Consider the following 52448-nt stretch of genomic DNA (forward strand, 5'->3'; position numbering starts at 1 on the left):
GATTATAGCCGTACTGATTTCAGTGAAAAAATCCACCACGAAATGTACATCATATAAATTAAACTCAATCCAATGTTTATTTTTATTAGCAGCATACATCAAATAATATTTATAGCAAGTCAACGAAAAATATATTTTTAAATGGCAATTAATTGGTTTCCGTTTGGAATTTGAAAGTCAATTAAGAGATCATTAAAGAGCTGCTGCTGCTGTTGCCGTTTCCATTATGTGCAAATCAGCTTTTACAGCAAATTAGCTAGTCAAATGTTCACAAAACTTTGACAGACAGGCCAGACACAGACATGAGTTTGCCCTGTTGTTCACAAAGAACATACTTACACACGCTTACATGCTTACATGCTTACATATATGTATATATGCACATATGTACGTAATACATACTTACTATGTGGGGAACATAAAAGTTTTCAACCGATTCGAGTATGGATGGGGTGTGGGAAACCGCTCTTAAAATGTCACTGGGGACAAAAAACTTTGGTGGCCAGAAAAGCATGAAAATGCCAAGGATATTCAAACAAAAGTGCAGCAACTTTTCACTGAATGACAGTGTTGCCACCTTTTATTATGCTTGCTAGCTATCTCTCATCCCCACTTCCCTAGATTATCTAAAGTTGAGCTTCCAAGGACTTTGTTTTGCCTTTCATTAGGCAGGCGTGCCATTACAAACTCTGGCAATGTTTGATAAAATACAGGAGGAGTAACCCTACAATATAAAAAATGTTAACCCTCTTTTTGGCTAATGTAAACGTTCTGCATTTTTGATTGGGTTCTGCTTTAATTGATTAATGCAAATGTGGGTCGTTTAAAAAGCGTTTAAGCCGCTTGACAGGCAAAGATTTGATATACAAACAAATGTAGCCAAGTCAATCGCATTCGTGAACAAATACACAGAATCTGTTAAGCAGGCCAAACCAGACATCCGAGGGGGGAAGTTATTTGTATTTTGGCGCCTGCCTTCAGGCTAAGTTGACGGCATCATATTAATCCAGAATGGGGCGACGCCCTTTGGCGCCATTTGCTGGCACCCCTTTGTATCCTGCATCGCGTTCAGTCGTGCCCACAAAATGCGGTATGACACATAAAGCTCGTTGCTCGACCAAGTTGTCTGGCAAACCTCACCGGAACCTCGCGTGCTATATGCATTCGCCATTTGACATTGCTAAGCCCCCCCCCCCCCCCCCCCACCCTTGTTCACTTAATCTCTTTATAAGCCCCACTTTTTATATTGGCATGAACCGGTGCAGCCAGCGCCAGGCAAAAGTTCAAATTGGAATGATTCGTTTCAGTGGGCGATGTTTCATGAAGGGATTTACATTTGATTTCAGGTCTATTTCGTTTCATTTACCAACTCGGCAAGTTTTCAGTTTGCTATATGTCTTGCAAAGGGCAAACTGTTGCATCTTCCTTGCCGAATCTGAACTGCGCATGTCTGTTCCCATTGGGTCGCACTGTTAACCGATTCGCAGCTGTGAGCTGTACCCAGTTTTTGAAAACTGCAAACCGTTTTCAGTTTGTTTTAAGTTAAGTCCTTCAGACAGTTCCTTATTGATCAAAATTTCGCGTAGGATGGTGGCTCTGTTTACTGTTTAAATTTTAAATTTGACTACTTTGAATTTTAAATAATTCCAAAATTTAATTTATATTTTTGAAAACCTTTTTTCACTGTATAAAATAATAAATCTCAAAATTAAATGTTAGTCCTGTATACACACCTGGATTTAAAAAGTTTGATATATATTATTTTGGTTGCAGTTATTAAAAATCTAGGCACCAAATAATAAGCATATTTAAGAGAGACAATTTATATAAGAGTTCTTTAAAAGATTTCCTCACAAATCATTTGAAATACACTAGATGAAAAAAGGTAATCAGACTTAATAAATAACCAATAATATATGCATTTGTAGCACTCTTATAGAAGCTAATGAAATTGTTATTGGTATCGCGTAATGGGTCAAAGTTAAGTCCAATATCAAATTGGTTTTGTCACTTTGCTAATTAAGCATTTGCCAAATTTTGCGAGCCAATTTGAGCTGCGCAACCAAACCACCCAGACACGTAAGCACCCACCAAGTCTTGAACTCAACGTTGTCTTGGAATTGGCAATAACAGAATGCCGCCTGAGGCTCAGCTTATTCGTGTCTGCGTGTCGATGTCTAATCTCATTCATTTTGAATACTCGGGCACTTATGTCAACACAATCAAAGCGAGTTTGAAATTAAAATCCGTGTAACGTGATTTGTCGACTGTTTGTTTTCTTTTACAACAGTTTGTAGCCGTCAATAGTCCCCCCATGAGAGCAAATTCTCAGGTCTCACCTTAGCTTCAGCGACGTGAAAGTAATTACAAAGATTTTACGACAAGTTGTCTTGATTTTTGCAAGATACTTAAGTTTGAAGATTTCATAATATTTGTTTTTATTATGTAATCTAAAATCGAAATGGCGAATTCTTCTTCACTTCAACACCTTTTCATTTTATATATTTTAAAATGCTGATGTATTCACTTTTTCATTATTTTCTTCGTAATTAACTATGCATTTCATATTTTTAACTTTTAATTTCTTAATTTTCATCGTAGTACCCTATGCATTCAACATTTTTTTTAATGGTTCATATTTTAGTTTATATTAAATGTTTATATTGAATTTGACATTAAGCATTAGAAAATACTCCCATACATTTTTATGGAATCTTTTAAGATATTACGAAAATCCGCATACATTAAGCTTTTGTCTGAAATTTTAACAAAATAAATATGTGATATAGTCAAACTATATGCATTTACAATTTTTTCCACAATTTCATATGTCTGGCGATGGCAGAGCCTATAAATATGTGGAATATAGGTGCCTCTATGCATTTTTAGTTAAATGTATCAAATGAATTTAGAATGCAATGCAAATAATGCTGATATTCTCTGGCTACTTACCGCTGTTGTAGAAAACAGCTAACGTCGAGTTTGCTGGCAATGGAAAAAATGCCTCTGGGCGCGATATGTTTTTGCTAGTCTGATGGCCAAATAGGCCAGGCCAGGCGCTCATTCAATGAGTGCGTCGTCAGTCGAGAGTATTGACTTTCTTCTGCTGTAAATTGGGTACGTGACTTGACAATATGTACGTTGACAGCGATGGTGTTGGCAACGAAGCCGCATGAAATGCAAATTCGGCAACATTAACAAACGCGACAGCTGCCGTGGTTGGGGAAGGCTGCGGCCAAAGTCAACCAAAAGTTAACTAAAGAAATACTGGCAACTTGCTGTTCATGTTCACGGCTTAAATTCGTCACAGGCAGCTTGTTTTCATTAACTGGTCGTTGGAGCAGCTCTATAATGCGAGCACGACTGCTCGTTAGTCCAACTTGGCGTATGAGCAATCGATTAAAAATAATGCGTTACAGCAACGGCAGTAGCAACAACAACAGCAGCAGCGAAGACGTCAGCAACAACATTCAATTTACAGCTGCAGCACAGAGCAATCAACGTTAAGCGTTTAGCTGCTGCTCTGCCTTCAATCACTGCTGTCAGAGCGGATGATAGCGAAATTAACAACGCAGCATATTTATACCAGACGCTACCCCAATCGAGTCCCACATCTATCCAAGGCAGCGATTCGGAAAGTCTATAGTCAGCGAGCCAAAGGAGGCAGCACATCAAGTAGAAGTATCTGCGAGTGCGAGCGTCTGTGTCTATATATATATATATATATATATATAAATATATATATGTAGTACGCCCGATATGCAGTTGATTATTGAGTGCGGCCGTTGGGGAAGGGCTTTTCCGGTTTAATGCCGGCCGCTGCATTTTTCCTTTGCCTTATCCTTGCCTCGACTCGCATTGTTGTTGTTTATGTCTGCATGGAATGTGTGCGCTCCGCAAATATCTTTATTGCGCTTTTATTTAGCCAGCTTCAGCATCGTTTACCGTTTCAATTTATCCGCTCCATATGCCCCGTGTGTATTAACAATTTCTGGAACTCGCTGCCACTCATTTCAAAATGAATTATGTATATATTAATTTCCTCATAGTTATACCTTGTCTCAGTCACCGAGACTCCGAGTATTGAACAATGATGCATGTCTTACATATAGCTTGGGTCCTTTGAATTATATATTCTTCAAGTCTCTTACTAATTTGTTAATTATTATCTGTTTCAGCTCTTAGTCAAATTTGTATGTATACATAATTTTAACCATTCATAAACAGGTTTCACATCTTCTAACACTTTCCTAACAATCTATTAAAAAACAAAAAACTTACAACTTCATTCTGGTACCCTTAGAAGCTATGCAATTTACACCATAAATGAAAAGCTTAAAATATATTTGTACTGGAAAAGCTTCTCGTTGCTTTTTACACAGAACTGTTTTTGGCTTGAAACTTTAAAAGCGCTTTCACTGTTACATGCATTCGCTAAGAGCTTTTGCCAGTTGAAGCTTTTAGAACATTGTTTCCCGGACTCAAATTTGGTTCACAATCTATCAAGTATTTATGTATTTAGATATGCCATGGTTTTTGTCATCGGTTTCAGTTGGTATGTTTTGAAGAATATATTAAACAAAGCTCAATTATCAACTCAAAAGATTCAAATAAACAAGTTAGAATATAGTCCCAAGAACCAAAATAGGAGATACGCTAAAACTACGTACTTATCTATCAAAAATCGGACACTTGTTTAATATTAATAACAACTATTGAAATATGTATTTATTTTCGTATGGATAAATAATTTGCTATCGGTGCTCGATTGTTATCGATATATGGAAAATTAAGAAGACACGAAATGCGTATGGTTTACAACAAGGCAACATTCATATAGACGGACAGATGAACAGGACTACGTCGTCTCGTGATTTAATGCTGAGCCCAGAATATATATATACCGGGTAGGATATGCATTTATTTGCCTTTTGTATGCTTTTGTATATTTTGATCTTTTTCAGTGAGCTTAGGTTATACGAATGAGATTGAACAAAAGTTAATCCAATATCATATATACAAAGATTTAAACAGAAACACATGTCAAGCTCATTGCCAAATTCGACGGTGACTCGTTGAAAAAACAGTTTGAATTTAATCAGAAGGGTTCCATATCCAATTAGACTACCCAAATACGGCAAAGGACCCTAAATGACGCTTGCCAATTTCCCGAAGAACACACATACATAGGCACACATATATTTTTAAAAGGGAAACACCGTGAAATATTTGCTCTTCTTTGTGTTGGTTTGATGAAAATTATGCAATAAATATTGGGAGTACATGCGGTGCGTGTAAATAAAAAACAAATGACAAACAAGAAAAAATTATATTGTTGAAAGAAACTGACGACGATATTCTCTACTTTGTTGTAAAATATTTAATCTGCAATTATGCTAAGTATAAATGAATTAAGTATTCATGTGACTGTTAAATATCATAACACATTAAAGTTGATTTGAGGCAATGAAGAATGTATTAAAAAGACAAACGCATAGAAGAAGAATAATCTTGGTTTGTTGGACTTTCTAAGTACATGCTTTGCTATCTACCCCTTCAGGGCTACAGGGTATACAAAAACAAATGACAATCTGCCAAACAGCCATTCGCACAGGCCGCACACGAAATATGGGAGACAATATCAAAGGAATGCCTCAAATCACATGCCGTGAATAAGTTTTTGCTACTTTTTTCTATTTATTTATTTATTTTTTTGCTTTTTTTTTTTTTTTTTTTGATTCGCTGCGTTTGTTTTTTAGCACTTTTGCACGATGTCCTTATAGAAGAGGACATGGACACACGCGACGCGCCTACACAAAACACTTGCAAGCCTCCTCAGTTCACGATTGCTAGATGGATGCGTGTGTGTTGAATGTTGAGCACATTCACGTGGCGGCATGCGGCAAAACAAATTCAAATTCAAATGCCATGTGGAAACCATAAAAGTGCTTCGAACGATTGGACTATGGTGTGAACGAGTGGCAGCCACTGGGGAATTGGGCTCGCAGGCCTTTTCAACTGATTACATGGCGCTACCGTGATATCAATAGTAAATTTGTTTCAGACACCATGCCAGCAACTAGAGAAGTGTGGCTGGGATTGGCGCAACCTTGACCCGGCAATGAATTTGCATTTTTGGAGATTCATCACCGGCGGCGTCGACACCTTTTTATGTTTGTGCCAAACAAATCACCAAATTTACAAGCTGACTTGCAAATTTTGGCAAGGAGAATACGATTTCACAGAGTTTGCCACCGAAAACAGCAAAATTCATAAAACTTTGCACTTGATTTAGGTTGATTCCTGATCACTTTGACTGATGTCAGTCAAGTCGCGCCATTACTAAAGGTCAAAATTCGGCAGAGTGCCGTTACTTTGAACCCATAATCCACAATGCAACGTTGACTTTGTTTATCAGCTATTTTGCATAATTCAACTTATATTAAAATTGCAAAGACAACAACAACAACAACAACAGCTATCGCAAAAGACAACAGCGCATTTCGTTATCCTGCGCATCCCTTGGCGTCCGTTGGATCATTTCTGAAATGACTGTTGTAAACTAGTGCTTTATATTCATTTATGCCATTGCGACTCTTGTTCAGCTAGAATTGAAACTGGAACTGGAACTGCGAGAAAGTTTCGCCTACCTCCCCTTTGAGACAGTAGCACAGAGACTGCATAATTTCATGAATACGTGTACTCCGAATGCTGAAGATGCATGCAACTGGACGCGACACATTTTTGGCTTGCGATAAGAGATTGGCTAAAAGTACCTCTACATACAGAAATGACAATATTCAAGGCAATTTTGTAAAAGAAGGTATTTCTTGATTAGAATAGAAAGTATTATTTCCCAGATGCGGCAACAGAAACGTGAAATTATTTTAATTTTGAAAATGTTTGCCAATTGGTCTACGCAAAGAACTTACTACAAATTCGGTGACTTGATTGTCATTAATTTTTTTCCAATTTTAGAAAGACCATATGAAATCCAATTTAAATTAAGTGATTAATTGAAAGATCTAGCTTCATGTTGGGTTTTGTTGTTTATTAATAAATGAAAGTCAGCAAGCTACAAATTACAAATTACAGTTTCGGTTGAAATAAATTTCTATCAAATTAATTACATTGCCTACGTAAGAATAAACCAAGCAGAAGTTGTTCATATATTTGTTTAGGTTCATTATTTAGAAGAAAAACTCACAAATTATATTAATCATTTGTTAATTATAGAAAGTTGAAAAACAGATACGATGGCAAACAGACAACGGCCAAAGGATGACAATGCGGAAGAGGAAGGTTGACTTCCTGCCAGGCTGTAGGGACAACAATTTAAATTCCATCGAAATCCTTCTCAATGTAGCGCAGTGTTACGCTTGAAAGCAGCGGCAAAGCCAACAAACAACCAAAAGAAGCAACAACAATAACAATAACGAAAGCAACAAAAACAATAGTAACAACGACAACAACAACAGCAACAACAACAATGGGACTCATAAACCAGGCACGGCGCCAATCAATAAAACGAAACAACAGCGAAAAATGTGAGCATCAAATATTTGTAGGTCTCGACCGGAGTTAAGATGTGGAAAATCCCCCAAACAGCCGCCGTCCATTAAAACCAAACGCTGTGGAAAATGGAAGCTGCTGCTTAAATGAAATGAGACACGCCTCTCACCTCCTTCCCCAACACCCACCAACAAACAGCAGTGAAGCCTACGAGGCATTGAACGGGATTTGCTTGTAATAAAGACAAACAAATGAAATAATTTCGACTGCAAACAATAAGACATAAATTTATACATGCATAAGTTTATACATATATACATCGACATATGTATGTATAGATAAGTATGTATGTGTGTGTGTGTGCATATAATAAATAAAGAGAAGGATGCGAGCTGAAAATGCCAAAGTTTTTGTCGGCCTTTGAAAGTAGCTAACAAGAAATAACTGCTCTTTTTCATTACGCCGATCATAAAATACACTTGCCGCCTATAACCAAACGGCTCAAATTATATACATAAAACATATACATAAAATGTTGCTAATTGTTTTGTTAAAATGCATGGACAACAAGAATTTTCTTAGGAATACTTGGACATCAAGAAAGATTTAGAACAACATACAAGAAGTCATCTTTCGATTGATTGTCCCTATATATAATTCTATTCAATTGTAATACACATTAAATAAATAAATCCATTTATAAATACCTAATGGAATCTGAAATACATTTCCTTAAATACATTGCACATTTCAGAAAACAAAATGTAAGAGCCCTTTGAAAGTGTATAGAGCAGGCCTGCCCTGGACATTAGGCTGCCGACTGACAGGCAACTCTACACATTACGCATACGCACAGTTGCTCCAGTTTTCGTTGGGGCCGCCATAATTCACGACACACGGCGCTGAGCCGCTGCCAAAATGAAGACATCGGCTACGTAAATTGGTTTAAGCTGACGGCGAGCAAGCGGCCCCTGCAACACTCCTGCCAGCCTCCTCTATTTGACCCATTGGCTGGGCACGCAGCGTGTTGTGGGGCCAGGGGCGTGGATAGGGAAATTCGGGCTAAGGGCTAAGCTAACGAACTGGCCCAAAAGCTTGGATGAGGAGCAGCCACGCAAAGGTTATGCCAAATTACGTAAATTTTTAAGGCTCAGCAATAACAAGCGCTTTTGGCCTGGCCAACAAAACAAGCTGGATGGCAGAGAGAGAGAGAGAGAGAGAGAGGGGCGGTTTGGAGGGGGGATGGGTACGGTAAACACAGGCCGTCGCCTTCAGATATAAATCATTTAAATTAACAACTTTTGGTTTATTAACACAATTTATTGGCAGCAGTTTGTGCGGCATCAGCGCACAGCTTCTATCCGAGGTGAGCGTTGCGCACGTTTCAGCTATATTTAAGCCTCAATCTTGCCCCACCTGCCCCACTTGCCCCATCCCGCATCGAGAATAGAAACAGGTGGGTGGTTCTGTGTTTGTGCTTTATGCTTTGTGCTTCATTGCCCCGCTGGTTCGATGATTTGTTATTTGTTAGTGCAAATGATAATAGCAACAAATGAGCTTTTATTGTTCCAATGGGCAGCTCTTAAAGCCACGTCCCCATTGCGTTTAGGTTATTCGATATAAATTCATGAAGCATAAGCCATTCAGGAGGATTTGCATAATTTGTTGCTGTTGCCATTGCTTACAACTCACGGAACATTGTTCATCATTTCATTCGTATTGAAGGTCTAACAAAAAAATGTAATAGATGGTCTACCTTCTTCTTTTCTGTTATTGGAAACCTTTAAATATTGCTTTAAATTTAAGACTTAAGTTTGATTAACAGTTAACGACTTATCTGTCAGCTTCACTGTGGAATTTTTCTCTTTCAATAAATTCCCATTTTATTGAAATTATTTTTCTTTTCCTATTCTTATATTGAAACCAGCTTCAACATTTAAAAATGTATTTTATGCGTGCCTAAGTCATTCTTTGATCTAATGTTCTTAAATACTTGACACACGAATCTCACTTCGATTTACATAGGTGCTTAGGACAAATCGCTGTTTATGTTAACGTTTGTTGTAAACATTATTAGATGGTTTCCACACTTGAGGTGTGATTGTATGTGTGTGTGTGTGTGTGTGTGTATTTAAGCAAGGACCATATTGGCACGTGCCACTGAAATCTGAAATCGGCTTTAGAATTGTTTGCCCACGTCACAGGTTGTCCCACAAATAAAAAAGGGAAATCATGGTTACTGCGCAACATTCGCAAGTCTCCCATTAATCAGACATTGATATCTTGCGAAACACAAAAAATGTTAAGAGGGGAAGCAGGAACGGCACCTGAGTCGCTCCTCAGCTGCTGTCTTCAGTCCCCCATGTGCCCCAGTTGCCTGTGGGGCTTATGCGCATACATTTATGTATGCGAAGACTAAAATAAGAATGGAAAATATCCAAGGGCGTATCCAGCATTTGGTAAAGGGGATGGGGATGGGCGGAAGCTGGATTGCTTTATTTTGAATATCTGTTCGCCTAAGCCACTTTTTATACATTGTGGTCAACTAATTAAAATTTTACCAAAGTCTTTGAAAACTGATCTTAAGCCAAGTATCTTATTTCCGATTTTCTCTGAGCGACCAATCGGATGCGTCACTTCAGCCCCCTGCCAATATGTACACCATTCGTACGTCGTAATATGATTGTTTTTGCTGCCTTGTGAAATTAAATTTTCTCTTACCGGGCGGCTTTTGATTTTGCATTTAAATTGGCACGTGCCACACAGGCAAACAGCTGGGTAAACCTCAGCGGAACTCGTGCACCGGGCTTCAACTGGGAATGCTGTGAGTGCAAAATGAAAAAACAACTTACTGCCGCCTAGAGGCTTTTGCATTGTATATGGTTATTTGACAGTTTTTCAATGACATTTTGCGAACTAGGGACAAAAAAGCTCCCAGCTGAGAATTGAAGGTAATTTTTTGAAGCTAAACTTTGCTTTTGACATTCAGTTCAATATCAAATGTTAAGTTGATGACAAGTTACTTCTGTCGAAGCCACAGAAATACTTTCGTGACAATAAGCAAAGATAATAAACAGTTTAAGGTCTTAGATGAAATCAAGTAAATATCGATATCAAAATATTATAAATTCATTAAACTAAATGTGAAAGGCATTAGCAACTAATAACTTAAATTGGAGAATACAAATTTATAAATATATAGAGAATAGTGCTTGTAAAATAAACACTTATTATCAGCATTTTGAAATGAATATCTTGTCAGTTTCAAGTCTAATTTACTTAAGCTGACTACCGAACAACAGATGAAAGCTACATGCCTAGTACAACAACTCAAATAAAGATTGAATCGTAATGTATAATTGAAATAAATCACTTGACAAACGATGCTTGCAGCAAAAATCAGCAATGAAAATGTCTGAATGGCCTGAATAAAACTGTATCGCAAAGTCAGGCAAAACGAATGCCAAGGAAAGAAAAAATCATTGTTAACACTAATCATGAGCTTGCATAGCAAAGTGGGTGAGAGGGCGAGAGAAACGCAAAAGGTCTCACAATATTCGAATCCACTAACCTAGGCAAGAAAAGTTGAGACACTCACAATCACTCATTCGCACTCGCACTCGCACTCGCAGTCGCAGTCGCGCTCACATTTGTATTCGCACTCGCACTCACGCTTCCTATTCCGATTCCGAATCCGAATCCGTTTCCGCCTTCACACAGCGTCCCTATTGTGCTCGACGATTGGTTCAGCTTGTTGTTAAGTTTCCTTGCGTCACTGGACAGCATCGATTTTCCTATTTTTTCGGGTGTGTGCGTGTGTGTGTGTGCGGGGGGAGGTGAAGCTGTCACCGCTTTTTTTCTGCTGCCTGCTTGCCTATTATTGAAGCCATGAGTTTATAAAGCTCTTTCGAAATGTTTTGACAAATGATTTTGTTTGTATTTTTCATTTCATCGAATTTGCCAATGGCCACCAATTGCGGCCTGGCGACAAACTCGGTCAGCACTCACACACGCAAGCCGTTTGGGGAGGGGATTGCTTAGTTTGGGGAGGGGAATAAATAGATAGCTAACCGCCAGAGTTAGATATTTGGTAAGTTTGGACTGGCCCCAAAATGCTCTGCACAGATCATCAACATTGATTTCAACTTGAAGCACTGTATCATCAACAATTTCCCCATCTAGATGGACCCGAAATTGTCCTCAATGACATCGCCGCCTGTCGTCGGATAGCGTCTTCTTCTTCGACTATTTCTAGAGCTCAAATAAATTGTTTGTCATTATGACTTTCAAAGTTGTTGCCCACTTTCCAGCTGGCCACACATTTGTCAAGTATGTCACTGACTTAAAGCTTAACTTGACTTTAAGAATTAATTGTCAAATTATATCCACTCAATTGCAGCCAATTGTACAAATTTGTCTAGAAATTTTGTGAAATATCCTTTTCAAAATGCCACAAAATCAAAATTTGAAACTTAAACAAATAAGCAAACCGACTCAACTGGGACACTCGCAAATCCTGCCCTCATATTTTTGCAATTAATATAATAACATTGGCATAATTAGTAAAACGCGCAGCGTGCGAATTTATGAATTTCGCCGTAACCCAATTATTTAAAATGCGAACAACGCCAACAGTCCAGTAAAGCGAAGCTCAAATTACGCATGGACATGGCGGCAACTACGCCTCGTCGTCTGAATTATCAATTAAAAATAATAATAACAAACACGAACAAAGTTAACAAAATACGAATTAGTTTACATGCGGGTGCACATTGGGGAGGCTGTCTTTACCCTATAAGTTTCATGTGGGCTTTAAATAGTCACCAATTCTAATAATAAATAAGTAAACATTTAAGTTTAAAATGTTAATTAAAGTTACAAATAAAGTTATATTAAACTCTAGGGGAATAATTAAAGTGAAAAATATATAATTAATAAAAGGTATAATATCAATCGTTGTACTACGGAAAAGCGATAAGAAATAAATAAATGTCAAATACGAGTTTCAAGTGAACGGAAAACATATTTGATTATTATACTCTGCAAACTGGTAACAGGGTATATTCTAATCGGGAATACTTAACGTGTTTGGTCGCTGCAGCTCCGTGAATATATTGCCAAATATTGGGCATGGCCATTGGTGATTACGAATATAATTTCTGCATGGTGAATTGCGATGCGTTCAGTTTGCATTGGGATCGCCAGCAACCACAATTCACATGGATTTTTGCCGTTAAGCATTTCATTTAAATTATGTTAATACTGCAACTGACCAAATGACCGACCGATTGTCAATGCAAATTAAATTTACAATCAACGTTTTGACTCTCTGCGTGCCTCTGGCTTATCATTTATAACATCCACTTGCACAAGTACACTTATTATAATAAAATCCACAATTGTTGTCCACCCTGTCAAGCTGACTGCATGTTACATCGATGTGTGACAATATTCGGGTTACTTAAAGCACTTAAAACTCATTAAAATACTTTAATCAACAGGTTATATAAAAATATAATATTTATATTTATAATAAAATTATACAAATAATTTAAGCTATTTTTATTATAATATATTTGTTTACTAAAGTTGTCACTGGCAAATGTGCAAATCGCAAGGCCCATTAACAAATATTTAATATTCAAGAAACATTTTTGCATGCCAAAATAATATTTACATAATTTAGACAAAAAAAAAAAAAAAACATTTCAATACTTGAATTCCAAGCAGAATATTGAAATATAAAATGAAAATGTTAATTAAAAATATTTGATATTAAAAACTCACGATTCTTTTCAACTTTTCTTAACTTTCTTTTTATTTGATTCTGCTTACAATAGGGAAAACGAATATTTGGATATGTTTAATATTAATATTAAACATATGTTTAAAGATTTAGGTGAACATATGAGTAAAGATATGGATGGTAGTTTTTGTGATGTAATATCAATTTCATGGCAAACTCGTTGCACCTTTTCTGTTGTGTTATACAAATTATGAAAAACTTATAGCACTCACTCTGAGGTCATCAAATTGTAATAAGCACTAGATGCAGCTGCCGATATCACACAAAAATTAAAAAGGTGCTTTATAATCCCAGCAAGAATCCATTATGCCAACCATTTGTTATGAAATAGGCTTGGCAGTTAGTTAATACACTTATTATTATAAAATGAGTATAAATACATGAATTAATAATCATTTTCATTCATTCAGTAACTAAAGAACTTTTGATAAAAAATTATATGATTCATATTATATCCATAAATAAACCATTAATTGTTTAAATAAATGCAGCAACAATTAATACTCCATAATTAGACTGCGCAAATAAATGAATGCAAAAGAAAACCTAATGCAATCATTGACCCCAAATGAATAAACCAAAAGCATATTTAAATAAAATATGCAAATAATGACATACATACTTAATCACATACATACATATACATAATTGCTAACAAACAAGCATATTTCTCTTTTTAAATAATTTATATACATTTTGCTGTTTAACAGCAATGCACATATTCTATTTAAAATCAAATTTACTTTAGCACGCTATGTACAGAATTAGTAAGTATATAAGACATGCATATTTATATATAAATACTTTTGTTATATATGCATACAAAATATGTACATACACACGTACATTTATATATATAAATATACATCAAATGAATCGGTTCACACATACCGAGAAAAGACAGAAAAATTCTGGAATAAATGCAGCCGGCGGCTGACTTTTCACAGTTTGGCTAAAACATAAACAAGTAAAGTCGGAAAAACGAAAAATCATGTTCTAAATATAAACAAAATCGCTCATTAGCAGCGTCCCGAAGAGCCACGAATACCAGATAGATATAAAGCGAGAGAGAGAGAGAGAGAGAGAGAGAGAAAGAAAGAAATAGAGAAAGAGAGCGAAAGTTGTGGAGAGCAATTGAAATGCATAGGTTGTCTTAAGTGAATCGTCATTCGCTCGATTTAAATTGATTTTCATATTGTATGCATTTAGATATACCCAAAAAATTATAACAAAGAAATAGATATGGCATGGCGAAAACTATATGCTCTAATAACTTTAAATTAATAGATTCTCTTCAAAATATATACATATAAGATGGAAAACGAATAATTAAATAATTAATATATGTTTGTAAGTAAATAAAACAGAAAATCACTTAACATTATTAAGATTTTGATCATAACACTAATATTATTTAAAAACTTGACAAATTAATCAGTTGATGATGGCTTTCGACAAACGTTAACGTTTTGACAACGTTTAGGAAAAACAAGAAAAATATTATAATTAAATACAATAAATAAATGGCGAGTGACAAGTTGCTTGATAAACAGATTTGGCCCTCCTTTGTACAAGTGTTTTCGATTGTAAAAATAAAATTCGTGTAGGTTTTGCGGGCCATGTCCAAAAGACATTTGAACAGCAACAGCTGCGGCAACTTTGGAAATTTTCAAAAAAGCAAAAGCAACAGAATCGTTTGCGAGTCGGAACGATTTTCCCCAAGATTTTCCCTGATCAGCGATCAGTCCGCGAGAGTGCGTCGTCGAGCGAGGAGGCCCCAAGAACCCAAAAATAATAAAATATATATAAAGACGGAAAACCGGGAATAGTGTGTGTGTGTGTGTGTGTTATTGTGTGTGTGTGCGTATAGCCAAGTGAAAGTGTGCAAGTTATTTATAGAGCGCTTGCACATATAGACGCACATACAAAGCGTATATGCTTTATCGAGAAAAGTTCACATACACACATCGTTGATCATAGTATATAGAGGCAGAGGCAGAGGCAGTTGCATCAACGAAACTCGACAGAATGACGGACGTGCCGGAGCCCGTGCGCAAGTGCGCCACTTTGTTGAAGGGCACACGCAGCGATACTGAAAAGTTTGCGGCCCTGTTCATGGTCACGAAGCTGATGAAGGGCAAGGACTGCAATACGGCGGGCAAGCAGCTGCTCTTCGAGGCAATTGGATTTCCGTTTCTGCGCAAGCTGCTCGTCTCCAAGGAGCTGCCCAGCGATTGCCCTCCACTCGTCTACAAGAGTGTCGCCCTATCGATTTTGACTGGCTTCTGCCAGGAGGAGGAACTGGCCACGCACAAGGATATTATCGGTGCCATACCCACACTGCTTGAGATTGTGGAGCAGGCTGATGACGAGGACTACGAGGATAATCTGATTGTGGTGAGCGAGTCGTACAGTTGCCTCAAGAGCATTGCCAGCTATGAGCCGGGTCAGCAGGCACTCCTGGCGACCGGAGCCATACCGAAGATGTCGCAAATCTATTCGGCGCAGAGTTTCCAAACGGATGAGGCTCTACATCTGATTGTGCTGTTGGTGAAGAAGTTTGGCGTGGCCTCTTGGCCGGAAGATCCCACAGCCTTCCATGCGCTCATCCAGCGCATTGCCCTCGACATGGAAACTGATCACACGGAACGCAAATACGAACTGTGTCGCATTCTCGCCGATATCCTGGTCACCTGTAGGCGCGAGATTGTGGTCAACTCGCTGGAGGGCCAAATCTGGCCGGAGAGCCTCTTCAAGGGCTGCGGCGACATACTGAAGGCCAAGATTGGGCCCAAACAGCGTGATCCGGCACTGCATTTGATTGCCAACACGCTGCAGGTGCTCGGCATGCAGTGGGTCTTCATGGACGAGCAGAAGCAGTTCTTCCTTATGCTGCTCCAGCTGGCGGCCATCGAGGTGCGCATGCAGATGGACGAGAAGAAGCTGGAGACGACCTTCAAGCAGGCAGACTTGCTCACCTGCTGCTTTGTCATACTCGAACAGTGTATCGAGTATATGGCCACCGATCAGTTGGATCTGGAACCGAAGGAGAAGCAGACCACGTACACGGCGCTCAAGGGTGCGTTCAATCAGGTGCTCGCTGTGCTGACTCGTGTCAGCCAGGACAAGATCAAGGACAATGGCACTGCACGCGATAAGTCCTTCATCGTTGCCCAGGTGCGCATCCTTTCCGCCTGGCTGGCACAGGAGACGACAGCCATGCGTCCGGCAATCTACAAGCTGTTGCCCTTCATGCTCAAGATTGGCAACGATAGCTTCCACGAGTTGAAGACTTGGCGTGCCGGGTCCCGTGAGGGTGCTCGTCCAGTGGATGTGTTGCGTGTGATGATGCCTGCCCTATGCCACTTTGCCGTGGAGGATGAGGGACGCCGGGTGCTCTTCACGCATAAGCAGGACGAGGTGCTGCTGGAGTCCATTGAGCTGTACTTCAGCATTGCCCACTGGAAGCGTCCGCCCATCCCACGTGCGGAGCGACTGAAGCGCATGAATGAACCGGATCCAGTACCGACTCCAGAGCAGCAGGCGGAAATGAAGGAGGCACGTGCAGCAATTGTTGCCCTGTGCAACATTCTGATGAATTTTACGGTGCTGGAACCCAAACGTGCCGAGGATGCGCCCACTTTTGTCAATCTGCTCAAGTTTGTGGTGGAGAATCTGCCCGAGCTGAAAGATACGCCCGATAACCTGGTCATTCATGGCAATCTGTCTGTGCTGGGCCTGCTGCTGCTCAAGCAGCAGTCCAAGAAGGTCAAGCAGAACGATTTCTCCATTTGCCGTTACATTCAGGCGACAATTCGATTCCTCTGGGATGCCTACAACATCGATGAGAGCAACGATCCCACGGCTCTGGTTGTCTCGATTGCCTACAAGGGCTTCTGGTCGGACATCTCTGAATTGTGGTTCCTCGGCATGCAGACCATGTGCGGCGTTCTGCCCCTGGTACCGTGGATATCCGAATTCGCTCTCGAATCCGGCTGGGCCGAGGGCATTGTGAAGACACTCAAGAAGGTGAAGATCGGTACACTCCCAGCGAATGTGAAGTCGGCATATGAGGATTTCTTGTCCCAGCTGGTGGACATCAATGCCGATGTTGTCGCTGTGCTGAAGAAGAATGATGCTTTGCGCGTCTGCCGCAATCACAGGATGATGGATCTGGGCAAGAAGCTCTTTGGCGATTAGAACTACTACAGCTATAGAGATTTATACTTTAGGAAACGTTTCCTCAACTATTTTTGTATGAGCTTTTGTTTTTTTATATATATATTATACATACATACATTTTATTCGGTGTATTCTCTCTCTCTCTCTCTCTCTCTCTGTCTCTCATTCTCTCTCAATAATGATCTGTCACTTTCTATTTGCGTGTGTGTGTGTGCTTGTGTGTGTTGGCGTGATGTCACGCATTTTATTTGATATACCACAAAATGTGCTTGCCGAAAATGAAGCAAACTGGAACTACTTATTTTGAATGCACTTTCATGCCGTACTCACAACTATTTTAATAATTTAAAATCACTTAAGATGAAAATAAATGTGAAGCAATACAAATAAGATGACTAAAAACGAGAATTACAATAAATTTCACTTTCAAAACAATCGCCAGCTGCCTGCCATTCATTCAAATTTGGGTGCCCCATATATATATATATGTGTCCGTTTCATATAGTAGTATAGAAAAACATTTATTTATATAGTATGTTGGCTTAGTTTTATATTTTTTATTTTTTTGTATTTCTGAACTGAAAACACAACACGTCATAATTCTGTTTTGTCGACAAGTACAAGCTTGACGAAATAAAATAAGAACAGTTTCCGTGTTTAATGAATTGGCAACATTAACTTTCTTCTACTTCCTGATAATGATTATATTATTATTAATGATTATGATGTTCACATTTCGCATATGCAAACATTTTAGATTGCTCATTTCTTCGATAAGGAACTGAGTGATTTCCCATTTCCATACTCGATCTCTAAAGCAGACAGCATTCAAATTATAATATAACAAACAATGTTATTTAGTTTTGAATTTCAGAAATGATTATTATTATTCTGTAAATAAGAGTTTGCATTTTTGCATTTTAGAAGCATTTTCTCATAATAAGAAATGTATTTCAGAATAAAAAGTCTTTCTTTTCATATTTAGATAAACAAGATAAACTATCAAGGTTTTCTTTTTCTGAGTGAATATAACATTCAAATAATATCAGATATTCCATATAAAGTCCTATAACCAGATTAGAGATATCAAAATATAATAATCCTTTTATTTCAAACGGTAGATTCATGCCTGATTATCAATGGGTGCCCATTGAAGGCAGCAATGGCATCTTTTAGCACTCCTTCGCAGCGTATACGTAATATGCACAAGTCAAACAGATTGTTAAAACAACGGCTACGAACGAAAGATGAAGGACATCAGGAGCAGTAGCAGCAGATGCACAGCCAGCTAAAGCCGTCGATAAATCTGCTATAAATCTTAAGACATTGCGACAATTTTCCAAATTGTGCGTGTGTGTGTGAGTGTGTGTGTAAGTGTGTGTTCGACAATCGCAGGCAACTTTTATCCTCTCATGCTGTCGACAGGCTCAGGAAATATTACACAAAATGTATTGCTCAATCGCTTGATAACGAACGGACCAACATGTTACTCCTCGTCCGGCTTCTAGGACAGGGTCGTTGCCGTGTGTTTGCTTTTTATTACGATATAATATTTTATTGTATACTTTTAGACATTTGAATATTTAGCCGAGCGCCCGCACGCAGTCCGAAATTGGAGCGGCAAAGGACCCAAGTGCCGGTTGGCTCTACCTTTCGCACAACCCTTTTTTTTTCGTTTTCTCTCTTTTTTTCCTTTGCCTTTCCCAACATGCCAAAATGTGTAAATTTGTTGGGGACGTTGCTGGTTGGCTTGTGCCCTGAGACAGTTTCAATGTGGTGTGCGGTGCGATGCGGTGCGGAGCGGTGAGGTGAGCTGCGGAATGGGGTATGAGGTGGGACATGGGTGTGCTTAGAGCGCTGTGGATTTCAGCTATTTGTGCATTTGACAAAGGTAATAAAAAAGGACGTTTGGCTTTTGGCGTCGACTGCTTGTTGATGTTTACCCAGCCTCTGGCTACAAAATATTTTTCTATGTGTCCCAGTCGACTGTTTTGTTTTTTTTTTATTTTTCTACTTGCTTGGGTCTTAAAGATACCTTTTATAGTTTTAAGCATGTCTGAAACAATTTTGGTTTGCTTATCATCGAGCAAAATGCTTGTAAACTTCAAAATTGGTATACACAATTTTTATTAAAGTAAAACCCCTTAAAAATGTATTAAGCTAAGTACTTTCATTGAGATAATTATATTATTTACAAAAAAATAAAAATTTTCTTAATTTTAAAGCTTACAATTTAAAGCTTAATTATTTTATTTCTAAATTTGTATATAGTCCGATATATTTCATATACCGTCGCGATTCATTTTCAGGGAGATATTCATAGCGCCTGACGAGTCATCTGTGGAGTTTGAAAAATAGAAAAGGAACCTTTCTACTTTTTAGCCACTTTTCCCACTCTATAAAATTCAGGAGTATTTTCTTATGTGTGTATGTATATAGAATATTTTAGAAAATCGGGGTAGAACTCTTCTTGAATTACTAATTGTTTACTGAGAAAAGTATGGCACCTAAACACAAACATAATGCTGCAAAGTCAATAGAAAAACACGTATTGAATGAGCGATTCATTAGAACAGTAAATGCGTTAATCAGTCATGAAAAAGAGTTTGTATGTGTGAGTGAGTGTTCTTGCAACGTTGCCATCCAACTGAGCTCGCATCAGCAGTCAGTGGCAGCAGGAGGCAGGAGCAGGAGAACGAGGAGTGCAACTAGTTGAAGTTATCTTGATTGCAATTAGTAGCCTTCTCATACATTGTTGCTGCGTTAATGAAAAGAAAACAAAAGAAATTGCTCGTCTTTATGCCCAGCCAACATTTACCGTTGCTTTTTGTGTGGCAGCTGCTGCTAATGTTGCTGCTGTTGACGTTATTGTTGTTGTTGTTCTTGGTGCTGTTATTGTTGTTGTGGATGGCACTTTATGCAAGTCGTTTGCCATTGTCATTTTCTTGATAAGTCCTTGCAACTTGGCTAATCATTTTAAAGCAGACAACTCACTAAGCTGTTCTCTCAAGCAGCGCTTATTCATGACGAAGGCAAGTTAATGCAGATTATGCTTACATCAATTCAAACTTCGTGGTTGTCAGTTGTGTGTCAAGTGGCATGAACATGGCCCTTTGAGCATTGATTAATCTTGATGATGGAATGAAGTCTACAACTGGATCACTGGTCGATGATGCATTCTGAAATGATTCAATTTTGCACTCTATTGGTTTTAACAGAACTTTGTGACTGATAGCACATATGGCAATATAAATGCATATGTTCATCTAAAACCTTCGAAAACTATCTTTGGATATGGATGCAGCAGTAAAATTACATCTTTTAAATTAAAAGGAAAAGTTTCGAAAATTTGTATTTAAGTAGGTATCAAATGTAGTTTAGTAATTTACAAATATTTTAATCGAACACATTAGCTGGAATTCTATCGATATAATAGTCAAAACATAGACCAACAAAGTCTGAGAAAAATAACACATTAATAGGAGATTAATAGCAGCAGTGGCTGGCTGAAAGTCTTTTTTGGTAAATGATGTTTAGTTGCAACATGTGAAGGAATCTAGTTAATTGTTGTGCGTCTACTGCATACAACATATACAGCATTGGTAAAAAAAAAACTATGAATTTACATATTGGGTCTACTTGTTAATTTTGCCAGCTAAATTTTATTAAAATATATGACAGATATGCGAGACCAAAAGCCCAAACGGCTGTCTTGCTGAGAACACATCTATTAACTATCAGCACTGACATTAATTATTTTACAACACTAAAAACTCTTCGCGTTGTGATTTAGAAATAAAAAAATTGAAGTGAATCAAAACTCCATTTATTTTTAGTGCGCTAAAGCGATATGTGTGTATGAATATGTGTAAGTACATAATCATAAAATGAAATAGTTGCATAATCAACTGTTTTCAACAACATTCCAAATTTCAGCGTTGAAATCGAGCGAGTTCCCCATTCGAGCACAAGACAACAACAACAAAGCTGTGATGGCAGGGATTTCATGTGATTTTGATTGCCAGGATATTCAATTGTCATTGCCACTTGTTGGCAGCCAGCAGTTGCGACTGCTGTCCAAAGGGGAGCTGCAAAAAGCAATCGCACTAAGTAAAAAGGGTGGAAAATGCGCGCACGAGTAAACGCGTTTACTTGCAGAGCTCCGACCAGCATCAGGACCATGACCAGCCGGACGGATCCGGACCCGATACCCGGGGCTGCCGGAGCAGCTGTAATAATGTGAAAATAAAGAAAATCCTGCTCGCAAATTTCCAATTGGGTCCAACAGAGTTCCCGCGCTAAGTGTCATAATTGAGGGTGAAAATAAAAGCAAACTGGATATTGGTTTGATGCAGAAAACGTTTCCAAGAAACTACATTTTATTAAAAACTTGCTACAACCATCCGCACCCCACCCCCTTTGTCCTCAATCGAAGTGAATTGAAATTAATTCACTCTTCATATGCTACTGCCCCAGCTGGAGGCAATCAGAGTATCACGCAGCTGCAAGTAATTCATAAATTATTCAAGGCACTTGACAACTGCTACCGGCAAATGTTGCTGTCTCTCTGCCTTCCACTACAGATACTAGTGTCATTGTCGAATAACACGTGTATTTGACGTGTTAGGTTAATGGTTGCCCCCACCTGGCAGTTTCTAAGAATCTTGTCAATTATAATTTTTTATGATTTTTCATGTTTTCGTGACCTCTTTAAATAATTCAAATAGTTTATAAGAAATTTAAAATGATATTGTAAAAAACTTATTATTTATTATTATTATTAAGGATAGTTGATAGTCAATAGGTTTCTTTATGCAATACCAACAGGTATTTAACCAAATAAAGTTAAACAAAGTGAGTGCCACAAATTTTAATGATTTACAAATTAAAATCATCTTGTTCCAAAATGTAATATCGAAGAGAGAGAGAAAACCTTAATCAAAGTCGCGAAACTTTAGAGAATATAAATATTCCCACTGCGGGGGAGGGAGACGAAACCCGTTAATTAGTTATCCATTGAAATAAGTGCGTCAGGTGTGCTTTGTCTGCCACGTGCCCCTACAACACAAGCATAGCTGACCTTGAGGAGCATTTCGGTGTGATCAATGAGCAGGCATGCCACAAATTTTAATGGCTATCAATTTTCAGCGATTCATTGAACTTGGGTTATCAATTGCAGGCAGCCGCCTTGCTGCTGGTAATTAAATTTGTCATAACGTCCAGATGCCAACATTTTTGAGCGAAAACTGAGAGTAACTGGGGGGATTGTGTCGAGGAGGGGGGAGGTATCGAGCAAAATCACGCGCATTTTAAGACTGACGCCTAAAAACAGGCAACAATTTCTGCCGAAACGGAAGATGTGCACAGAGAGCGAGAAAAAAAAGTTTCACCAACGCCATGCGATGCTCTCTTAAATTACATTTCTCTCTTACACAGGGAAAGCTTCTTCCTGTCCAAGTATATATAAAAGCTTTAGAAGCGTTTTGCCGGTTTTGCCATAAATGTTGGCGCAGAGCTTTCAAACGAATTTGTTGTTGCCACCGTTAATGATGCGTTAAATTTAAATGGCCATAACAATTAATGATAATTGCCTTTGCAGTTATTGTTAATAATATGTTTGTGCTTTAGAAATTTCTCATCTTCATTTGTCTGCCTTTAAATTTGACTCTTTCTTGTTGTTGTTAATAACCGAGTGGAAGTTCCGCGGATAAAGCAAGCACTTAAAAGTGAATTATTTCTTAAGTACTATGTGTTTTCTTCCTCTCTCTCCTTGGCTGGGGTCCTATTCAAACTTGAATAAGATAAACTTTGGTTATGAGAAACACGCTATTTAATTTTACTGAGCGAAATGGTTTTTTTTTTTTTTTTTGTTGTTCAACATTCGCCTTAATAAGTATTTAACAACACGGCTTAAATTATATATGATAAACAGATAAATGCCAATGTGCAGTATGTCCTTCCACTTATTTTTATTCACTATTAAAAGGTCGTTTACTTAATTTATTTACTCTTATTTTATATACTTAAATCATTTGTGGCACGTGCCGTTCTCACAATAATCAAAACAGTCATAAAATTTACTTTTTCTCAAGAAGGTAATCAATTTAGCCCAATAGGAACTCGCTTCTCTTACTTTTCAGCTTATTAAGTGAATTCCCATCTGAAGAGTTGACATTCAATTGAAAAAGCTGCACTTCCCGCATCTTGACCTCTGTAATCAAATATAATCGAAACAGTGCCGAGCACCTCTCTCAACAACCATTCGCCATTCACTTCAGCAAAACGAAAACGAAACTCAAAGGCAATTCGGGGTGAAGTGGGTGGTCGCCGCACGTTGCACATTCCAGGTTGAATGGTAACAGCACACGAAGGGGCAGCAGCAGCAGGCAATGAGTGCACTTGTTGCCATTCGTAAATTGCTTTCAATTTTTGCAAAAACTTTCATCGAGTGCCGCTCGACTGCCAGCAGGTAAGCAAAACTAATAACTCACAGCTGCAAATAAAATACAGTTTACACAGTTTTTATATATTTTGATTTTGCATTACTTCAACCGCAAAACAATGCAGCAGGCATGTCCTTAAGATGCATGTTTGCGACTTTCGATGACCAGCAGAAAATATTAAATTAAAAAAACAATTTACTACGCGATACCCTACCATATATATGTGACTACGTATGTAAAATAACTGCTGTATTTATTGAGTATAGTAAAATTAAAACATAAGACATAAGACATAACATTAGCGTATATATGAATAATATGTTTTATATGTAATAAATGTTGTGCATTTAGCTTATTTTTAGATACTGCTTCGGAATTCAATATTAATAGATATAAGATGTGGCGAAACTATTGAAGAAACTATAATATAAATAAACAAGTTTTCCTCTCCAATATTCTCTATGATGTGAGTATTCATATTGATAGACAGGTGGTTAATATATTTATATATACATAAATATCCTCTTAAATAATTTTAAGTATTCAAATAAAAAATACTGGGTTGGAAATCAATATTAATAGATATATTTGATGTGTCTATACTATTAAACTAACTAAAATATAAATAAACAAATATTTATTTTCAATAATCTCTATGATCTGAGTATGCACACAGATAGACAAACGGTTGGTATATGTATATTGAATAACTCTTAAAACCTTCAAGATAACAAACCATGGTTGTAAATGAATATTAAGAGTGATATATCTTATTTGTAAACTATTGGGGGAAATAAGATATAAAATATATATTTAAATATAAATATAGATACATACAACCTCTTAAAACCTTTAAAAGATGCTAAAATTAACAACTATATAAATCATATAGCTAAACTATTGGCGAAAATAAGAGTCGTCTACATTCGATATGAGCAAATAGCCATTTCCAATTTTATCTATGATTTTTTAGTATATATATATTGTCATCATCATTGGAGTCGCATCCTTCTGTCGCTTACATCCAAGTCGCCCTGCTACACACATTTTGTGGACAAGAAATTAAATTGAATTTGAGAACCCTTTTGCCACGTTGGCTCATGCAACAATAAATAATCGAAATACACATGAAAATCCGCATGTACCGAGAGCAGTCCGTCCAATCTGTCCAAGTCTGGTCAGCCTTCCTAAGGCAGCGTCAAAGGTTAGTTGATGCTTGCCACAGTATTCCTTATACAAATGCAATGCAATAAATATTGCAAGGGGGCGTGTTCCTTTCATCTTCCCTTTGGTATTCATTTATCTGCTTGCCTGTTTGTCTGCTTGTCTCTCTGCTTCTGTTTGTCCATTGCCTTCGCCAGACTGGTGATATTTATATGAATACATTTAAATGGAACGCAACAATCAACAGCAACACCCTTCCCATCCGCCTTGTTCGACTGTTCGTTGTCAACACTTTAAAGCTATCTGATACAATAATTTATATCGCTCGTTGACTCTGCTCTCAGTGCATCCCAATTGTTTCGGCCTTCCAATTCAACTTGTGCCGTATACCAATTTGTATGTATATAAAGTCTCGCTTCCAATGAGATAAGCGATGCAAGACAAAGCCCCGATTTCAGATTGCGCTTCCATCGATGACGTGTTAATTGTGCTGGTGCTTCCTTTCGGCTCGCTGCTTACTGGAAATACCGCATGCTGACTTGTTACATTGCCTTGTTGCCGCCACATAAGACAATTGGAGGGGAGAGGAGCAGGGGCTGCCCAAGGAAATGGGTTACGCCCGTGCGAAAGTGCCACCTGGCATGTGTGTAAGTGATATAATAAAAGACTAAATAATAAATGCAGCATATACACAATTCTTATGTGTATGTAAAAATCATTACCAACTAGAGTTGCCATCTCTTCCAAGGAAATATATAAAAAGCATGCTAACGAATCTAAGTATGGAAGAATAATTTCATTATCTATCTATCGCTATTGTTAATCCGATTATATTAATCGATATATCTCTTAAGTATCACTTACTACTCATTTAGGTATTAATAAAATATGTTGAAAGAATGCTAAGCAAATAAATAAAGTTTTGAGGAAGAGTTACTGCTAAAATAATCTTTATTATATATATTTGGAATTTTTCACGATTACTCAATAAATACCACTTGCAAATAGCGATTATTATACGATTACTCATTATCTATCTACCACTTGCTAATAGCGATTATTATACGATATATTTTCTATAAAATTTAATATTTTCTCGCTTCGATCTTTTTATTTACACATTTTTGCATTTAACTATGTAACTTAAACTTGCTGACAACCCCATGGGCAATCATTACATCATTTACCATCCCTTATATTTTCTTTAATTATTTTTGCCGTCTTCTTCGTAGCATAAAACAATGCATTTTATCTCGGCACGGCAATGAGACTCTTAAACGTTTTATTTTTCACTCTGCTTCCATTCAGCTTTGACATAAACTCACACACACACACACCCAAACACTGAGACGCTTACACCACGCAACCTCTTGCAGAGTTCTAGAGTGGACCACAGAAATATTTATATTTATTTAATACTAAAAATTCCAAGAATTAAAATAAAAAAATCTAATAGTAATAATAAAATATGAAAGTGATTTTTTTTATAAACAATAAATGCCTACAACATATTTTTGAAATATTGTATGCAAAAAGTAAAGAATTTTATTTAAATAACTTATTTATTGCAAGATTATATCTATAGGCAAATTTTCTGGCTCCTTGAGGCTGCCGTATTATTTTAAAATTTAGTCTTCCAAGCAGGACGATGGTGCAATGATTCAAAAACATATTTAAATTCAGCTTAAAGATTCTTATAAAATTATATTTACTTATACTTTATAGTGAAGCAGCGCTTTCAGCAAAGATTTCCATTTAAATTTTTCTGAAATACATGTCTACGTTCACAACTGAAAGGGATGAGGATTTGTTTTTCTTATAATGATATATTAAGCAAAACACATTCGCCCTGCCCTGTCTAAACTGTCTAAAACTGTTCTCTATATTTGTACATTGAATATACCAAATCAATTTGCTTAGTTTGTTGAGTTTTTGGATCACTCTAAGGCCAAGTGAATTTAAGTATTGCCAATGAGCGCCTGCACGCGCTTGTTGCCCCCAAACCGCACCCCCCTCTCCGTCTATAAAGAGCCATTTTAGATGCAAGAGGCAGAATGAATGTCTAGCTGCGATAGATACTGTATGCATATATAGTATTTGTATATACACAGGGAGCTCGCTCTACAACTAAATACTTAATTTCGTTCTTTGCTGTTGCCTTTGATTCTTTTAAATTTCCAACAACAACCACAAAACACAGCAGGCTGGCGCTGAGACTAGGCAAATGGGGAGGGGTGGTCGGAGAGGGGGCCAAAGGGCCACAGACTATAACAAAATAGAATGCAACGAAACAGAGCAGAAAAGAAGGGAACGCATTGGCAACGCCTCCCATCCACTTTGACTCGTTTTGTCTGCGTTGTCTCGCCTCATTTACGGCCTACGCACACCCGCACACACAGCCGAACACACAGCCGCACACGCCCGCACACACACACACACACACACACACACCCACATGAGGCTGCCTGGAAGACAGCTGTTTGGAGCGCTTCGCAGAGGAAAATGCAGTTGGCTGCAGAATAAGTCGGTCTTTCAAGCGCGGCGGACGCGTCGAATGCCCCAAATTGATATAGGCGGAATATCGCTCATACGCCGCGTGGCGCGATCGATGCTGACAGATTGGGCAAAATAGATACACATAGATAGGCCATTGCGGAAGCTAGAAAGAGTGCGTGTTGTTGTTGCTGATATTGTATTTGTTGTTTTTGATTGAAATGTAAATAAGCCATGGACGCCAACAAAAATATTTTGTCGAGCGCGAGCAAATTGCGAGCAACGTTTATCATTTCAATGTTGCAATATGCAAAAGTCGGTTTTGCCAAGTGCAGTTGTTGGCCAATTGACGTTGCAGCTAAAGTGCAGTCAGTGGGCCCGAGTGACGTCTCTGTTGTTGTGTAATAAATCAATTTGCGACTTTAATGCCAATTGCCGTATTTCAAATTATTTTCTGACACACATAACATGCTTTAAATGCCTCTCGAAGGCCATGCAAATCTGCCAAATGTGTGTGTGTCTGCCCAGATTTAAACATTAAACAAAAAACCAATTTATACAAATTAACTTGAAGCCTGTTGAACTATTGGAACTCATGTATGCTTTATTAACAATTGGTTTTAAATTACAAAAATGGTTTTTCAATCACTGTCACAAGTCACAAGCTGTCACCTCGTTAATTGTTAACGTGCCGCCATTAGTGCACAATGGCTTTGAGGCATTCCCCATCATATACATATAGAATGTACATATATTCACTATCAGACTGAAATAATTATGAATATATGTCAAGTCTTACAAGGCTTCAATTTAATTGCCATGGCACGGCAATGGAACATAATTAATGTTACAAAATGTAATAATTTTCCTCTTTTTTTTGTATAAGTCACTAATGTTATGATTAGGCGTAAATTAGGACTAAATGACATTCCCATACTTATAATAGTATCTAAAGCAAAACGTGTTTTTTTTGTCAATTCAAAATTGAACTGCGGAGTGTGCTGGGCTCGCAGATACCCCGCACTCAGATTGCAGGCCTACTACAGAAAATAAAATTAATAATCTAATGTAATTTTCAGTTTATCAATCTTACTTTTAAAACATCGTCTTGTGCAAATAGATGCAAGACGCAAAGGAAGTATCTGCAAGATAAATATTTAGATTATTAATCGGCATCAGCAGCTGAGTCTATATAGCCATTTTGAGTGTTTGTATTATTTCAGAGACCATCAGAGCAATAAAATCCGAAATTTCAAAAACAGCCTCTTCTTATTATTATTATTGATAAGCTAGACAAATTTCATTAAGATTGGATAAGAAACATCCAAGTTATAGACGAAAACCTATTCTCATATTGTGTGCAAAGCAAATGCCAATTTTTCTATAAAACTTGAATACACTTAATAGTTCAGGGTATATCGTAGTCGAGCGCACTCGACTACAACATTCTTGTTAGTCACTACATATTCTCGCAACAAAGTATTTGTGTTATGTTTGTCATAAATTATTCGTTTATAACGTTTTCATTAAAAATTTTATGTCTGATTGGCGTTGAGCAATCGCTATCGCAGTCCAAACAGTTTTTCCATTAATTTCGATAAATTCAATGAATTTCGCTTATTTAATTTATTTATTATGGTGAACTTTTCCATTTGGCTTATATTTGCAGCGCTCTCAAAATATAAAGTGCGAAATAAAATTCAGCAAATTAAATTGATTTTTAATGATCAGTCCTAAATATTCCAGAATAAATAATCATATCGCACCAAAATTTTATTAATGAAAACATTTAACATATACACAGGGCCAGTATGATTAATATCCAAAGCAAAACAGTTTGTGAAATCTAACAGGTTATAGTTATTTTTAAATAAATTGCAATTCGGATAAATTTGTAGAGTTCACACATAATACGCAGAATTGCAAAGTATGTGGGATGTAGACCTGAGTTCCGCTCATCAAATGCTTTGGCAGCATTGCTAATACTTATGTTTATGTCCCGACATGTCTAAAAGGAAATTGGCTAGAAAATAACGCGATTCGTCTGCGGGTTTGTCGGCCTTTCGGCCTCACCACACTAAGAAGACAGGGGCAATGGAGAGAGCTACGAGGTATAGCGTAATACAAGAAAACATTTTGAACGTGTATAAAATAAACACAAAAAAAGGTACAATAAATTGAGGCAAACTTTTACACACATGCGTGCGAGTGTGTGGGTGTGTGTGTAGGAATAACAAAAGTACAAGAAAATACAAATATCGAACACAATGGAAACAATAACGTGCGAAACGATTGGAAATGCTCCACAGACACAACCACAAAGACAGCCGCAGTCGCAGTCACAGTCGCAGTAGCAGCCACTGGCCGGTCAGCGTCTGGCGTGTCAGTCAGAGTCGGAGGCAGAAGCAGCCGGTTAGCCAGCGGGCCAACAACAAGTCGCAGGCAAATACCTAAAAAAAAGAAGAGAAAAAAAACACAAATGAAACACAAATCGATAGGAATTATCGAAAATCGCGTCACGTATTTTTGTTGTTGTTGCTGTGCCTCATTTAGCTGTACAAATATTTGGTTTTAATCGAAATGCAGTTTACAGTTAGCAGCAATCACTGGAAATAAGTAATAAATTGCGTGTGCGCCTCAATAAAACAATTCCACAACAACTGCAACTGCACAGCAACAAAATGTGCCGTAGTGTTAAAAGTGCAATGTGCTAATTATGCGGGCACACAGTGCGGATACGTGTTGAAAGCCCAGCTAAAGTGAATACGTTAAGAACGACGCTACAAGTCAAAGCAAAGAGCAAAGTAGGAAGAAAAAAAAAATAAAGGGAAAAAGAAAAGCCAACGCAACACGACTTGTTGCTGGGAAATCGAAATTCAGTTATTATTGTCGTCGCGTCAAGCAAATGGAAAAGTCAAGGAAAATGTGTCTGTGCGGAATGTGAAGAAGTGTCAACGTTTACAAGTTATCAATTGTGCGCAATTGAAATGTGATTTACCTGTCTATATCTGTCTATATCCCTCTATATTTCTGTGCCTGTGTGTGTGTGTGCCTGTGTACAAGTAGTTGAAATAATGTCATGCATTGGCTCGACGGGATTTCTTTGGATGACAATTTAATTAGCGGACGCGCCAGCGGCAGCAACGGCGACAACAGCGACAACAATCAGCGGAAATCAACGCAAAGCTCATCGCCAACAAAAGCAAGTAGGTTGCAGCATAGTTACCCACCTACACAAACACACACACACATAAACATACACAATCACACTGCATTCAAAGCGTAATTTACTCGAGCGTCTTTTAAAGTTTTAATTAAAGTCCATGAAGTGTAAGCGCAAATTGATTATTGGCAAAAACCACAATTTCAAATATTTTTCACAAAAAGCTTGGCCTAAGCTCCTCAGTATGTGAGGAGTTTATTAATGCATTTCTACATACCCCAATTTGATTTTGTATTTTTGAAGACACTCGCTTTAAAAATTCATCTTGTGAATTTTTGAGATGTTTTTTAATTTATTTGACTTTTTATATTCAATTTATTGAGCAATTTTATCTTCTGTATTTTGAGTAGCATTTTAATTTATTTGACTTTTGTATTGATTTATTGAGAAATAAATCATTCACAAAAAAAAAATCAAAATGGTAGTTAATTTTCGATGAAGTGTGAGAATCAGTGTTTAATATTCAAAAAAGCCATTTCCATTACAGAATTAAAGAATAAAAAAATAATAAAATAAGTTGTGCTAAATGCCTTACCTGTGCTTGTTTCGGTTGCCTTTTTCATGTCTGAAGCATCAATTGCTTAAAAGCATTACGGGTATGAGATTTATTTCAATTACGCCGTAAAATCTACTTGAAATCGTTTAAACATGCATTTTACTCATTTCGGCCATACAATGTTCGAATGAATTTATTATGCGGTTAATTGAATGACGACCTCGCCTTTTTCGAATGTTCATCGCATTAATTTGTCTTTAGCAGCAGAGAAAAACATAATTTTAATAAATTTAATTTTCAATGGACAACACAATATTTCTGATTTAGATCCAAATTGTCGTATGGATCAGTTGTTTATTAAGCGAATATAATTAACCTTAATGTATATCGAGCAGATGCACTATACGGAATTGATGAAAACATATTTATTTCGAGAATGGATTTTAATTTAGTCCGTACAATTAGCTGCGAATGAATTAAAATTGAAAACGCTTCAATTATAATTATTTGTATTTCATTCGCGCTCATTAAAAGCATCATCGGAACATCGAACCCACGGAAGCTCTGTTCATATTTATCTGTTGATTTTGCCAAAAAAAAAGAAGAAAAAAGAAAGCATTGCTTTCGCATATGATTTTATGGCCGAGTCGAACTGTGCTACGCTTATTTTTTTTTTTTGGTAATGAAATTGATATTGCTTCCGCTACCTTGATCACAGATCCACAGGGAAAATTTTGGTTATATAGCAAGCAATATCCCGCTGCGTCCTTATGCTATATATATATATGTGCACGAAGTGTATTTTGGTTTTGTGGCAAAGCATATAACGATAACGGTAGAGTGCAGTACAGTAATAAATTCTTTTGAAAATTAATAAACCATAGAGCTAATCCTTTTATTATTTTTAGTCAGGCTGTAGAGTATCTGAGATCTTATTACTTTGAAATAATTTGATTACAAAGAAACAATTCAAATAATTAAATACCAAATTTTAATATGGCGATTTAATAAATATTTTAGTTAATACTCTCCTTAAATTAACTACACATAAACAGTTAAAATAAATTATGATACATGCAAAAACATGGCAATTGCACAGATAAAACAGCAAACTTCAATTAGAGGGTATTCAAAGATGGGCACCCCAAGAAAAAACCTTGCTGTGGCTGATTTTAATGGGTTTCAGTTGGATCGTTTCAATTAGCACTGCTAAACGGTGTGACGCATTGTTTTTATTTTCGGAAATTATTTACAAAACAGCTCGATGAATGAATAAAAGCAGCAGCAAAGGCCAAGCAAGTGTTATCCGTACTTGTAAATATCATTTAGTAAATTTGTAGACATATGGCGCACCAAATGTACACTTATTGTTTATAGAGCTCTTGCTGCACATTTTGGCGGCCAACTGGAATGTTGGCCAACATTACAGCTGACTCAGAGATTTCCGTGAGAGTGCGTTTCCAAAATAGATTCGGGTTGATCTTAGCACTCACCTTTCGGCCTGAGATGTGTCCACACATAGATAGCCGCAGAATATAAACAGACCATTTGTTTGGCAAGCATACCATTTAGTTGAAATTCTGACACATTTAAAATAAATAAAAGCGTTGCGCCAATGAGCGACTATTTTAAATACATTTCAGGATTTATGTGAATAATTAAAATTCTTTATCAAAATAAGCATCACGTTCAAAAATCTATAAATTTAGTTTGACTCTTGATTTCTCCTATGTTATGTTTACAAGCTACAAATCTTATTGAATATAAATGCTTTGCCGAAACTATAAAAACCAATTATTAAGTGACAGTGTAATTTCAAGCTTAATAATTACTTTAACATCGGAAGTTTGGAAACATAAATTAATTAAATATTTTTATTAAGGAAATTATATTATCTGTACAAATTGAGTATAAATGGTTTTCAAGATTATTTGTATAATGATGAGTTTTTTAAGTATGTGTAAGGCATACACTGAAATTTCAAGATCTTTTCAAGTATTAATTTCCGTATTAATTTTTAAGTTTTCTCTTTGTAGTTTCTAGGATCATTAAATCAGTGTAATAATAATATTAATAATCGCTTAAGAGAAACAAAATCCATTCTGAAAGTTTAATAATAAAATTGTTTATTTATGTCTACCTGTAATCCAGTGCCTGTATCCATGCAGTAGTTGTCGAAAACCTATCAAATTAAGTATTATATCGTAAAAGAGATTAATAGATTCAAAAGATTCTGGCGACACGATCGCCCCTGCTTCTTTCGCACCTCTTTTAGGCTTGGTATTATAAAGTCATTGCCTGTTAAAAACTCAAACGACAGGCACATGAAAAACTCGAATGCAATGCCCTCCTTTGAGTGATCTTTATGAGTATTTATGAGGGCAGCTTTTTCAAAAACTTTTTCTCAAGTTTGGCATAAAAAACAGAGGCAAAAAATTACGTGCCAGACGAAATAGGGAAAATGAGAAAGAGACTGTCCCATAGAGGCCAACTGCAGCTGGCAACAGGCAAAGGGAAAATCGCAAAAACCAACAAGTTTTTTCTTTTCTTTTTTATTGCCTTATTTGTTTGTATTTCGGCTATGCATTTTGGCCACGCACACAAAAAATTGCTGTTTGTATTTTTTTGTGAATCGCTTTTGCTCTCAATTTGTAGTTTGTCTAACGGATGGATGTAAATTTTGACTTGGAAGCTCACGCACATTCCCTCACTGAATTGGCATGCCGTATGCAATGTCTGCCCCAGTCGCAACCCACCAACCCCCCCGACTATCAATATCTGCGTTTGTGTGCTAGGCCTAACAACAACAAATAAAATCTATACGCAATTATTTAACATGAAAACACAAACATAAACAACGAAATATTTCAGCCGTGCGGCATGGGGCATGAGGCGGCGCAGTGGTTGCCCCGGACACAGTGGTGCAGTTAGCAGTCGCGTGCCTGCCAGGCCACAACGTATCCGACTCCCATTCCGTGCGCATTTAACCTGTGCCCCTCTCTCTGCATCTCTCTTTGTATGTGTATCTGTGTATCTGTTCCTGTCTCTTTATCTGCATTTGCATTTTGCATCTGTATCTTCGTCAACGTGTTTCGTTTTCGTTTGGAGCGGTCGTCGTCTTCCACACTTATTTCTGTGCCTGCGAACAAATTTATTTTTAAAATTCCGTTTATGATCCACTTATTTGAAATATGTGGAGCATGCGCAAGTGTCCAAGTAATAAGCCGAATTCTTCATAAATCGAATGAAATCGTTTTCACCTACTGCCTGCTAATTGATCTTCGAATCCGAAAGGCCACGGAAATAGCATTTAATTAATAGTACGCGTGCTTTTATTTATGAGTTCTTATTACGATACAGAGTAAGTTTATAAATAAATAGAAAATTCTCGTATACACTCGACTACCAGATTCCCTATTAAATTTAATTTCTTTTTAATGTGTATTAATCAAATAGTCATATAACGTTATTTTTTATTTTTAATATAAATATATTTACACTTTTTCTTCAAAAGTCGGCTGAACTCCAAATTTTTTTTTTAATTGCGAATATATCAGACAGAGATCAAATTGTAAAAGATATTTTTTTAAAGTAAAAAGAGGTTATTTTTAGAAAATTTTGCAAATGCGAAAATGTATTCATCATTGAGCCTCGAATGATGTTACCTTGATTGTTAACCTTTACCTTTAACCTTTCACCTTAAAAATGCTTAAATTGCGACTTCTATAAATTACTGGTACATCTCAAGTCTACTCCGAATAATGGATGGAAATACTCTGTTCAATGCAAATATGCTACTTTTATTCTGGAACGATTGCGAAACCAGTTGAGTTAGTTGTAATGGTGTTTTGAAAGCCTTTGGGACTTTTGGGGGACTCTGAAGAGCCAGTTTTCGATTGTAACGCATATAAATATGATGAATGATGAGAACAAGCACTTGACAACCTGATCGATAAATCAATTGCCCTGATGGATAATGCTGCTTGAACCCTTTGAATAAAATGCCAATCCCCGCCCAGCAAGCTGTCGCCCTGCTGCGTGTTGTTCTCCCTCCTCCCCGTATTGTTGTAGGTCTGAAGCCCTGTTCGAAAAATGCCTTTGTGCGATGTCTGTTCAGCCCGCTTGATGTGTGTAGTTCGAAGGAGAACACACTTTCATGAATATGAATACTTATATATGTGCATATCTTTATGCTGTCACATGGCCATTGTGTGTGAGGCAGACAGGTCCTAGAGAAAATGTAGAATGTCATTGAACATCAAGATATTAAAGTAGTCATTAATATGCCACACGTTAGCTTTTATCTGTCTAATGTGTGCGTGTTTGTGTGTGTCTAGAAAGTTTTGTGGGTCGTTAAAGTGCAGACGATGTGCTGCAATAACTATACAGTTTACATATCGCATTTTTATCTTCGACATTCATTCATTGAACTCTATTTGTATTGTTTTGGCCAATATTCAAAATGCGCTTACACACTTTAAGTCTACCTAAATAAACACGCCCTCGAGTATTTATAAACAAAATATGAAAATATTTTGTATTGATGGAAAAACGAAACACTCAAAACACACATTTACAACAACAGAAATAATTCTTTCAATTCTTATTGTCTTTGTTTTTTTTGTGTTGTTTTTTGTTATTTTTTGTACATTTTGTTTTGCTTTCGTTCGTTTTCCCCTTCCTTTTTACTTTATGTGTCTTTTTGCCTTTTTTGTTTGCTGATTTTTCTTTCATATGCGGGAAACTAACGCACGACTATGCTCCGAGAACGAAGACGTCATGCACACTATAAGCTAAATACAAGGTAACTCAACCTATCACTAAATATATAAAACTTAACATTTACATGAATCGAAAAACAATTTGTGATAAAAATCGTTTTCGAATTGCCAACTGTTCGAAGATCAGTGTTAACAAAAGCTTTCAATCAGTGAGAGAAAGAAAGCTTAAAAGCCCAAAAGCTCAAGAGCTTTTCTTAAGGATCATGCGCAGTGGAATTAATATAGATCTCTTATATTCTGAATAGAATTTGAAATTTTGATTATTACATTTACTTATAAAAAAAATATAGTTTTAAGAAAGCTTATCTTATAATCATTTTCAAATAGAATTATTTTTATTTTTGGATATATTTAAAATAATGCTCAACTTAAAATTATAACTTTTTGGTAGTCAAGAAAGAAAACCTTGCTCCATATTCAACACATTTCCAAGCTTACTTAAGATAAATAATGCGAATATACCTAACAACTAACTTCTTTTTATTATCATAGTAATCGATTTCATTACTGTTAATATTTTATACATTTTCTTAATATCCGTTAAGAAATTTCAATAATGTCTTAAACAAACAGTTCGATGACATCTTAACAAATATTAAGATATAATCATCCTAGATTAAACTGTCAGCGTCAAATGAATATCAAAGTAAACAATAGCAACAACGAAAACGAATGACATGCGATGACAGCTTCAATTTGGCACGAGTTTTGAAAAAACAAATAAATAATAATAATAGAAAAAACATATATAATTATATATACATTTTCTTTGTTGTCTAATATTAATTGGCAGGCATAACCTCTGCTAATTTTTTAATGGCTTATAAATAATTTAATTTCACACATTTGCATAAGCAAATAAATGTGTAAATATTATTTATTGCCGGCCCTGTGAACCTAACATTTTTTTAAATTCACTGAAAAAGTATAATAAATGTGTCGAGGGCCAGCTAGTAAGTATTCGAAATAAACAGAGAAGCGAGTAATTTGGCAGCTTTCCAATATTTTATAATTAATAATGCAGGTGCAGAAGCCACAGGAGTAGAAAAAAGGAAAAGTTGTTGACCTTCCAAAACAAAATCTATTGATTGAGCCAAGTCAAAATGCGCGGAATATGCTGAGATCGATTATATTAACGAGTTATTAGCTGTGGATCGATTGCTTATTATAAACGTCCCTCGTTCGATACTTTTTTAATTATGTTTAGAGTATCTCAAATGTAAACCATCTATATGATCCGAGCTGACAGATAATTGGGTAAATCACTCGAAATTTAACGATCGCATATAAATAATATTAATTAGTGGTTTAGTTGGTTTTTGTGTTGGCGTTTCAGATACTTTTATTTTGCACCACTTATAGCCACCGTCAGTTCCATGACACATTTCAGCTACTTATTTTTGTATTTTTCGCGTGCTACCCAACTCATCATTAGCCAACACATATTGTATATGTGTAAAAAATAGCTTAACAATTAGCAAGGTTATTTTATTTTAACTCAGTAGTTGAGCTGTAAAATTAATTGAAATTGCGGTGCAGCTGGTAATTTATATTATCTGCTGCTTATTGTTAAAATAAATGCATTTTTTCGGTTTGGGCCCGATAAACCAATTGTAAACTACAAAAAACACTTTCACCTATAAGCCAAGCTGTGCTCGCAATCAGATTAATGGGTTGATTAAACTTAAATTATTTTATATGTTAGCAAACAGCAAAAATAATTAAACAGCAGATTGAAATTCCTATTTGGATTGGCAATATTCATAAATAGATTCGCATTGTATTATTTTTTTTTTAATATTATTATATTAAATAATTAAAAGCAATCCTTACAAATAAATAATTTGCTTAATAAAATTGGAAATAAATGGACTTATATTTGAATTCAGCTAGATAAAATTAAGGAAATTTTATGTATATTTATTACCTATTCACCATTGTTTATTATACATTTACAATGTTATGCATATGTGCATGTATACAAATATATACGTCAGATTGTATATTTAACATAATCGTAAAAGCTTTTTTTGCTCAAGATTCGCATACTGTTTGACTACATCAAAAGTTCAAATTCTGACGTTTAATCTCTTTTGCATACTCTATAAACTTCAACCACTTAAGTTCTTGTATCAAGTTAATCTGCTTTTCTAGTTAACAACTCTGAAAAGACTTGACAGTAATTTGAAAATAAAGTGAAATTACTGATTATATTACCTGATAAGCTTGATAACTATTATGAGATCTTTTAATTCTAATTGCCTAGGCACCAAGTGGAAAAAAATGTTATATTTTTGCCCATTTATTTGCATGGCTTACTGAGAGTATTGATTTATCGGTCTGTGATATTCAATTTGCGCTTGGGTTTTTCTTTTCATATTTAATCTCTGAGCAACATGCGCACATTTCATTGAGAACGATGATTTGTTAATATTGGTAGTGCCTTTAAGATTTACCCGACGCCTCATTTGCTTTATGAAACTTTTCATTGTATTGAATTGTAGTTTTTTTTTTAGTTTAGTTTTTATTAAAAATTGAACTAGTTGCCGTCAGGGGCAGAGCTTGTTGCTCTTGGCGGCATTCAATGCCAGTCGTTGGCGTTCGTTTGTTGCTTTTGTTCTGTTGTTGTAGTCGTTTGTTTTTGGCCAAAACTGATCTCGCCCAACTGTCAGTTTTCTGTTCATAGTCGAATCGTGCGGTATTGCAATACGAAAAACATTTTTCAGTCTTCGCTGCGGTGAATTTTCCCTTGTTATCTAATTTTTCATATGCTTTAAAGCCAATTTGTTTGCTAAAATGTTTAACAACAATGAACAAAATTTAGCTAATTAATTTGGGCTAAAGCTAAGCACGTGTGTCCTATGGATTTGTATATGTTTGTGATGCGATCTCATTCAAAACTATTTTGTGTCACCGTTTGATTAAGTTGTGCAAATTGTGTGTATTAAATGAAAAACGCGAAAAGTAGCCGAACACATAATGATCGCAATGGGCGCAAGGGTAGCAAACGCTCTGAGAAGGGAAAGTAAGCAATTGACATAGTTTTACAATTTGTTCTACATGCATTTTATATATTGTATACGCACAGTTTCAGTAGCGAACATCTGGAACTCGTGCCTTATATCGATTAATACTAAAAGTCATTAAAAATTTCGAATATTCACACACTTTAGCGATCGTAAAATAAACATTTCTTACCACATTCAGACCCAAAAATAAAGTTTATTATTTATCATCGAGTCATGCACATTGTTTAAATTTACATGTTCTACACAATGTTTATCCACAACTCAAGCAAATCATTGCATGCTTTTGTTTTCATATGCCCCGCTCTCTTGTTCTAAATATCAACGTCGCATTTTATGAATAAATCTGCCATACATTTCGCTTTCTATCGATCATAAGTTTATCGATTCAATTGTGCTTTCACACGAATCGCTCATGAATTCGACTGTTGCTCTCTTGCTCTCGTGCGTTAAAAATAGATTCTCATATCAGGGCTGCATCGTCGTGGTTCCGGAACGAGATTTAACGAAAAAGCTTTGCCATTGATTGAGTTGGTATTTTGAATGTGTGAGTTATTTTAAATGTGTGTTGCGGCATAAGCAGAAAATGAATTAAAGACGAAGTATACAAAATCATTTTTAAAGATAATCTGATTCTTAAACTAATCTTCCTACAGAAAATGCGTATAATAAATAAGTTTTGAATATCAAATATTGTATAGACTATTTTTATTTGAATTATACATATATTTGTACATTTCAAGGGTAAGGGTATTTCATGTTCCTTATTGCCGACAGTGTGTCACATATTTATTTCGAAATTATGGTTTATGTTTTATTTGTTTTAATACATTTGCCAAAAAAAAAGCCGGCTAGTTTCCGAAGAAACTAAAATAAAATGCTGATATTATGATAGACTATCAAATACCATAATTAAATAAATTCATATATGTTTCTGATGTACCTTTGATTTAAAAATCAATGTGTATGAAGTTAACAATTCTGGATATACTCATTTTGAAGAAGTTCCAAAATATATGGAAATATTCCAAATATAAACAATTTCTTCTATATTCGGTATATTTGCTTTCGCATATGTACCCTTTAAGGAATATGGCCGCAGGGTATCAGCATGCTTAGCTCGATGGCATTTAGTCCAACAGGTCGGCAGTTTTTCAAAAATATTCAGACAGCAGTGTCAAAAAAAAATTCACGCGCATATTTTTTTAAATTCGTAAAAAAGCGTAAGTTATGGAAAATTTGCAGAGGCTTTTTATGGATCATTTGGGATTTGTGCATAGCTTTTAATTGATTTAATTTGATTAGACAAATAATCACTATAAAGCAGAAAAGCCAATGGCAATATACTTAAATAATTATTGCTAAAGGTATAATATATACAAAAGTATATGTGTTTCCCACTCGTATTCGACATGAAAGCACTTGGTTGGAAAAAACGTTTTTATGTTTTCGAAGTCGATGTAATTTATAGTTTGTTTGCGCTTTTTTCTTTTGACTAGACAGTTGAGGCATATCACCTACAGTCGTATTGCTTGGCTCTTGAAATGATGGTCTTAAATGTGACTCGTTCCAAGCAAAATATATCAGTGGCATATATTTATTTGACTACGTCGCGATTATATTATTTATTTATGTTCGGCGAGTGTTGAAAGTCTACAAATACAGACCCAGTTAAATGCCTAATAATTGGGTAAACGCATAGCAGAACTGGAGCTACCCTATTCAGTTGACTTACAGCAGTCGGTGCGGCATGATCAAACTTCCGATCAGATATAGATTGTTCATATAGATATTCAACTAAATAATATAGATTCGGTATGCTGATTGGCAGGCGTTCACGATGGCAACCCCTGACAGATCAAAGGCAATAAATACACATATATATTTATTAATATTTTATCATATCTGAATATTTGCAAACATTTCTAAGATATCTTTTTATGTATTTATAGATTGGACAGAAAGTCATCACGTGGCATGATATACGAAAATGAAGAGCTCAGGTTGCGCACAATCAATATAAATGCGGAAGTAGAGCGAGGTGAATACCAATCAAAACATCAATTTACAAAATCCTCCATAATAATTAATTAAATAAAGAATTAAAAAAAAAAATAAAAATAAATCCGGTAAACAGGAAACGCATAAATCAGAAACTAAAACATAAGAAATCCAATTAAAAAGACATTATAACTAGGAAAAATATGCGCAATGTGTTAGGAAAAACAAAAATTAAAGATGCGACTAGCCAAAAAAGAGCCATACATATATATTTGTACATATATTTTTTATATTCAATGTTTTCGTTGGAAAAGCATAGGATAAGCGAATGTAAACAATAAGATTTAAGGTGACCAGCTGCTCTGATGAGCATTGAGCGCATTCACTGTTTCTATGTGCTTAGAACAAAGATTAAAATATAAGCAAGATAATAGCCACTGATTATCTCAAAATATGCCAAAAGAATTTGGGTTTGCTGTTAGAGTCTATAAAAATACACGCCACGCTCTTCAAATCACTTAATTATCCACGTTCTCTGTTGGCTGAATTCGCAATCGTTTTACTGCAAGTATTTATAGATTTATTTATAATTAATTCCTTAATAATTGTAGGTCAATCGGATATCAAGCGTTTGAGGCGTGAAAATGAGCATCTGCGCCGTGAGATTTGGACACTTCGTGATGAATGCGACCGGCTCAACAAGCGCTTCAAGGCAAAGCTGAGTGAACACGAGTTTGGCGGCTGTCGCAGCAGCGGGGGCAGCGGGCGTCGCTGCAGCGGTGGCGGCAGAGCCAGCGCAGGTTGTGATGGAAACAGTGATGTGAGTAAGCACAAAGCGCACACCAAAAGTATTTCCATACTCAATAGTATCCACTCTCTACTCCACCCGACAGGACTCTGACTCATGTGATACCTGTCGCTGCGAGGACGACGGCCAGTGCAGCGATGAGTGCTGCCAGGAGAGCGGCTCGTGTGCATCAATCAAACCGCCGTTGCCACCAGAGGAGTCCAATGCCAAGGCTCTTGAATGCAATCCACCAGCGATGCCGGATAACCAGCCAATGCACTTTGACCATCTGTCTGTGGTGTCGGAGGAGACGCTTAGCAATCCGGAAATGATGCTGTCACAGCCACCGGAGCATCAACTGATGATTTGTACGCCCGATGTCAATGGCTCGCAGAGTACACTGCCCAGCCTGGTGGGACCACTAACGCCCCTCACGCCCATCGAGCTAGTGGCCAACCAGTTAAATGATTTGCAGGCAATGGTGCCGCCGCTCTCCTACTTTGAGAACATTCTTGCGCAGCATCTGGGTCATAATCAGGGTAAGCTTGTCACGGCTAATTACTTAATTATGTACGCATAGAAAGTGGGTAACATAGTATCAATAAATTGAGTAAACTAATTAGATACAGAGCGGACAACATCAACTCCATATAGTATATATATAAATAAATAAATTGATCTGTTTGATAAGCAAACAACAAAGCCACATCAGACTGTTTGCATAGTTGTCATATCATTGTCGACCTCAGATTCTATAAGAGCATGAGACTAGATGTGCATAATACATATGTATGTGTTCCCATTCGATATTTCTAATGTTATGCATACTTAGAATATTGGTCAAATTATATCAACAAATTAAGTAAACTATTCCAGCAGATATCAGACAAACTTAGCTTCATAAATTATATATTTCTTTGAACTATTGATTTGAAAGCAAAGTCGATGTTTTCGAAGTTTTATGCCATATGAATTCAAATTACAAATATTTTATTTGAATATCTCTCTGCCATCCGGAAAAATCATTTAAATATAATTTAAATAAATAATGAATATATACTGTATATGAATATATATATAATACTCCTACTTATTTTAAATGATGGCTCTTTCGAATTACAGTGTTGACACCGACACCTGAATTAGGCACAAGCTCCAGCACGAGCACCGGCAAGACCATGAAGCATACCAATGGCTGGGATTACAATCTGCAGTCACCGTTCTCGCAGCTCAAATACTCCAATGCATCGTCGCCATCGCGCTCTCCTCCCCCACAGCCACTGACTACCTTTGTGCCCACAGGCACGCTGCAGGCGCTGCCCAGGATAGCACTGAATGTGCCCGCGCCGACGGCACCCGGTGGCATCATTGAGACCGTAGCCATAACCACAAACACAACGCAACAAGCGCTCAACAGCCCCAAGCATTTTTTTGCTCCGATGAAGCCGCGTCTCAAGCTCAACACGGAGCTGGCCAATCGGGGTCAGGACACACTGCCGCCAGGCTCGCCGCCTCCGCCGCTGGAGACTGCAACTCCGCTGCGCGAACCTCCCGATATTTTTGTAAATAATGCGCTTGCGACACCTTATCAGCGTCCCGGCCCGAAGATCTCTCCACAAGTAAGTCCGCGTCATCGTTCGCGATCCCATTGCCAGGCGCACCAGCATCACCAGCACCACCGTCAGCACCGTCATGGCCAGCAGCAGCATGCCTCACTCTCACCACCGCCACCCGTGCAGCACCAGCAGCATTGTTCACTGCATCGGGCGGTGGTGAATGTGGCCGCTGCCGTCGGCCTGGGCATTGGTGGTGCTGAGGTGAATGCCTGTGCCGGCAGTGTGGTTGATATTTATGCTGCTGCGCTTGCCGCTGCTGCTGCTTCAGCTGTCCGATCAGCATCATCGGCGCCCCCATCTCCGCTGCCCCTGACCCGTGGCTCAATGGAGCCAGTGTACGCGACCGCACAAAAAGGCTGCCATAGCAGCTGCAAATCTGCGACAGCTCTCACACAGCCCGTGATGACCGTCACGACGAACACCACAAAGACAACCGCATCGCCACTGCGGCTGGTCACAAGCCTGACCCACTCTGCAGGCGGCTGTAAGCCGTCTGCCGCAGTTTTCGCCACGAGCATCGTGGATATTGGCAGTCAGGTGAGGGGATGATCTGCATACGGATCATCAACAGCAGTCAATCATCCGGCTTGAGAATCCCCCACGTTTCATCGTTTCTAGAATTTCATTTGCCTTTTCCAATGGTTATCAGAGTGGTTATTATTGATATATTATGTGTATGTGTATCTTTTTTTCTGCTTTTTTTCGAGTTGTTTTGTGTGAAAATAAGAGAGGTTATGCAATTTTTCTAAGTTGAATTATCTTACATCAATTATAATGATTCCATCTGTGTAAATTTAGCTTAGATACGTAGAATAAAACATAAACAAACTTTTTTCAATGGAAGTGTAATTTATAATTATAATTATAATTATACACCCTCATTCTCTCAACTAAATGTCTAGCTAGCATATTTGTATTATTATTTCGGTTTTATATATTGTTTGATTTAAATTTGTAAATTCATTTTCCATAGTTTCAAATCGTTACACTTAGAGAATATTTAAAAAAAAAACAAGTCAGTGTAGATAATTACTGTATTGAGTTACTTATATTATTAGAATTTACTATCTCAACTTGTTGAATCCACTTATAAATATTTGTATCCAAAATAACATAAATCCTGATGTAGATTTGAATTTATTATATCATAGCCTCTTCCTTAAATTGCCAAAATTAATTACTTTAAGTAAAATGTTATACTTAAATTAATTGCATAACTTTTACAACTCAAAACTTTTGTTTTGTCCCCAGACGGATTCTGTGAATTTGGAGTCAATATTAAACGACATAGAGACAATTTCGGAGGACATTCTGGCCATACAGTTGGAGAAGAGTAGATCACGCGATAACCTAATATCCCCCTCTGGTCAAATCAAGGACAACACTAAGAAACCCTATCGCTCCGAGATGAATCTCTATCTGCAGTATGACGGCACAACCCCAGCCACTTCGAATGGAACAGCCATCACTGAGACAACAAATACTGCAACCTCTGATTCCAATAGCAGTCACAAGCTGTCAAGTCGCGCGCGTTCTCTGGAACGCGAACACACGGACAGTCCGGCGCCGCACATGCCCGATCCAATGGCTCCGTTTCCGGAGAAGTGCACGTATCTGGGTTTCGAGCAGATCAATCAGACGGTCAGTGTGCAGCAGTCACCGTCGGGTCAGAAGCCGCCAATTGGCGCTAAGCCCAATCTTCCTGCCAAGCCGCCGCCACCTTTGCCACCAGCGCGCCGTCCAGCCCAGCCTACAGAGCCACCACCAGCACCACCAGCTGGACTCTCTCCAAACAAGAGCCACCTGTACAAATCACTCGCCTCAGCGGCGGCAGCCAAAAGAGCTATATTTCGCTCCACACCATCGCAACTGACGAGATCCCTTGATGTGGAGTGCACCGGTGGCAACGAGCCAGCTGCCGACGAAGCCGATCCTCTGGCTGTCAATGAGGTGGGAACTATTTTCCTTATTTCTTGACCATTCAATTTTTATACAGAAATAATATTATTGATTCAGTTGTTTTATATTTGAATAATCCTTGCGTACCCAATCAGAGTTTTTGATTTATTGGTTTTGAACCTACTCAAACATAATCATTATTTTTTAGTCTCATTTCTACTCGGGATAATTATTTTGACCTGAATAAAATCATTACTAAATGAAAAAAAAATGCAAAAGTTAATAATCATTACAATATGATTTGCAAATTATAAAATTCTAATGATTATGGTCCATGCTCCAAAAAGTATCCATTTGGTTTATTCAGCGATAGCTAATTTGATATACAAGTTAATTCGTCTTTTTGGTACACTTTCTTCCATTTTCAAAAACTATTTTGGTAATGGCAGAACATATTTTGGATTCAGTCGGATAGAATCATATTATTAAAAAGCTGCCATTAAAACTGTAACACAAAAATTACTCCACCTTTCATATCAACAAAAATCGAACAATTATATTCCATACAATTAGTCAGTTGATTAAATTAAAAATAAAATTTGACTTCAATCTACAAGGATGTGAAATCTTTGGCTTGCTTGCTGTTCATACTTGTAATTCAAAATGTTTCCCTCTCTGTTATCAGCAGGATGATGAGACGGCCAAACGGAGGGCGCGTCGTGTTTCCATAGTGTGTGGTGAGGAGCAGCAGGCTGTGGTAAATGGCGCCGTTGTATGCACTGCACCCACTCTGCCGACAGCAACAGCCAGTTGCATCGATTTGCCCAGCGCTGCAGCTGGAGTTTTGCAACATCCGAACATTAAGGCATTCAGGCAGATGAGCCATAGCACGCCCAGTTCGCCACATTCCTCGCGCCGGCGCACCAACAGCAACACAATGACAGGAGGGAATCCCGAGGTGTCGGCCACATCCTCGGCACCACCCAGCACCACACACCATCATCATCATCGAAAAGAGAGCAGCGATCCGGCGCCTATGACCACAGCGACAGTTAGCCGCACAAAATGCTCGCGACGTCACTCGGAGGGCACCGTTCACAATGCCCATCGGATTAGCAACTCGAGTGGTGGCGGTGGTGGTGCTGGTGGTCATCATCATCATCACACGCACCACCATCAGCACAGCAGTTTGATCAGCAGCAATCCGCATCATAGTCACCATTCCCATCAGGATAGCAATCATGAGACGGTCACCTCCCTGTCCGACCGCAACTCCAACAGCTTTGGCTCTTCGCGGGAATCCTCGACGAGCTTCAGCATGCGCTCCAACCGGCGCAAGATCTCGATAAGCTCGCATACGGGCGGCAAGATACCCTGGTGCGGCTGCTGGGGAAATGGATGTCTCTAAAGTGTGAATTGAGTGTAAATCTATGTTTAGTTAGAAATTAGGGGCCTAAGGGATAATTGACAGGAGCTGCCGTCCTAGAAACAAATAAATCCATATTTTTAGAACCTACTCACATGTTGACATATGGGTTAATTAGTCTGCAATGAACAAATGTGGAAATGGAGAGTTCTCAGCCATCGACTTATTCAATTTTCATAGTATGCATTTTTTAAAAAATCAATCGGCAAGTACAAAAGAATGATAATTTGATTCTGGAATGAAGTCGATTTAAAACATTTTCATAATGAGCATTTTTTCAAAAAATCAATCGATAAGTACAAAAAAAAAAAAAAACACAGAATTCGATGCGGCTCAGTTATAGGTTAACGTAATAAATATATTTTTAATTTAGATTAATTAATTAATTGCGTTCTGTTCGTAATTGTATTCAGTTAATTAAATTTATATGTATGAATATTGGATTGTACATATTCTGGCATACGAGTATTTCGATTGTGTGTAGTGCCTAATTTATAAGTATTTACGGAAAATATTGTAAAATAAATCAATATTGTTGTTCAATTGGGATAAACATAAATATAATAGTTAAAGGTCGAATGCGTGTTTGCCTTCTCATATTTGTAGGTATTGAATTATTTATCAGCCAAGTTGTGAATACTAGAAAACTAGACCACTATAGAAGTGAGATATATATTACATTACTTTATATTACAAATACTTTTATATACCTGTAGATATTCAATTAAAGCTTGTTGAATGTTGAAGGTTGAACAGCTTCGACATGGACTAGATGTAGAGGACGATAATAGCACAGAAAAGAGGAGACAAGTACATATGCAACTGAAATTGTGCAACACGCAAAAATACTCAAATATCAAATGCAAATTAACGAAAATTAAGTCGTAATGATGGACGACACACAAACGTCATTTGAAAGGATACAAAACAAAATCAATTTCAACATGAAGCAGCGCAAATTACCCTTGCGAATAGCGAAAGTATGTCACTAATGGTATTTCAGGATCTCTTTCAATTATTATTATAAATATATCGGCCACAAGCTATCAGCAGAACATGGAATGTAAAGTCAAAGTATTATTATTCACTCACTTAGACAATTGTTCAAGCCATATCTGACTGGTGTTAATTGAGCGTTGATTATACCCAAAGCAAATACAATAAATGACTCACCACAGAGCCATTATATTGTTATAGAAGTAAAATAATTACAATTTGTAGCATCTGCATTCAATTTATGGCTGTCTTTGATGCCACATTGCCAATAGCTAGATTTTATTGCGTTCTTTATTTTGACCACTTATTTTGTTCTGTTTCTTTTTCTCTCCGTTGACTGAATCCAGATGCACTAGCCAACAAGCTGAGATATAAATTTATAATCATTATATATTGCTTAAATTGACTCGAATTGGCATTTGACATTAAAATTGAATTCATGAACACATATATTCATAGTTTATAGTCTTTTAATTTCAATTTGTGGACAAATCATGGCTGGCTATTAAAACTCGAATTAAATGGGAACAGTATGCATTTAAAATAAAATTGAATGAATTGCACAAGACTTTTTAAGAGACACAAGTTCTTAGCCAAAACATTTATTAAAGAGATCTACCAATTTTTCTTTTGCAGCTTATTCAACCGCACGAGTAAAGCGCCCTTAATAACTTATTTTTGTACGCTGAGCCAAAGAGATAAAAAGTATTTAAATGTACTTAAATCTACGTATGTATGTACATACAAGCACACATGCAAATATCTTATGAATAAAGTGAGGACACCATTTAAAAAGTCGTGGGCCAAGTGCTCACATCATTTGCGTTTAAGTAATTGCTTCGAGTGTTATAGACAGTCGTGAATGTTCGTGTCTATATATAAGAGGAGCATACATGATTTAAATGTCTGTATGAATTGGGGGATGTCTGAGTGTGAGTGTGAGCGAGGGGTTGGGGTTAGGGTTGGGGTTGCAATTTATATGTAAATACACGAGCAGGTGCCCAGTGCCAAGTGTGATGGCATTTGTGGCTTTTCGCATGGATCTCCCATTGGTGTTAAAATGATTTATGCGCCTGGCATACGTGGCGTATACTTATTTTATGATTTCAATGAATGCTGACGAGGCGTACGCTTTGGCGCCCTTTACCAATGTCTGCCCTCACACAATCTTGCACACACACACACACACACACACACACACACACACACATCCGCTGTCTTAATCATGGCGTATTTTAGACAGACGAGCACACAAATACATACTTACACATTAGGGATTGCTATCAGACGAATCCACGTCTACGCCTTATATTACCATAAAATCAGCCGGCTTCAAGCAGCCGGCGGCGACGACTTTGTCATCAATCGTTATACGGCTTTATTCTCTATTCTTTAGTATTTGTTTTTGTTTTTTTTTTTTTGTTGTCAGCGCTTTGACATATTAACAATTTGTCAAGCCAAATTAGGCAGCGGCAGCAAGCGGCGATGTCACCGCGTAAAAATCAATGCACACCAACTAATTACTCCGCAAAGCTTCTCCAGACACAGACTTACACACACACACACCCACACAGATACAAATTTGTGGAGATCCCAGTTGGCTGACGTTGCTGATTACTTTGCTTGCAACAGATGAGCTTGAGCCATACTGCTGCTCCTGCTGCAGTTGCAGTTCTGCTGCGCATTAACTGAGTGGACAAGCCACACACACACACACACACACACAAGCACATAGAGAGAATCATCGGCCAGAATCTGCTGAATATTGCAAGTAGCAACTGATGATGTCCCAGTTGGCACACTTGGACAGCTACACATACACATACCTAAACACACACACACACACATACTTATACACACGCATCCTCTGTGGGGGCAACAGATGCTGTTCGTTGCAGCATCTGCACTTTTCCAGCCAAACACTCACTTTGATCATTTCTCATTTCAGTGTGTGACACATGAGTTGTCGCCTTCATCTCCGTCTGGCTCCATGTTTTATTGTTGGACTTGCGTGATATTTTTATTAAGAAATACATCAAATGCACATAATACACATGGCCGTGGTCTACTACTACAGCAATATGATGTAAACACGTTTGCGGTTCACAAAGATTATGCTTAAATGACAGTCTGCTATTATTAAAATACACAATGTATTCAGTGTATTAAAGCTGAAGAATATGAGTATATGAAATTTTTGTATAAGCTTTATCGTATAAATTCAGTCAGTATGGAAATGTATGAAATGAGTAAGTCAGCAACTATTCAGGTTAATTCAATTTAATTTTGTATTTAGACTCACTTAAAATTCGAACATTTTTTTTAAATCTGTTAAAAGAGCAACGTTAAAGAAACGTTAAAGAGACGCCTTTAACGTTGTTTTCTTACCAAAAATATTTCCCATGTTTTACTTGTACTGTGAGGTATCGATTCAATCAATATTTATATTAGTAGCTCTCAAAGTAATTACAATTAACTCAAGAAGCTCGGCAACTTTTCAAACTAAAGTCATGAAATGTGGGATGTCATTTTGACTATATTTTTAATCACTTTACAATATATATTATTTAACATTAAATTAGATACACGAACAATTATTAAATTGGGGTATTGCAATTTGATATACGCATATTTTAGCATAGAATTTCAACGATACATAAGCAACTATTTTGTCCTCATAATTTGCATAGGAAAATCAGAGTTCACCGACAATCCCATTTAAAATCTTAAAATCTCTCTCGCTCACTTTTACAGTTTATTGCATCAACTCAAAGTTCATGAAAATAAACTCAAAGTTCTTATTGCATGCTACTCATACAATGAGCGCAATCTAATTTATTCATGCAAATCTCTACGCTGCCAGACGGCCACCCACAAGAAGGAAGAGCTACGTTTGTTGACTGACCTTTAAAGAAGGAGCCCATGCTGCTGCCGCAGTGTAGTTAAAAGTAGAGTGAACACAACTACTCAGAAATTTGCATAATCGCGTGAAGCTTATTTGTTAAAACGTAGCTAAGCAAAACAAAATGTCACAAATTACACGCTCCAATGACGGCGACGACGGCAGCGGCTGCGTTGCCGGATCGCCAAAAAGGTCAACATGCTGCACGGATATGTGCAAATTTGCGAAAGTGTGTGTATTTGTGTGTGTGTGTGTGTAATGTGCTGAGTCCGGGGTGCCTTAGCACGTTTTGAATAATTTGCTTTTAACATGCGCGACATGAAAACAAAATAAACAAATGCCTTGCCGCTGCGGCCACCTCCTTTCTACACCCCTTTCCCTCCCTGCAGTTGCCTTTTGACTGGCCATAAAGCTGAGTGGCAATTTGTCAAACAGCTAACTGGCATGGCCAACCACTCGGCATTCACTTAGTTGATTTGTTGCAGTCGTTTTGCGTCCTGGCTAAATGCCTCAAATGCGATTTGATATGTGGCCCATGTGGCATGCAGCATAGTATCGCACTGCTCTCCAACCTTCATCGAATATTTCCGCTTGGCTAACCGAACGTATACTTAATCTGCCAGTGAAAGCTAAACTTAAAGCTCTGGTGCTGCTCTAATAACTATCTTTACATTAGTTATGAGCTAAGTTTTTGGCATCAACTATAAAGTTTATTGAACTATCTTCCCTACAGCTGCCAGTCTCTCAAAGCAAATTAACATAATTTGGCCATGGGCAGGACTTTTGGCAGCGTTATCCTACAGCAAATTGTAAAAACTTTGCTCCATCCATTTGTTTGGTAACGCAGCTGCAAGTCAATAAGCTGTGTTAAACTTTTGTATACATGATCAATTTCAGGCGAAGATATGCTCTATATGCGAGAGGATGTCAACGTATAAATTTGATTAATATTTATGTGGGCGGACGGGTTGTGGGCTAGAATAAACAAGGACATGTATTACTATGACTACAATATCAATAAACCAAAATGCCAGAGCGTCGGGTATATTTATGATTTATTGTGTGTTTGGTCAGCGGTCATCAGAGTCCATGTCCTGTGGCTGCTCTCACGTCCTGGCTGCTTAAATACATTTCTATTGCATATTTCACCTATGGTCAGGCTTCCATGCTCCATTAAATCTTTTGCGACACATTCAATGAGCCCCATAATGTACGCCCTAATACCTTTCACATGTGTGTGACCAACGATTTTCAGCAACTTTCCCACACTAAACAATCCCCCCTCTCTCTCTCTCCCTTTCTCTATCTCTCTGTCTCTCTCACTGTTTATTTCTCTCACTATCCCTGTGCAATAATCGCTTGACCAGCGGCTGCTGTCGTCATGTGGCGCAAACAAGCGCTTGGCACTAATATCCCTTTGTTTATAAATGCTCTAATAGGAGCCAGCATTTTATTCCCAAATACCCTTCCAAACGGTATTGCAAATTTGTCGCAAAATGTGTAAGTTTAGCACTTGTAGGAGATGTGTTAAGAAGTACAATTCAATCAAATTTGAATACAAAATAAATTTGTTTAACTTATGAACTATTATCCATAAATGAGGTGTAGATTAATCAAAAGATGGATGTAACAAAATATGTTGTATTCCTCATAAGAGTTCTTTAATAATTGAATTGAAATGCACATTAATTAAAA

General features: G+C 37.2%; 2 protein-coding genes across 11 annotated transcripts; both read left to right on the forward strand.

Annotated features, from left to right (window-relative positions):
- Positions 1-15024: 15024 nt before the first annotated feature.
- Positions 15025-17935, forward strand: LOC6568027 (neurochondrin homolog). The gene has a single exon (XM_001994511.2). The coding sequence runs from the start codon at positions 15347-15349 to the stop codon at positions 17516-17518; it is 2172 nt and encodes a 723-aa protein (XP_001994547.1). The 5' UTR covers positions 15025-15346; the 3' UTR covers positions 17519-17935.
- An 11870-nt stretch (positions 17936-29805) lies between these two features.
- LOC6568026 (proteoglycan 4) lies at positions 29806-47199 on the forward strand. 10 transcript variants are annotated; one of them, XM_032740602.2, is made up of 8 exons: positions 29806-30806; positions 36087-36123; positions 41079-41167; positions 41739-41947; positions 42021-42453; positions 43037-44067; positions 44782-45480; positions 46118-47199. In XM_032740602.2, the coding sequence occupies exons 1-8, from the start codon at positions 30680-30682 to the stop codon at positions 46835-46837; spliced, it is 3345 nt and encodes a 1114-aa protein (XP_032596493.1). In that variant the 5' UTR covers positions 29806-30679; the 3' UTR covers positions 46838-47199. The 10 variants fall into 10 exon arrangements, with proteins under 10 accessions (XP_032596493.1, XP_032596492.1, XP_032596497.1 ...); XM_032740601.2 differs by having other exon boundaries at positions 29807-30806; positions 46115-47199; XM_032740606.2 differs by having other exon boundaries at positions 29814-30806; positions 43037-43533.
- The last annotated feature ends 5249 nt before the right edge of the window (positions 47200-52448 follow it).

Source organism: Drosophila grimshawi, unplaced genomic scaffold, assembly GCF_018153295.1.
Source record: "Drosophila grimshawi isolate 15287-2541.00 unplaced genomic scaffold, ASM1815329v1 contig_311, whole genome shotgun sequence".
In the NCBI taxonomy this organism is placed as follows: domain Eukaryota; kingdom Metazoa; phylum Arthropoda; class Insecta; order Diptera; family Drosophilidae; genus Drosophila; species Drosophila grimshawi.

Coding starts and splice junctions, on each gene's coding strand:
- LOC6568027 (XM_001994511.2), top strand. CDS start 15,347: ATGACGGACGTGCCGGAGCCCGTGCGCAAGTGCGCCACTTTGTTGAAG.
- LOC6568026 (XM_032740601.2), top strand. CDS start 30,680: ATGCATTGGCTCGACGGGATTTCTTTGGATGACAATTTAATTAGCGGA. Junction 42,454..43,036: donor GCATCTGGGTCATAATCAGG/GTAAGCTTGTCA, acceptor TTCGAATTACAG/TGTTGACACCGACACCTGAA. Junction 45,481..46,114: donor ATCCTCTGGCTGTCAATGAG/GTGGGAACTATT, acceptor CTCTGTTATCAG/CAGGATGATGAGACGGCCAA.